The 72089-nt window shown below is 42.3% G+C and overlaps 1 protein-coding gene across 1 annotated transcript; it reads left to right on the top strand.

Annotated features, from left to right (window-relative positions):
- The first annotated feature begins 14637 nt into the window (after positions 1–14637).
- MINDY4B (MINDY family member 4B) lies at positions 14638–51761 on the top strand. Its single transcript, XM_039480324.2, has 12 exons — positions 14638–14750; positions 14988–15015; positions 16646–16813; positions 26103–26222; positions 27041–27132; positions 29587–29752; positions 30302–30367; positions 35227–35297; positions 36917–36989; positions 38253–38414; positions 49242–49422; positions 51619–51761. Exons 1-12 carry the CDS (start codon positions 14638–14640, stop codon positions 51759–51761), a joined length of 1383 nt encoding a protein of 460 aa, XP_039336258.2.
- The last annotated feature ends 20328 nt before the right edge of the window (positions 51762–72089 follow it).

The following is a 72089-nucleotide window of genomic DNA, read 5'->3' as shown; positions in this document are numbered from 1 at the left end:
ATATTTTTAAAATGGCTTGAGAAATTGGAAGTTTCTCTGTAGGGCACCTTGAGGGCTTTCCAAATCTGCTCCCTGCTCAGAAGTTCAAAGCTGTACCTGCAGTAGCTCATGAGTCGCAAATACTCCAGATTCTAAGTCAAATTAATCACTGCTTTCAGCTGAAGTATCATCCTGATACCTAGGGAGGACTGTGTTGATTTAGCAAGCTGATAGAGCCAAGGAAGGCACAGGCAAGGCTGATTTAAATCCATCCAACCGTGGAGAGGTGCTTGGTGTTGTGATGAAGGCTAACTCTGGCAGCAACACAGAGGATGCAAACGCAGATCCCAGAAAGGGGGGCCTTCTGCATGTGGGAGTTTATCCAGCAGATCACTGAAGGGAAATGACATAGTCTGATCTGTGTTACAGAACAGCATGCTGGGGCCTGTCAAGGAGGAACAGGAACAGAACCTGGTCAACCAGTGAGAACGATTTACAGAAACTCACCCAAAAGAGTATGAGAGTTGGACTCAGACAGTAGACGGGTGCAGAAATGTGCATCATGCAAATGTGTCGTCGAGATTTGATAATGGATCAGATGTGAGGAGTGAGGAACAGACTCTTTACTGTGTTCAAAGTCAAGCTCTGTTCTGAATCGAGTCTATCCTGCAGTAGCTCAATATTAAGTTGGTGCAAAAGTAACTGCGGTTTTTGCCATTACATTTAATGCCAAAACCCGCAATTACTTTTGCAGCAACCTAATAAAATCTGTCTTGCTGTTTTTAATCAGTGTCCAATGGGAAAAAAATTCTATTATGCACAGACCACCCAAATGTTACAAGTGGATGAGAGGTGAGAATACTGAAGGCAGAACTAATGCCTCAGAAGTGGGGCCCAAAGTTCAGTGAGGCAATTGGAGATTTCATGCAAGAGTTCAAAACGCTTGGATGATGCCTCAGTGGGCTAGGAGCAATAGCCAGGTGAATGCGTAAGGAGCCAGGTCTTCTGCCTTCAAACCCAGTGCAGCTATGCTCGCTTGTGCGGCACACAGTGTGACGTGGCTATCTACATTCGTGAGGATGTCCCTCTGTGGACAAGCACACGAGCAAACCAGGTAGTCCCCTGCATCACACCATGGTAAGCAGAGGTGCGGGGGGTTGAAAAGTCTTCACTTTCTTCAGAAAACCAACTTCCTCCTCTTTCCCAATGTATATAATTTCGTTTTCAGGGAAAAATGTATTTTAATATGTAATAGAATTAAGGCTACACAGTCACTCTAGGAGAAGTAGAAATCTACAAATTCACAACTTTTTACAGTGTCAATGATTACTATTGGAGTCTTTTTGAATGACTAATTTTGATTCGAGAAACAGAATGGAAATGAGGAAGAAACCACAATTTACCTTTCACCTTGAGGGAGTGAAAAAGGCACAGATTTCTAAGACTAACGCACCAAATATTAAATTTGGTCAATTTTGCCAATTATAAAATTGCTTAAGGCTCTTGTAAGCAAGAGAAATTACTCTAACAAATTTAAGCAAAGAAGTGGGATGTATTGAAGGAATAAGCTATTTCTCAGAGTATGAGGACTTCTGACCTCTAGGAGTCGGGAAGGAAGACTCTAGTACCTCAGGTATGTGGATGGTCTCTCTACAGACCTCAGCCACTAGTAGGACCCTGACATCATTATATGACCCTTGAGTCAAAAGGCCATTATTACCAAAAGAAATAATCAACTTGTTAAGGATAAGATTCTATGCCTGAACCAATGAGCTATGGCCAAGGTGGGGTCCTGTGCAGATCCCTGGGGCTCCCTCTGTGAGAAAGACACTGGTCAGATTAGGGAAGATGTCCCCAAACTATGGCCCACAGGCCGCATGCGGCCCCTTGAGGCCATTTATCCAGCCCCCCACCGCACTTCAGGAAGGGGCACCTCTTTCATTGGTGGTCAGTGAGAGGAACACAGTATGTGGTGGCCCTCCAACGGTCTGAGGGACAGTGAACTGGCCCCCTGTGTAAAAAGTTTGGGGACGCCTGGATTAGGGGAAGGTACAGAGCACACTGGAGCACCCCCCCACACCCTATTTCCCAGCCACGTGGCTCTTCACCCCTTACAAACCCCAAGTCTCCAAGACTCTTTGAATCCTCACAATGATCACATAAGGTAGGCTAAGCAAGGACTCTGCTGTGATGCAATGATGCCTTCTTCAGGGGGAGGAAGATGAGGGTTACAAGGGTTAGTCAACTTACCCAAGGTTGCAGGTAGACTAAGTAAAAAAGGCAGGCATCTTGTGGGCTGTAAAACCAAGTATGTGAATGTGGGTTTGGGGACACAAGTGACTGAACGAGCAGAAATACATGAGCAATATATGAGTGGGCGTCTACGTCAGAACCACCGGGACTGAATGAATGTGGTTACTTGGGCTACTACACCAAGCCACTGACAAGAAGGCAGGGAGAAGAGCACAGGCAGCAGCATACAGATGGAAGAAAAGGAAAGGCAAGAAATAGGCTCAGATCAAGAGGAAGTTTCCTGGAGTCCGCAGGTCAACACAACCCTAAGGCATCCAAGGCAGAGGCTATCCGTGGCTCCCACCAGTTATCTTCCCTTTCCTGTGCAGTAAGAATGTTCTTAGAATGGATGGCTGTCCAACCGAAGGCTACATTTCCCACCTCCCTTGCAACTAGCGGCCACATGATTCTGGCCTAAGGAATGTGAGCAAAAGTGACATGTACGACTTTTGTGTCGTGACCTTATAGAGCACGTCCTTTCTCTCTTTCTCCCTTCCATACTCTGAAATGCAGAGTTAATGGCAGGAAACAAAGCAGGCGTATTGGACCGTGAGATGCAAGACAAGTATGAAGATGGCAGAGGCACAGAATGTAAGGAGCCTGGAAGCCTCGTAATTTAGAAACCATCACACCAATCCTGTCCACCCAGACTTACTTTCGAGTCTAAGAAATAATTTCACAGCAGTCATAGTAAAGAAATAATAAAATGCCATATATCATGCATGGTGTCATAGTTAACTTCCCATAATTGCTAAATGCTTTCACGATTAATATACCAGCTAGAAATACAAAATAAAAAGTAGGTATAATTGGCCAGGTGTGGTGGCTCATGCCTGTAGTCCCAGCACTTTGGGAGGTCAAGGCAGGTGGATCATGAGATCAAGAGATTGAGACCATCCTGGCCAACATGGTGAAACCCATCTCTACTAAAAATACAAAAATTAGCCAGGCATGGTGGCACACACCTGTAGTCCCAGTTACTCAGGAGGCTGAGGCAGGAACATTGCTTGAACCTGGGAGGTGGAGGCTGCAGTGAGCCAAGACTGCGCCATTGCACTCCAGCCTGGGCAACAAAGCGAGACTCCGTCTCAAAAAAAAAAAAAAAAAAAAAAAAAAGAGTAAGTATAATTGACTAGGAAATAGTATTTTATCTGCTCTTTATTTATATATGTAAAAATTAAAAATTACTATATATCAATAAAATTATTAATAATGTATACTCCATCAATTAAAATTTTTAAATGCTTAAAACTTTGGACACAACTCTTCCTTTTTAGGAAATTTTTTCTCACAGGGAAACTTGTTCCCAGGTATTTTATAAACCCAGCTATGATGACTGTAATGATATATTTTTGGCACTTATATAAGCTTTTTCATGAAGAAAATTTCTTTAAAGTATAAATTTTTAGGGGCCGGGCGCGGTGGATCAAGCCTGTAATCCCAGCACTTTGGGAGGCCGAGGCGGGTGGATCACAAGGTCAAGAGATCGAGACCATCCTGGTCAACATGGTGAAACCCCGTCTCTACTAAAAATACAAAAAAGTAGCTGGGCATGGTGGCATATGCCTGTAATCCAAGCTACTCAGGAGGCTGAGGCAGGAGAATTGCCTGAACCCAGGAGGTGGAGGTTGCGGTGAGCCGAGATCGCGCCATTGCACTCCAGCCTGGGTAACAAGAGTGAAACTCCGTCTCAAAAAAAAAAAAAAAAAAAAAAAAAGGATAAATTTTTAATCACTGGTTATGAACATTAACTATTTTAAACTTTTTGTTATGCAAAATTTCAAATATATCCATGATTACTGAAAGAAGTATAATGAACTTCAGGTACCCATTATGCGTTTTCAACTGCCAACTCCTGGACAATTTTGTTTCACCCACGTGGCCTCATCGACTTCCAACCCACCCCATCTGGAGTGTCATGAGGCAAATCTCAGACATCACATCATTTCATCCGTATTTTAGTATGTCTCTCAGGACTCTCTTTTGAAAACATGATCACAATACCATTATCACATGTAAACACAAATAATTCCTTACTATCAAAATGCAGTGTTTAAGTTTCCCCAATTATCTCATAATTTTTTTTTGCAGGATCCAAATAAATTCCATACATTGCAATAAACTGATACGTCTCTTTCAGTGTATAAGTTACCAGGACTTTTGCGGGAAAGATGAACATGCTTCTAGCTTGTTTAAGTCACTGTTCCTTGGGATCTCTGTGTCACAACAGCAACATCCTAAGCCCACAACCACTGCAGCCCCCAGCTCTCAGGGCAAGCTCATGGCTCATCACCCTGGTTCCCAGGCCTGGGTTGACCCAGAGCAAGAACAGGAGGGCTGAAGTTCAGGATCGTCTCCTATCTGTGGCCAACACACTTCACAGTCCTTTCCAAGATTTGGCAGCGGTACCAGATTCCCTCTAGAAGCAGCCCAGGCCAGGTTTGCCTGCAGCCTGGAATTTCTCAGGTTGAGAAGAAGCTATGTTGAGAATTAGTCAATTTTTAAAATAAAACTATAGGGACATAGGAGATGGTCTAACTCAGGGGTCGGCAAACTTTCTGTACAGGGCCAGATAGTAAACATTTCAGGCCTGGCGGCCATACAGTCTCTCTCCCAGCTCTTCAACTCTGCCATTGAGTATGGAAGCAATCACAGACCACATGTAAACAAATGAGCGTGGCTGTGTCTTCACAAATCTTTGTTTATGGACACAAATTTGAATTTTATATAAGTTTTGTGAAATATATTACATAATTATATATTGTTATGCTATGAAATAGAATATTTTATGTTATGAATCTTTCCTTTGATTTTTTTTCCAACTATTTAAAAATGTAAAATCTACTCTTAACTCGCAGGCTATACATAGATAGTAGAACAGATTTGGCCTATGGGCCACAATTTGCCTTGATCTAACCCAACCTCCTCATCTGTGGCTGAGAATTAAACTGAGGACCAGAGAGGTGAATTAATTCACTCAAAGTCACACAGCAAATTGATGAGAAAGGCCAGTGTTAGAACCCAAGTCTTCATTCCTTAACATTTACAAAGGAATACCTTAATGCAAGAACAGGATACTCATGAACCATTTGAAAGGCCACAGAGAGCCTGAGCTTACACCCCAAGCCATGCGGATTTAGAATGACAATAGAGAGCCTGACTGTAGTGCTCGTCTCCTAGTAACCACAGCCTCCCTGATGAAAGACTGCTCTGACTTGTTATTTATAACTGATTTCCCAATAGGGAGAGTGAGTGATTTGATTATATTTAGTTACAAGAGCCAGGGAAATCCTAATCTACCATCTTAGCATATTCACAAATCTTAGAGCTGCAGCTGCCAGGAGATGGAAGAAAGCAAAGAAAGCTGCAATGTACAGTGTTGTCCCTGTTACTAACAACAAGGGTCACATATAGCAATTACCGACTGCCTGACACAAATAACAGATGGTGCGAGGGGCGATGGGAAGAAAGGTATGCATTCCTATTTATACTCTATGAGGCAGTGATGAGGAGAAACCTTTCTGTACCTTGTTCATTACTCTACTCGGAGCATCTGTTAATTTTGCCCCACTTTTTGACTTTGTCAGTACGAGTATGCTTCTGACTTGTAGAGTTATGCTCCTGAGAATGAGCTCTGCTGCCTCATAAGGGCTTTCTTTCAAGGCAACAAGGACTAGAAGAAAGGCTTCAGAAATGCAGAAAATTGGATGATTTGAACTTCAGACAGGGAACACAAAGCATTAGAAAACCACAAACAGCCTATAAATAGAAGAGGTCTCATTGGCCTCTTCTAAGAGTCAAGAGATTCCTGGTGGTGTTAGGTAGAATTGACAAATTAAGCCAATATCAGAGAGGGTAAGCCAAGAAAGGATTATCCAGAGATTACCTAGCGTCGTCCAACTCCGTATTTTACCTCCTGGGGCCCAGAGAGGGTAAGTGAGTTACGAAAGATCACACAGCAGATTCGATGAACACAGATCTTGTTACTCACTGCCTCATAACATTTCTGATACCTGAGCAGCTTCTAAAACAGGGCAGAAAATATCTCAAAGCAGGGAAATGGACAGATGTGAAACGCCAACATGATGAATTAATGCAGAGCCTTCGCTTCCTTCTGTCTACAAATTTAAATAGACAATTATGTGTCACTGCACAATTATATAAAAATAGGAGAAGGGGTGGCATTTGTTTAAAGAATAAGGAACAAAAAGAGACCCGGGGGTCACAAGTTGGTGGAGGCATCCAATGGATGCCTGAGACACACTACTTGTAGAATGCAGCTCTTAGGGTTGGTGACTCGGCTGGGGCTCTGGAAGTGTACACGGGATGTCTGTTCTTTGGAAGAAGGAAATGAGACATCACTCAGGAATGTTAAATAGCATGTCTGAAGCAATGGTTGTCTTTTCCCTCATCCTGATTCATGATGTAATATGGTTTGGGGGCGTATTTTTAGTTATATGCATACATACAGATACATGTCTTAAGTGAACAGCTACATGACGATAAAATAATCTGTCATTATTTGGGGAGCAAATCAAACACTGCCCTTTCAATTTTCCACCAAGTACTTTTCCCCATAACGCCTCATGTACCTTTTAGGCATGCAAGATGGTAACGAGCCGAGGCAACAAGGACTAGAAGAAAGGCTTCAGAAATGCTGAGCAAGCAAATGAACCGACCTGAGATGCAGAACAGGATTGTTTTTTTGTTTTTTTGGTTTTTTTTTTAAACAGTCTTGCTCTGTCACCCAGGCTGGAGTACAGTGGTATGATCTCGGCTCACTACACCTCCGCCTCCCAGGTTCAAGCAATTCTTCTGCCACAACCTCCCTAGTAGCTGGGACTACAGGCACCTGCCACCATGCCCAGCTAATTTTTTCGGTATTTTTTTTTTTTTAAGTAGAGACAGGGTTTCACCATATTGGCCAGGCTGGTCTCTAACTCTTAACCTTGTGATCCACCTACCTCAGCCCCCCAAAGTGCTGGGATTACAGGCAGGAACCACCACGCCCAGCCGCAGGACAGCTTTTATACAGAAGAAAATAGTAGAGGAAAGTAAAGCAGCTGACAGTATTCCAGGGGTGCCTGGCTGACCGTCTGTTGGGTACATGGAAGGGGGAGGTTGACTAGATGGCTTCTGGGATACCTGCAGCAGTGACAGTCTGATTCAACAGGAGAAGACCACATGTATTTTCAGAAATAGCTCTTACATTATGTTTATGCTTCATTGGCGAAGAGGTCTAGTCTTGGTGTTCATACTTTGTAAGAGTACAGTGAGCCTTCTTTTAAAATATATTTACAAGTGAGCATCCATTTCCCAGTCTGGTGACAGCTTTTCCAGTTTCTACTGAAGATCTATTCTTCCTTGCCCTCAGTCGGGGGTCTAATGTCATCCTCCGGCTCTAAGAGTGAGCACATAAGCCACGCCTGGCCAATTAGTGCTTCACATTGCCCTGGTCACAGAGATTGGGCCAAAGACTCCATGAAAGTCAATCCTGGGATTTTGCTGAATTTTCCAATAGGAAATAGGGGTATGCTTGCTGGAGTGGTTTAACTCATACAAGTAAGCCTGGAGCTGCCACCTTTCCTATCATGGGAGAGCCTTCCTAAAAATGAAGCCCACACAGAAGCAAGCAAGCCCAGTGATGGAGAGAGACTAGATTCCAACAGTGTCATTTGAGCATGTTCAGTTATATCTAAACTGAGTTTTTCCTTTGAAATCGAATGAGACACTAAATTTTCTTTTTACTTAAACCAGTTTAAACTGAGTTTGGGCTTTACAGACAAGAGTCCTGGTTAAACAAGAAAGACAAAATAAAATGAAAGACCCTAAAATAATAACCCATCTTTTTTGCATAGTCCTTTTCAGTTAGCAGAGAACTTCCCTGGAAGTTTTATAGTGACCCCCAAGAAACCAGCCATGCACGAATTGTCCTGATTTTGAAGATAAACAGCTAAAAAGTAACTGAATTCTTGCTATGTGCCACTGTTCTAAATGCTTTTCAGGTATTAATGACTCTTCAAAGTGGCCTAGTGAAAGAGTTAATATTGTTATCTTCATTTTACAAGACTAGAAACTGAGGCAAAAGAGGCGAAATGGTTGGTCCAAAATCCCTGCCAGTAAATAGATGTGATGGACACACAGCTAGGGTGTCCCCACCCCAATACCACCCAGTGATGCTTCTGTGGAATCCTCTCCCCTGAGCATGGGCAGGACCTGTGCTTGTTTCTTGCCAGTGGAATACGGCAAAGGTGATGAGATGTCACTCCCATGGTTACACATGGCAAAGGTGAAGGGATTCTGCAGATGTAACTACTATCCTTAATCAGTTTGACTTTGAGTTAATCAAAAGGGAGATTATCCTGAGTGGATCTGACCTCATCAAGTGTGTTCTCTGCAAGAGCACAGAGGTGGCTGGGCACAGTGGCTCATGCCTGTAATCCTAGCACTTTGGGAGGCCGACATGGGTGGATCACCTGAGGTCAAGAGTTTGGGAACAGCCTATACAATAGGGTAAAACCCCATCTTTAATAAAAATAGCAAAATAACTGGGCATGGTGGCATGTGCCTGTAATCCCAGCTACTCTGGAGGCTGAGGCAGGAGAATCACTTGAACTCTAGGGGGTGGAGGTTGCAGTGAGCCAAGATCGCGCCACTTCACTCCAGCCTGGGTGAGAGAGTAAAACTCTCTCCCGAAGAGGGGGAAAAAAAAAAAAAAAAACAGCACAGGTTTCCCTTGGATCAGAGACTTCAAGCAGCAGAGAATCCCTCTTTCTTGCTGGTCTTAAAGAAACAAGTGCTACAATCACAAGAAAATGAGTTCTGCCAAGAACCATGTGAGCTTAGGAAAGGATCCCACGTCTAGACGTGACTGCAGACCTGGCCAGCACTTTCACTGCTGCCTTCTGAGCTGAGGAGCCAGCTAAGCCACACCCAGACTCCTGGCCCATGAAAGCTGTGAGATAACCAATGGGAGGTGTTAAGCCGCCAAGCCTGTGCTGGTTTAATACACATAATGGACAACTAACACAGAATTGGTGCAGAGATTCCCACCCAGTGTGACTCCAGGATCTCTGTGACAAGTGCTGGTGATCAGGTTCTTCTGGACACCAAAAGAGAGAGAGTAATTTTACCACACTGACCAGTTTCCCAATCCCCAAACATTAGGTGTCCTACAATTCTGCTCCATCTGACACTAACTACCCATTAGCATCACACTCCCCAGGTATGAGGGCCCAGTCCCACAGCCTGCCCTCACTTCAGCTGCCAGTTGCAAGGATCGTGTCACCTGTACCTGTGACAGACTGACTGCAAACCAGGGGTTCCCATGACTCCCTGATCATTTGCTAATTTGCCAGATTGGCTCACAGAACTCAGAAATTCACTTTATTTATGCTTACTAGTTTATTATAAAGGATGCAAATAAATAGCCAGATGAAAACGTACGCAAGGCAATGTCTGGGAGGGTCCTGAGTGCAAGAGCCTCTGGCCCTGGTGGAGTTGGGATGCAACACCCTCCCAGCATCGGATGGGTTTGCCAACTTGGTGATCCCCCAAACCCTGTTTAAGGGCTTCCATGGAGGCTTCATTACGTAGCCATTATTGATTAAGTCATCAGCCACTGGCGATCAACTCATCTCCACCCCTTCTTTCTTCCCCACAGGCTGAGGGGTGAGCTAAAAGCTCCAAAACGGCTAATCAAGGCTTGGTCTTTCTGGGGACCAGACCCTGTTCTGAAGCTGCTTAGGGGGCCACCAAGAGTCACCTCATTAGAATAAAAGATGTTTCTATCACCTTCATCACTCAGGAAATTCCAGGGTTTTAGGAACCAAGGAGAAAGATCAAATACAGATTTTTGCTTTACCACACTGGTCTTTAAGGCCTTTAAAGATGACTGGGGCCCATACTAGGGGACCAACCAAAGACCAGTGACAGAGGCACCAAGTTGGGACCAATGCCGGTGCTGTATCGCTTCACTTCGGCACTTGTGAGTTCCAACTCTATCCCTGACTCATGCTGCCACCCCTAAAATACATAAAGGCATACAAAATAAATTTTTCCTCCAGAAAAAAATAAAATGTTTGAGGGAGACAAGAAAATGTTGATTAAAGGTTAAGAGTTTTTACATAAGTCATATACGTCATGAATCTATGAGATAAGTCAAAGGAGTGTGGAAAGTAAAGCTCAGAGACTCTGAGTGACTTCTCCAAGGTTACACAGTCATGGAGGAGGAGCTGGAATTTGACCCTGGGTCTGACCTCCATCTTCTTTTTGCTCCCCATACCACCAAAGAACAAAGGGAGAATATATCAGCCATCTTCTAGTTTCCAGTAGATTGGCAGAATTCTTTTAGGAAAGGATATAATCAGGAAATTTCCATCTCCACAGAAAGTAGTACTAAAGAAAATGCATGGTAATTAAACCATAAAGGATTTAACTTAATCCTAAGGAAGAGCTTTCCAGGGATAAGGTTAATTAAACGCTAACGAGATTTTGTTTAAAAAAAATTAAACACCTCGAAAATTCTGCTTCCACATTTCTGTTTGTGAAACATCACATGAAAACAGCAACAAGAAAGGCTGGGGATGATCTTGCAAGCTAGTCAAAAAGCGTGCGAGCCCAAGGTTTTCAACTCTCACTATACAGCTGACTTAAGTAAATAATTGTAAAGATCAGTCAGTGCTTTCTAGGAGACTATAGCAAATGTTAATGGCATTAAATTTTACATATTCATTTCCAGGTTTGAAATTCATGCTATCTCTTCTCATATGAGTATTTTTTAAAAATTATCGACAAAGAAAGTAAATGGACTCGCTGCAGATTTCTGCACGCACACAGTACATTTCCTTTATAGATGGAAGATTTAGGACCTTCCACTATCCCCTACTTCACACTTCGGGGGCCAGAGAAACTCTCCTTCTCCACCACGGCCCCTGCTTTGTAATTGTGCTTTCTTGTTGCTGCAGCAGACCCCTGGCTGCCTGACATCTCGTATTCAGCCTCAATTCTTTGCTGCATTAGGAGCAGTCTTGGGAAAAGAGCTTTAGGTGACTTCATATGCTGTAAGGAAGGAGCAAGGGCATAAAAATAGAAGAGGGAAACCTGAGATTCCACATATTTCTGTACCCTCCTCCTTGCTACCCCCTCTCCAGACCTGGTTCAGGATCCTCCAACCCCGTCTCTGCTTCCCACCATCTTTCTTACACCCAGGTTTCCTCCTCTAAGTCTTTTAACAAAATGCGCAAGAGAATGGTGGTTTCCTCTGGATGTGGCTGAATTGCATTCTTTTTTTTTTTTTTTTTTTTTTTTTTTGAGACGGAGTTTCGCTCTTGTTACCCAGGCTGGAGTGCAATGGCGCGATCTCGGCTCACCGCAACCTCCGCCTCCTGGTCTCAGGCAATTCTCCTGCCTCAGCCTCCTGAGTAGCTGGGATTACAGGCACGCACCACCATGCCCAGCTAGTTTTATTGTATTTTTAGTAGAGACGGGGTTTCACCATGTTGACTAGGATGGTCTCGATCTTTCGACCTCGTGATCCACCCGCCTCGGCCTCCCAAAGTGCTGGGATTACAGGCTTGAGCCACCGCGCCCGGCCTTGAATTGCATTCTTAAGGCTTCGTGTATTCCAGAGACCAGCCCTTCCCATATGAAGGACCTAACTGGAAAGAGAAAGGCAGGGAAGGAAAGATAACACTTTATTTATTGAAAAGAGTGGAATCGTGAATTCCACCCTAGGATAAAATTAGTAAGATGGGCTGGGAAAGAGATGATCATGAACAATGTTGAAACCTGGTAATTGGTATCAACCTTCTTTAAAATGACTGTATTATTTGATGCAGTCATTTCCCCTCTAAGGATTAAATCTAAATCATGTAATTTCTTATTTTTTTTTCTATACTGTGGGTGCCCAATAAATATTAATACTGATGCCGCCATTAAAATTATAAAATCATAAAAAGAAAAACAGTAGTGAAGTGCCTTTTTTTAAAGAAGAAAGGAGTTTTTACGGTTAGCGAAGATATGGGAAGATAAGAGCTAAGCAAATAGATTGATATACGAGGCTCATAGAAGTTTCAATATGGTAAAGATATGAAATTATCCCCATTTCATAGATGAATAAACTGAGGCATAGAGAGATTAAATAAACTGCCTGAAGTGATACAGCAAGTAAGAGGTGAAAACCAAGAGGGGAAGCTAAGAAGTGAAACCAAGATTCAAAACTAAGCAGTTTGGGCCCAGAGGCCATGCTTAACAGCCTGCTCTCTTGCCCATCCCCCACGCTCCTGCGGCTCCACATCATCTTCCTCCCTGTGTGTCTACTTCTTGCATTAGGAGGAGCAGGAACCTCACCTGATTTACCCGGGGACCTCTAAGTCCCTGGTATGTAGGGAACAGTCAAAATATATTTATTGAACTCAACAGGCTGGTTTATTGGTAAGTTATCTAATCACTGGGATTCACACTTGTACCTTTGCAGAATTTTCTGTAAATTAGGGCGCAGATGTAGCCAAAAATACACAGATTTAATAATGAGTCTTAAAAAAAAAAAGTTCGCTTAGCTGCTCCCCTTTTCTGGTTTTGGGTTGTTAAATAATTTAAATGGCAGATCCAGGATTTATTTTTTAATATGACTTTTTAAATAGGAAATTCCAGAGCATTTCTCATCATTATATTATTTGAGAGCAAGAATCATGTAATTTCTTTTTTCTACACTGTAGGTGCCCAATAAATATTAATACCGATGCCACCATTAGAATCATCAAACTATAAACAGAAAACAGTAGTGAAGTGCCTTTTTTTAAAGAAAGGAGTTTTTATGGTTAGCAAGGGAAATAAAAAGTGATTTATTTAGGCCTCTTAGGTTTATAATAAAAATAGTAAATCTGGTGGACATTTATGAGAACTGAGGATATGAAATGGTTAAACCACCACCAAAAATTAGTTTAAGAAACTGGTGGTGAAGTACCCATAAGCAAGACTGTGGACACCTAAATTCCACCTCTGGTTTATTTAGTGCCTTCCTATGTTTCAAGGTCTCTGCAATATTATAAATAACCAGTACCCTCAACCCTGACCTCTCTAGTCATAATAAATCCAGAAAGCCTATTTGTCTTGACCTCTTAGCGTTCCCTGGATTTCATATAACTCATGATTAGAAATGTTTATAGAGAAAATGACCTCCTGGCTAAAGAAGTTCAAGTTTTATATTCAACCAAGTCAGAAGGAGCAAGAAAACTTTTACTGGTAAACAGTACTGTTTTTATAAACACCATTATATTAGGGTTCACCAGAGAAATGGAACCAATAGGCAAGATATATATGTGTGTGTGTACACACACACACACACACACACACACACACACTGGCTCATGCAATTGTGAGGGCTGGCAAGTCTGAAATTGCCAGGCAGACCTGCAGTCTGGAGTTCCGGGGAAGAGGCAATGTTTCAGTCTTGAGTCCAGAAGCTGTCTGGAGCATTCCTTCTTCATTTGGGGACCATTTTAAAGCCTTCAACTGATTAGATAAGGTCCACCCACATTACGAAAGGTAATCGGCTTATTCAAAGTCAACAGATATAAATGTTAATCACATCTTCTAAAAAAACACCTTCATAGCAACGTCTAGACTGGTGTTTAGATGGGTACCATGTAGGTATCTCAGCTTAGGCAAGTTGACACATAAAATTAATCATCACAACCATCAATAGTCTTTATTACACCTGGTACTGCAGTTCTAACTCACTAAGCCAACAAGAAGAGATATGATGATGTAACTTTTGGATTTCTTCCTGAAACAAATCAGACCAGTTCAACTGTGCAAGATTTCTGTGTACTAAACTCTACAGCAAACGTTAAGTTAGCCAGTGTCTTTTTTGGCCTTTATATTATCCAACAGTAGTTGATAAAGTTCTCTGATGTCAACAGGATGGTTTTTACCCACTTTGGCTATGTATTTCTGTTCCAAAAACACTTCCAAGAAGGCATCACAGCATAAAAAACGATCAAATTTCACCACCAGCATCGTATCTCTCACAAATTAAATTATCTCAATTGCTTTGAAACAGATAATTGCAATCCCTTTGTTTATGAATCTGTCAGATTAAACATTCATGGCCCCTACACAGTAAAAAAAAAAAAAATACACAAAGTATTCCACCTCTAATAAAACTTTAATCATGATCTGATAGCAGGGGCTTACAGTGAGCTCAGAGCAACAATTGTGTGGAGTGATCTCTTTGCTGGTCAATAGTAGGGGTAGCACACTTCATCTAGCCGTCTGTGCCAGCCATCTTGCTTGTTTCTCCACAGCCAGACCTCTCTCTCCCATTGTAAGAACTTCCTCTTTTCAATTCCTTGTATTATCCAAATGACTATGGAGGTCTTGGGCCAGGAACAAAGCTCCGAACAGCTGGATTTAGAGGCGATCTCAAGGAAAATTTCATTCCTTGACAAATGGAGGCAAATCTTTAGTTACCACAGGTAAGATGTTCTCATTTTCTCATTTCTTCAGAAACAAAAGGATTTTCGGTGTTTAAGTAATCAACTTATAGGCTTGCAACATGAGAAATTTCTATCATACATTTACCTTTAAAACACTTCGGGCATAACTATTTGTGGACAGTGACTTCTCTAGCAAGGTTGGGGTTTGGGAGGTTTGTGGATATGAGGTGTGAAGAGAGTGAGTAACTTACTTGATGTTTTCTTTTTCATTTAAAGGTTGGGAACCAATAATACAAGCCCTCAGGTAATTACTTTTCTCAAAGTCAATGTGTTCCCCGTTAGTTGCTTCTTCAAACAATCACATTAACAGCATAATCTGCATTTATTCTTTGAACATAATGTCATTCAGGCATTGGCATTTAACGCATGAAAACCTAAAACTAGAAAGCCTGTCTTTTTTTTTTTTTCCTTGTGCTTTTTTGTAGATGTATCTTTCTACTTCTAAGAGCTATGTTTTTATCATTAAGAGCATCATATGGTTATTATTTTAGAAAAAAAATTAAAATCTCAAGTTTTTATATTTGTGAAATAACAGTGGATTCTGACAACCAAGTGCTTCTGTGTCCCTGAAGAAAAGCAGTTTTGAAAATAGTTTTATTCATTTTGTAAAAAATTGTTTTCCTTTATCATTTTCAAATAAGAGAAAGATGACTGAATTCTGGTGCTAAAAAGGTATTTTAAAATCTGATATACAATGTAGGAAGAAAAATGTTTATGCCTCATGTAAATTGAAAAGGTTAGAAGGTAATGGACTTTGTATTTCAGGTATTACTTCAATCACTGAGCAAACAGCACAAAATATTAGGGTGGTTTTCCTGGCACTAGTATATATAATCAAACAATTGAATCATTAATATTTTAACTATAATGCTGAAGTATCTTGCTCCAAATAGCCTATGATCAAAAGTCATATTTACGCTAAAATGCTCTTAACCATAGTCTAAATTAGAATCAGAGTAATAATGCTTCTATCTTACTCTTGAAAGTATTAAATGGAGATATCTATCATTTGGGGGGATAGAACATTCAAAAGATAAAATAATCTTTAAAAGAAAAAAAAGTCAAATTATGCCCTACCTAAGGTGAGGAAAACCCACTGGCACAAATGTAAAGATTTTCCATTTGATTTACAAATTGCATCTTAGTTGATCAGTAGTCTGACTTGGATGCTGTGCTTCTGAGATAAGAGTCTTTGCCTCTAGGAATACAGAAAAACTAAAAAGGCAGTTTCCCCCATGTTTCAGCCACCAATAGGACAGATTTGTTTTATGACATTAGTATATAAACTAAATAAATTTGAAGAAGAGTTGATGTTAACTTACAGTGACATGTCATGAGAATCAGTCAAGAAAAGTGAAAATAATTTTTTTTTAAAGGCAGAGGGTAGATTTTTTTTTTTAAGGAAAAAGAACTATTATACTCACTTGTTGGGGAGTAGGAATCTGAAAGAATTAAAAAGAGATAACCTGACTTAGTTTATTGGCCAGTTAACAATGTAATGAGAAATACTTTGTGTAGATTGGAAAGATTCATTCTAAGTTTGTAAAAGGTTGTTTTCTCAAAACAAGAGACAGTGACATTTACATTCTTCTCAAAACATAATTTCAACTCAAGGTCCTGATGGCATTAATTATGTTTCCATAGTTACATTTAACCTCTCCGAGTCACACAGACCTTATGAGAAACCCCTTTGACACAGACACTGGGATTTTTCTGTCTCTTTTGTTGCTATTTATCACAATTTTTAGACATCTTTCAAAGTGAGACAACATTTTCTGAACACTGGTATTTCAGAGAGAGAGAAAGAGAAAATTTAAAACAAGGTCATCACCAGCTCTGTTTGCTTTGTCTTTTGGGTGGTGGTATTTGAACAGAATCATGAATGTAACCATACATCTGCTGATGAAAATGAAGATACAACAGGAATACCTCAGCCCAAAGGACAAGGACATTTGCCATCAAGTAGCCTTTGTTCTATTCCCAACCCCTCTATCATCTCTTCAAAATTGGGCGGCTTTCCTATCTCCCTAGCAATGACCACAGTAAGTATAGCTTGTCAATTAAACATGAAACGAAACGTAATCTTCCAAAAACAACAAGGCTGGGAAATCTTATCTGCTGTCATGTGAGAGTATTACTGAAGATAAGAATACAGACGGTTGTTATTGGTAAAAGGAGAATATAATTAAAATGACTTATTTATGGTATTCTTCAAGGACATTGGTGGTGGTATAGCCCTTTCCTCCCCAACTCTGAGGCTCTATTTATTCACTTCCTCAATTTGACAGTGAAATTTGAGAGAGTGAGTTACATTAAAATAACTCACTATAGAAGGTAGGACAGGACAGACTGTCTGAGACAATGTAGATGTGTAAGAAAAGTACCCAGCCTGGACGTGTGCAAGAGGGAGAGGGGTGGGGGAACCTGCCAGGCCCTGTCCTGGGCAAGAAGCTAATCGTATGAAATAGTTTTCTGGGGCTGCCAATGAATACACAGATTTGAAAAGAACATGACATTGCAGGATCCAAATCACCAGGATCTGTAAGCTACTGGTCCTAGGGACCATTTGCTCAATTTAAGATTTCCCCAGAGTAGGGGCAAAGGGCTGAGTCAGAGATCCAGCCAGGAGGCAAAACTAGAGGCATCACGCTGGGTCAAATAGGCCATAACTGGAGGCAATGCCTTGGCAAATGTCCAAAAGGACCAGCTGTCACGGTCAAAAAGATGCCATTGGAAACTGAGGAAGCAGAGGCCAGGACCAAGCCAAGGTAAAAGTACCGGAGAGGCTAAGAGGCCCCTCCCATTGGATTGCCCTCCAATGCAGCCCTCTGAATCAGAAACAAAACTCAGGGCTTTGCAAGACAATTTCCCCATCATCGCCCTATCTCCTACACCTCCACGTTACATTCTAGAAGCTCAGGCAGAGAGCTCTACCCAGGCCCTTAAGAAGGAGAGTTAGAAGAGGCACTTCCTTCCTGAGGACGTGCTGCCACACATGCGTGTTTGCAGAAACAACCCAGGACCAGCCTAGGCATCTGGGCAAAGGCTAGCAACACTGGCCCTGCAGTCAGGCCCGCCATGTACATCAAGCTGCACACTTTGTGCACTTCACACAAGATACCAGCTGAGAAGATGAGTGGGGACCAAAACCACTTTGGGGAAAACCACATGAAGCCTAACAGAGAGTCTCCATCAGCTTTTTGAGCATGAAGGCTGGTGGCCCCAACTGCAGTATTTCCAGCTCTCGATTCAACCTTTCCTTAAGCTCCCTGAGACAGGACACAATCAGATGCAGAGACCACAGCCCCTGGATTTTTTTTTTTTATCATGCAAATCCTCCCAGGCTTCACTGAACAACTTTCTCCACTGTCGCACTTGCAGTACAGATGCACTGGGAGGCCTCACTTGCTCTTTCTCGTTGTGGAAAATCTGTCTGCCTCGGCTGAGCACGGTGGCTCACACCGCCTGGAATCCCAGCATTTGGGAGGCCGAGGCGGTGGATCGCTTGAGGCCAGGAGTTCAAGACCAGACTGGCCAACATGATGAAACCCCACCTCTACTAAAAATACAAAAATTAGCCAGGCACGGTGGCACATGTCTATAGTCCCAGCTACTCAGGAGGCTGAGGTAGGAGAATTGCTTGAACCCAGGAGGTGGGAAGTTGCAGGGAGCCGAGATCCTGCAAGCACACTCCAGCCTGGGTGACACAGCAAGACTCTGTCTCAAAAAAAGAAAGAAAAAGAAAGTACAAAGGGAAGAGGGAAAGAGAAGAAAAGAGAAAAAGGAAAGGAAAGGAAGAAAAGAAAGAAAAAGACAGAAAGAGAGAAAGAGAATAAAGAGAAAGAAAGAAGAGAAAGAAAATAAATCTATCGGCCTCAATCCACCTTGCTTCTCTCCTTTTGCTCAAATGCCTGAAGTCACAGGAAGATGGGCAGGTCCACAGAGCCCCTGCAACACTGCACTTGACTCAGTGGCCTTGAAGCCTCTTGGTGGAACCTCAAGTTGTGTCTTCCACAGATAGTTCATCGCTGTCTTTTCAAGCAATGAAGACAGATACTATGTAATCCTGCCAGGGCCCCCAGGCCTCAGTGATTCTGCTGCCTACATTGTGAAATAGACCAGAAGTTACAGCAACTATCTGCATTTTACTTGACAAGGAAATGTTTTTAATGAAAAAGTTTAATAACAATATATTTTTGGCTTCTGCAATGAATTTCTTTGGAGAATGATATTTTAAAATTTACACATATCTGAAAAATAGCTACCTGTTATGTGAAAATGAGAGAATTATGATTCTATATTGATACTTGCCTGTAAAAGAAGTAAATTCCAGAAGGTTCCTAAAACACAACAGTGGGTACAAGAGAGACGTGGATGGGAGAGCGTCTTCACCACATACCTTTTTGGTTCTCTGGATTTTGAACCACGTGAATATACTATTTTTTAAACACATGCACAAATTTTAAAAATAGAAAAAGCATTCACAGATGTTTGCTAGATCTCCTAGTCTTTCTCGGTATTAGGGAGGTTAAAAACTCTGAGTCTGAATATTCCCGTTTTCTACAATCACAAACATGATACAACCAGGGCCTGCCCGTGACTATGCCAAGGGTAGTGATCTCCTTTAGAAAAGGCTGGAAGACAAAAGATTTAGAAACGAAGTTGATGGAGTGTTAAAGTCCCAGAAATAGAGATAATTGATTTTTCTTTAAAAAAAAAAAAGGATTTGGATTTATTCCCATTATATGGGCCAGATGATCGTGTGTCCTTTAAATAGCAGTAGCATTAATTAAACACATCCTGGGAATTCAGGATGATGAGCTTGGGCTTCTAAATATGCTTGTTCTAAGGAAGCAGGTTGGAAGATTGACCAATTCTAATCGATGTTTCAGCAGTGTGGCCACCTGGCAAATTGTCAGAGCTATTGAATCCTAATGCTCACTCCAGAAGGCCTTTTGTTGTCATTCTGCTGTTCTTTTCTCTGTTTGGATTAGGAATGCATGGCATTTCCTGACACTGGCACACACCGTCTCTTTGCTGGGAATCTTCTCTGAAAGTGGGGGTTGGGTAAAGCACCCTATGCACCTTCACCTTCCTTAGCTCTCCTGTTTCTTACCTTTTGCCGCCCTCTTTCCAATACTACAGGCTTCTTCCTTCACCCAACCTGACATCTTTGAATGTGTGTGGAGTAGCAAACTCTGGCCAAGGTGAAATCGTGGGAAAGGTGAGCTTCACCTCTAGGCTCTTCCACCAGCCTCATCTAATGGTCTTCCTTTTCTCCAGTGGCAATTTCTCCCCGTCTCCCACTCCCAAGCCCTTTTCTGGACTCAGCCTTGAACACATCTCTGTAGCTGCAATATCATCCAGAAGTATCACAGCAACAATGTAATACCAAGAGACCAAAATATTCTGGAGACACTCGAATGAATGAATCTCTAAAAGGGGACAACAGGCAGGGTGTGCTTTTTGGGAGAAGGAAGCACAGCCTGGCATCCCCCCATAAGGTCTAGCTCATAGATGGGCCTTGATAGGTACAAATTAATTCAGTGCCTCTGGATAATCTACTAGTGCACCTCAGGCTAGAGTAGGGGTGTCCTTCGTGTACCCCTCGAGACTCACGGTCCACCCTTTCCAGCCTACTCTCTGCCCGGTAGCGAGGCGGACCTGTGGAGAGACTGACCTCCATCAACAGGGCATCCTCCTCCTCTGGCTTCCTGTTGAATGTGAGCAATGGGGAGCCTGAAAGGAAACTAAAGAGAGGGAAGGGAAGGGAAGGAAGTCAGGTTGCTCGTGGCTGGACGATTCCCTCTCCTCATAGTAGTCCTCTCCCCAGCTCTCTCTTCCTTCTGGTTCAAGTCACCATTCCTTTGCGTGCTCCTTCAGGGCTAGGGGTCGTAATGACTTTCCACTGTTGCCGGGACACTACATGACCCATAGTGGTGTCCCCACGCCCAGCCCACATCTTTATAAATAGTCTCTGTCTTAAATGTTCCTCAAATTAATTATCTGACTTGAGAATGCCATCTGTTTCCTGCTAGGACACTGGCTGGTACAAGTTGAAAGGCTTGCATTTGAGTCTGGGCACTGCCATTAACTACATGTGTGACCTCGCAGGTGCCACTTAGCTGTTCTGGGCCTCTAGTCCTTTCACTGTAAAATGAAAGAGTCAAATTAGAATTTTTAAAATTCACCAAATACTTATTTTGAGCCTACTGCATACCAGGCACCACACCAGATGCTAAGAAATTGATGGCAAACAAGATAGAACCAAGAGTTGCCTATTCTATTCGTCAGTCTAGGATAAAAATGTCTTCTTAGAACTCACGAATTCTAAAAGCTCTGATTCCATGATGGTCTAGTAATTCATAAGGCAAGAAGAGATTTAGGGAAGGAGGTTCAAAGAGGATTGGTCTACCTCAAATTAGGGGTGGGCAGGCAGTCACAGGAAAGCTCTAAACCCACGGACAAAATACAAGGCAGTCGGGGTAAAAAGATTAAACCTGTTGGAAAGAATGAATCGGGGCCTCTATCTTTGAATGTGTGTGGGTGATCACCATCACTGTCATCATAGCAATCAAATGGAACGAAGTGCTAGGAAAGAAAGGAATTCGTCACAAATATAGAATACTAGCAAAGCACAAAGAGAAAACTATAAACCATGCTTGATTGTATTAATAATCATGGCAGCCACTTATTAGGACCATTTGCCATCTGTTTCTAGTTACGAGACAGCCCAACAGCACATGTAGTTATGTGTCGGGTTAATCTCAGTATAAATAGTATTTGATATCTGAAAGTAAATGTTACACAAGTAAGTTGGGTCATGTTGGTTTGGCACACTGGCCAATGGGGCCTGGCCGGAGAGACCCGCAGCCCCTCTGTTCTCCAGCCTCCTCAGAGGGACAGCTGGAGAGAGCAGCTTTCCAGTTGGAGGTGGGAACTGGCAACAGAAACAAGAGTGTGGTTTGGCTTGCAGAACTTTTTAAATTGAAGTTAAATTCTAAGCCTTCTTAGTCTCAACGATCTTGATCTTCCGCATTTCTACACGGCTTTTCCTCTCTTACTGATGCCTGTCTCTGGTCTTTTTCCATCTGTGTTAGGACTTCCTTCCATACAGCACGAGATGTTCCTGGGTAGACAGGCTGTGTTTTCACAAAGGTAATGACACCCCTACATTCACTTAGAACGTACGGCTCCCACAGTCCTTTCCCACGCTTCTCTTTCAGTTAGAGCCAGGATGTGGACCAAGCAAGGGTCACCCCACTTCTGGGTAAGTAAATTAAGTCTTAGAGAGTCTCAGTAATTTGTCCAGGTCACATGGTCAGTAAGGTGCTGAACTGCGGCTTCTCTGCCCTTGGGTTGGGAGCAGTCTTTCTGAACTGTGCAATCTTCGATGTCAGGGAGACATTTTCCATTAGTTTTCAATGCCTGTCCTGGGGATGTTCTGGGTCGAGGGCCCTCTTTGGCCACAGCACATACCAAGTCTGTGTCTTCCAGAGCAGCCTCTGTGCCTCTTCACTGCCTCTCCTTGATGTGCTGTTGCTTGGAGACAGAGAACACGTAGTTTTTCTTCAAGTGGGTCCTTGCTCACACTGAAACGCACCTGCACCTTTTCTTGGTAGAGACGATCTTTTCTTTTGATGGTGAAAGTAGAGATGGCCAGGAAATAAATTCGAACCTTAAACCAGCCCCTGGGCCAATCATAGGAAGAATGTTACAGATGCATGCTTCTCCCACATCTCTCCTTTTATGAAACCTGTAGGGCCTGCTCTCGGGGCCTGCTCCATGCACAGCTGGGAAGAGGCACCTTGGTTCTGGGCCCATTGAGCTCCATGCTCCATTTGTCCATACTCTGAATGGCTGCAAGTGCCTGAATATGATATTCAAAGTCAGCCAGGATCAGGTCCAGGGTACTTTCCAATCTGAGCTTCTACTCATCTTCCCACCCCTTGGCCTACACACACACACACACACACACACACACACACACACACACAGTTCCAGTCACATTGAACTCTTACTCCTCATCCCAGGACACCCCAGGTACTAATGTGTGTGTGTGTTTGCAGATCTTTCCAGCCTCCCCCCTGTTACAGGTAATAGGCTGGTGTGTGGCATGTCCCAGTGTGAATGTGTCTCTCTGCTAGATCAAGGGATGCTTCTAGGGACACGGCATTAAGTAACAGATCATGTTTCATTGAGTTACCTAGTGAGAAAGGGATCCCTTTCTCTACTCTGACAGATCAGAGAGACGGACAGTACAGTAAAGGGCAGTACACATTCATACCTCTTTAATACTTCTTACCTTCCTTTTAAATTATTAAGAGTACAAGGCCCAATCAGAGCTTTCACAGGCAGCAGTTTCTAGCTATAATTTGTAATTGTTTTATTTTCATATTTTTACCATGTGTGGCAAATGACTTTGATTCCTATTCAAGGAAGTTTATATAAAGTGTCTTTCTTAAATATTTTCTAAGTTACAAAGTGCATCCCAAGCTAGTCAAGAGTACTAACTAGATAGATTTCACCTCTCTGCCACCTCCACCAGAACGGGTGCTGGTATCCATGGCTGAGAAACCCGTAATGTTTCACATCATAGGACCTTTGTGCAGGCAACCCCCAATACCAGCCAGGAGCCTGGTAGACTTGCTGCTGGCTAGATCCAGAAGAGAGACAACAATCACTACAGCTCAGCTTTCGGGAAGCCACATCCATAGAAAAAGGGAGAGAGTACTACAACTACATCAAGGGAACACCCCGTGGGACAAAAGAATCTGAATGATGCCGGGCGTGGTGGCTCAAGCCTGTAATCCCAGCACTTTGGGAGGCCGAGGCGGGTGGATCACGAGGTCAAGAGATCGAGACCATCCTGGTCAACACGGTGAAACCCCGTCTCTACTAAAAATACTAAAAATTAGCTGGGCATGGTGGCGCCTGCCTGTAATCCCAGCTACTCAGGAGGCTGAGGCAGGAGAATTGCCTGAACCCAGGAGGCGGAGGTTGCGGTGAGCCGAGATCGCGCCATTGCACTCCAGCCTGGGCAACAAGAGTGAAACTCCGTCTCAAAAAAAAAAAAAAGAATCTGAATGACAGCCTTCAATCCTACATCTTCCTTCTGACAGAGTCTACCCAAATGAGAAGAAACCAGAAAAACAACTATGGTAATAAGATAAAACAAGGTTTTTTGACACCCTCCCCATTCACCCCAACCCCCCAAAATCACACTAGCTCACCACCAACGAGCCCAAACAGAATAAATCCCTGATTTACCTGAAAAAGGATTCAGAAGGTTAGTTATTAAGCTAATCAGGGAGACACCAGAGAAAGGTGAAGCCCAATGTAGGAAATAAAAAAAAAAAAATTACACAAGAAGTGAAGGGAGAAATATTCAAGGAATAGATAATATAAATAAAAAACAATCAAAACTTCAGGAAACAATGGATCCACTTACAGAAATGCAAAATGCTCTGGCAAGTCTCGGCAACAGAATTGAACAAGTAGAAGAAAGAAATTCAGAGCTTGAAGACAAGGTCTTCAAAGTAACCCAATCCAACAAAGACAAAGAAAAAAGCATCCGAAAATACGAACAAAGCCTCCAAGAAGTCTGGGATTATGTTAAATGACCAAACCTAAGAATAAGCAGCATCTCTGAGGAAGAAGAGAAATCTAAAAGTTTGGAAAACATACTTGGGGAATAACTGAGGATAATGTCCCCAGCCTTACTAGAGGGGAAGGCTCTCATTTCTTTCCCCTCTTTTCAAACATAGACATCCAAACAAGAACCACAAAGAACAACTGGGAAATTCATCGTAAAAAGATCATCACCTAGGCACATTGTCATCAGGTTGTCTAAAGTTAGGATGAAGGAAAGAATCTTAAGAGCTGCGAGACAAGGCCAGGTGGTTTCACACCTATAATCCCAGCACTGCAGGAGGCTGAGGTGAGCAGATCACCTGAGGCCAGGAGTTCAAAAGCAGTCTGGCCAATATGGCAAAACCTGGTCTCTACTAAAAACACAAAAATGAACTGGGTGTGGTGGCACGCACCTGCAATCCCAGCTACTCAGAAGGCCGAGGCAGGAGAATCACTGGCACCCACATGTGGAGGTTGCAGTGAGTCAAGATCATGCCACTGTACTCCAGCCTGGGCAGCAGAGTGAGACTCCACCTCAAAACAAAAACAAACAAAAAGAGCTTTGAGACCAAAACACCAGGTAACCTATAAAGGAAAACCTACCAGATTAATAGCAGGTTTCTCAGCAGAAATCCTACAAGCTAGTAGAGATTGGGGCCCTATCTTCAGCCTCTTCAAGTATTCATAAGATATTAATTGGTACACAAAAATGATAGAAAACAAAGATGGCACATACATGATTAAAGTAAGGCAGGTGTTAAGAGAATGGGTAACCCAGCTATGTCTACCAGCTGGGTGAACAAAGGCAAGTACTGTCACCTCTTTGTGCTTCAGTTCCCTCATCTGGACAAAAGCTGGATATCGGCACCTACTTCATAAAATTAAATGAAGGGAATAAATGGGAAGCATTTATCCCAGTGCCTGGTACACAGAAAATGCTCAGTAAATGCGAGATGCCATTGACCAGCCTCGTTCAATGCTGGTTCTTCCAGGAAGCCTTCCTGAGTGCTTCAATCAGAACTTCTCTCTCCCCCCGACCCCCGTTTTCTCATTGTACTTTTTACTTAAGGAGAGTCACGTTCTGTCCTGTACGTAGCTGTGGGGTGGTAGACTTTTTACATAACTATATCCCACACAGGACCTAGTACATGCTAAATGATCAATCAGTCTTTGATTATGAATAGATTCCCTTTTTTCCATATATTTGATTTATAAAAAAACCTTGTTCCCATTTTTCTGGGAAGCTCTAAAAGATCCTCTTGAATCTCAGTGTGCTGCAGAGTATTTAGGAAAACCTCAAAGACCCTGAGACAGAGAGAATGCTTGTTTCATATCATTACAATTGCGACTGTTCTAGGCTAGGTACATGAGGTCCTACCTGTTCCTTTTTTGTGGAGTGAGAGACAAAAACCCAAAGATGGGAGAGGCAGGGGTGACAGCCACAGTTACGGGGCAAGAGCTGTAGACACAGAGCAGCCGCAGTGAACTAGAAGGTAGATGGCTGGCAAAGGAAGGTGAGAGGCGAGGGACAAACGTCTAGGCATCTTCTGCCCAGGACTTCACACAGTTAAAACTGGGGATCAGAGTAATATGTAAGCCTGAATGCAGAAGGGAAGGAGGCCCACCTCGTGGTTTCACCATGAGGAATATGTCTAGGAAGAATTATCTTTGGTTGAATCAATTCTATCCCCTTTTCAGAAACTGCGGCAGATTCTGTTTGGAAACACAGTCCGTGTCTTCAGCTATAACTGGAAAAAGGCCTATTTCAGATTCCACGATCCTTTTTCTGAACTAGCTTTCACTCTGGAAGTGGGAAAGGTAATAGCCAGTTTATAATTTTAAAAAATCTTAATCCCATGTTACTTATCGATGTATTCTTTCTGTCCACATCCATGTAAACGCATGTTATTGTAATCATATGTAGAAATATATTTATAATATGAAGTTTAACCTTAAATGATAACAGACTATTTTAAATTACCTTGTAACAAATCTAAAAATCTGATGTGGGCTGGGCACGGTGGCTCACGCCTGTAATCCCAGCACTTTGGGAGGCTGAGGTGGGTAGATCACCTGAAGTCAGGAGTTCGAGACCAGCCTGGCCAACATGGTAAAACCCCGTCTCTACTAAAAATACAAAAATTAGCTGGGTATAGTGGCACACGCCTGTAATCCCAAGTACTCAGGAGCTTGAGGTAGGAGAATCACCTGAACCTGGAAGGCAGAGGTTGCAGTGAGACAAGGTCAGGCCACTGCACTCCAGCCTGGGAGACAGAGTGAGACTCCATCTCAAAAAAAAAAAAAAAAAAAAAAAAAAGAAACTGACATGGGGACATGGTGAAGGCAGGATGGAGGACATACATCCCCAGTCACCAGCCCACAGGTCTCCACAAAGATACTAGACATTGCAGAATCCAGCCCAGCCATAGCACCAGCCATGGCCACAGAAAGGAGTGTAACAAATGCAGCGTGGTGTCCCTTTGCAAAGCTCCAGGGAATACCAGAAGGGAAAAGCCTGCAGAGAAGAATTGATAACGTTAATTTCCAAGCGTTCTCTTTTGTCATGTTGGCCCACGTGGTTCCCCTACACTTGTAAAGTCGCTCTGTCTCACACCTCGTCATTCATCCTCATTCAGGGAGGGGCCCGAAGCATTCAGATGGCCGTGCAAGGATCCATCATCAAACACTTGTTATTTGCCAGGAAAGGAGAAGATTGTAACCTTGGCAGGTAAGAGGACTGGGAAAAGGACTTGAATTACTCATTTCACTAGAATCTTTATAGGCTAAATAATCATAACTGAAAAATTCAGGTTGTCTCAGGAAGGAAATCTGCCTCCTAAGACAGAAGTGGCTCTGTCTGTCCCAGAGAGGCTGGATTTCGCCACTGGGAAGGGCTTTGCTGGAGTCATTCTGAATGTTCAGTTGCAGGGATCATGTTGACAGGTTTTATGCTCTACTGCAGACCACCCTGTCTGGTAGAATTAAGCACCAGGTCGCAGGTGGGCCTACTTGTTCATATTTGATGGGAAGTGCTAACCTAACAATTAGGGAGGAACAAAGGGGTGATATAAACAACCTGATAAATGATCAAACCTCCTATTTAACCGGGCTGATAAGGTATGATGTTTGGTTTTTGCCTATTTTTAAAGATCAGCTCAAGTTTATTCAAATTACTTTACTCTTAGAAGCTAACAAACCCCTATCATGTGCAAAGCCCTGTGCTAGATATTAGAGGAAATATAAATACTCTAACATCAGGCAGTTGAAGTTATTACCCCCAAAGAGGCACAAAATGCATAATATATTCTCAGATTGTGAACTGTCAAGTTCCCTAAAAGCAGAGCCCATGATGGGGATTTTTGACGCAAGTGATTTATTAAGGGAATAGAACACTGTAAGGGAGTGAGGGAACCAGGTCAGGGAAGGAGAAGCTGAGGAAGATCGTGGTTTCCGGCAACATCAGTCTGATGTCACTGGGAGCTCGGCACATGGATTGCACTGCAGAGCCTTCAGATGAGGGAGCAGGCCTTCTGTACCTCTTGCTCCAATCAGGCACTGGCTGTGGGCCATCCTTAGGGAGGGGGCATAACTCCTGGCCTCTTCTGGGCAAGGTGGCTTCAATCCTTCAGAGAAAGTAGAAAAGTGGGAGCCACTGGCCACAGTACCCAAAGCAGCTGGGGGTGAGTCCATCTCCCGAGTAAAATGGATTACAGGGAATTCCAATGGAACACACACATTTGTCACATAAATGTAAGGCACATAGCACAGCACTGTACCTGGCCTATGGCAAGTATTAAATAAATAACTGAATAAGTAACTACATCTGCAGGCATGCTGCATGAAGCCTTCCTGAGCCCCCAGACATAGGTTTCTACTTCCTGTTTTTTCTCATAGACTCTGTTATTCTCATTCTATTTTGCAATAGGGTTTTTAGAGTATTAGGCTCCCTGTTACTTTTTTTTTTGTCTGAGACGGAGTCTTGTTCTGTTATCCAGGCTGAAGTGCAATAGTGCAACGTCAGCTCACTGCAACCTCTGCCTCCTGGGTTCAAACCATTTTCCTGCCTCAGCCTCCTGAGTAGCTGGGACTACAGGTGTTCACCACCATGCCCCGCTAATTTTTGTATTTTCAGGAGGGATACGGTTTCACCATGTTTGCCAGGCTGGTCTTGAACTCCTGACCTCAAGTTATCCACCTGCCTCAGCCTCCCAAAGTACTGGGATTACAGGCATGAACCACCATGGCTGGCCTTTTGTTATTTCTGTATCACCACAGAGCTAGATAGATTGTATAAATCATTGCTGAGTTAATTAATTAATCCTTCTCCATGTTTCTTTAGAGAGACTACAGTTCTTAATGTTAAATATTTAGGAAATACACAGAGTAAAGGTCTCCCACTGTGTCAAAACTGGCTCCTACTTCTTGGGAAGACTTGATAGATCTTGAGTGTGTTCAGTGAAGTATAACATTCAAGGGCAGGAACTCGGGAGCCAGGTGAGCTGGGTGTAAATCACTGCTCTCTGACTTTGAAGATGAATGACCAGGAACAAATTACTTCACATATCTGTGTCTCACTTTCCTGACCTCCAAAATGGGAGTAATACCAGCATCTACATTACAGGGCTGTTGTGGGATAGGTGTGAAGTACATACACAGTGCTGAGGCTCAGTGAGTGCCGGGTGAGTGTAACTACAGACCAACAGGGGAGATCCGAGGTGGCCATCGGATGACACATGATACGTAGGATGTGATTAGGCAGAAATGACAGACGTGGACGCTAAAAGCAGACGTGCATGAGAAAAGACATGGAGGTGGAGTGCCTGTTCAGAGGACTGGTCCATCTGGGGAAGAGGTTTTGCAAAATGGAAACCTGCAGAAAACGCTACAAGGATTGTTGTGACTGAACTTGAAACAGGCCTTCTTTATCAGCTGACGAGTCTGGATTGATTCTTCCTTGAGTTCAGGAGAAAAGATAGTATTGGGATTCCTGGAGGTCATATTGCACAGGGTGAGACTGGCCGAGGTCACAGCAGAAAGGAAAAGGCCCTCAGTGACATTCTCGCACTGTAGGTCAACACCCACTGCTGCCCATATTCAGAAGAGAACATAAAATTGCAGGCCTTGGCACATGGCGAGGTGATGTTCTTTACAATGGTTTCCTACCCCTGCTTCTGCATTGTAGCTTATGTCAAATAAGCAAGAAGGAACAAAACCAAGCCCTGGCTGCGGCACTTGCTGGCATCCTGTGGGCTGCAGGAGCAGCTCAGAAGGCCACCATCTGTCTTGTTTCTGAGGAGACTTATGTTGCCTCGACTCCAGACTACTCCGTGGACAATTTCACTGAGCGAGTAAGTGAAACATGGTAGTAACAGTCCTCCCTGTCCTGCCAGATGAAAGGCCAATGAAGCCTGAGCATGTAATAGATTTACCATGGATATGCAGGTGGGGCCCCATCCATGCTCCTGATGTGAGTGAAGGAAAATACCAAGGGCTATAAGTGATCCAAGCAGACAAAGCAGGGAGTCCAGTTGTAAATCCTTCCTTCTGGAATTCACCATGAACAAGAGTATTTCCCATCGGAAATCATCACAAACTATATTTCCATATCCACAGTCTGAAAGACAGCTAAATTTCACCTATTAGACAAAAATCTCTTTCTAGTTTTACTGGTCAAGATATCACATGATTTCAACCTGAGGAATGCTGGTGATGCTGGTAGCTACCCAGTCTCACCATATATGTTTCGCATGGCTCTGTGTAAGATAATATGTCAGTTTTTTGTAATGTGATTATGCGATGAAACAAAAATCCCGCTTGTGGCAAAACAGTGAGTTGACATCTCTTAGATGTAACTTTCATCTTCCTTTTCATTTTTATCTTCTGTTCCTGATTTATAGCTCCAGCTGTTTGAATTTTTACAGAAAGAAGCCGCTGAGAAATTCATCTATGATCACCTACAATGTGTAAGTGTTTAAGTGTTAATTCCTTTATGTTGCCTGATCTTACAGGGATCTTCTTCCTTTGATAAAGTCTATTTCTAATGATGCCTGTTAAGAAAACCAGGTCATTTTGAGGGCCAAGAAGGGCAGAATGAGAGAACAAAAAAGATCTGCCTCTTTCTCCTCACAACCTAGAAAGAGGCCAGATCACACACAGACCCACCCACAATGCCTCTTTTCCTTTGCTTAATCAAGACCAGAGAATAATACATTAGAGAGTATGTAACCAGTGTTTCTTTTGCAGCAAGAGAGAATGTTAAAGCAGTCCTATGTCATCTAATGAATGAAAAACAAAAATGGTGAAAAAATAAAATAAACTAAGGTTCTTACCTAAGCTGTTAAAGTGACCATTCACATTGACTCCACGTAATTGGCTTCTGGCCTTGAAAAGGTGGTCCTGTTTCACCTCGTCTATCAGCACCTTCCGTACAATGTCGTCCACTGCAACGATTCTTCCTCACCCCCGAGTGGACAGGGGACAAAGAAGGGTGCAGTGATGGTAGAAAATGAAAGGTACATTTTTAAGAATCCTCTATGGAGAAAGGAATAAAAGCTGATTTTCTGAAAAATCAGAAATACACAATGTGAAAGCAGAGGGCAATTAGCAAGATAACCATGAAGTGATACAACTGTTCATTGTATGGAGCAGGGAAAGGTGATCTCACAGGTCTGCTGTTAACTTGTGTGGTAGGCAGAGGACTAGTCCCCCTAAAGAGGTCCAAACTCTATACCCGGGACTTGTGAATATGTTACATTACATGGCAAAGGGGAATTAAGATTGCTACTCAGCTGACTTTAAAATAGGGGAAAAGTCCTGGATGACTCAGGTGGGCCAGGTGGAATCACAAGGGTCACTAATACAGAAGAGAAAGCACAAGAGGAAGTCAGAGAGAAGCGATAGGAGAAGAGCGCCCCCTGTTGTTGCTGGCTTGGATCCGCTTCGATGACGGAAGAGCAGAGCCATGAACTAAGGAATACCGGGGCAGGGCATTTCGAAACTGATGAGGACTAGGAAACAGATATTTCTCTAGCATTGCTACAAGAAAAGCTATCCTGCTGACATCTTGATTTTAGCTCATTAAGACTCATTTCAGACTTCTGACTTCTAGAACTATAAGATCATAAATCTGTATTGTTTAAGCTATTACATTTACGGTAATTTGTTACAGCAGCAATATGAACCTAGTAAAACCAGTATGATAGATTTTAAGTACCTGACATGAAATGTTCAGCTAGAAGCCTACTTAGGGATTCTTTGTTGTGGGTAGGAGACACTGAATGGGGTTACACAGATATAGAGTATCCATTTAAGAAACGACCCTTATAGCAAAAAGAGGCAAATCCCTCCCTCCCCGTCTTCCATCTCCTCAACTCGACTCTGGGAGAATCTGATTCGATAAATAGGAAGAACCTCCCCTCCCCCAGGCCCCCTCCATATCTGCAAGAAATTCTTAAATTTAGCCATGGTTGAGATCAGAGGATCAGAGCTGAAGCTATATACAAGCTTCCTCAGTCAAGACTAAGGGTTGAGCTGGAATCATGAAGGCCCTGTACAGAAATGGGCTCTGAAACACAAGTGGGCTTGACACGAGAGCTAAACATTACCTTAGCCACACTGGGGAAATGAAGGTGCCATTTCCTGAGTGAGGGGGACTTGATGGTATATATATTCCTTTCAAGGACTTCCCCCAGACGGGGTTGCACATTGTGATTAGCACCCCATCCAGAACTTTACCAAACCCGCCTCACTATGAAAATGTATCAATCCTGTGTCTCGTTCCATTTGGCAGAGATCTCAAGCTAGAAGTCTGAGGGCTACATGTGAGCTGCAGATCTTTTGTTACAGGTTGAACTGTGTCCCCCAAAAATGATATGTTGGAGTTCTAACCCCCCTTTCCTGATAGCTGTGAACGTGGATCTTATTGAAAATGAGGTCTTTTAGATGTAATCAAGTTAAGATGAGGTCATACTCAATTCTGTTGGGCCCTAATCCAGTGGCTGGTATCTTTATAAGAAAAGGAAAAAAATGAACACAGACACACAGGAAGAACACCATGTGTTAACGGAAGCAGAGACCAGAGTGATGCTTCTGCAAGCTAAGGAAGGCCAGCAACCACCAGAAACCAGGAAGATGCACGGAAGGATCCTCCCTGAGGGCCCTCAGAGGAAGCATGGCCCTACCTTGATTTCAGACTTCTAGCTTCCCAAACTGTGAGAGCATACATTCCTATTGTTTTAAACCATTTGGTTTTCTGCGGTCTTTCATGGCAGCCCCAGGAAACAAATACACCTGTCATATAGGATCTGCACATTAGCCTACAGTGTTGCTTTTTACAAATTTGAATCAGTGAATGTCAGAAGCAATCAGGAAATTAATCCCACATAAAAACCACATTTTTGGTTTTCATCAAAAAATCAGAAAATCTGGCCACACAAGACCTATATTCTTGGGTGTCCTCAATTAGCAGACATAAGAGGCAGCTACCTTCATTAGACAAGTTTTCATAGACTGAATTATGTCCACATCCTAATCCCAGAAACATAGTAATACAGTAGTCCCTCTTTATTCTTGCTTTTGCTATTGGCTGGTTCCATTACCCTGGTCAACCAGGGTCCAAAAATATTAGAGAGAAAATTCCAGAAATAAGCAATTTTTAAGTTTTAAATTGCATGCTATTCTGAGCACTGTGATGAAATATCTTGCCAGCTCAATCCATCCCACCCAGGATGTGAATAATTCCATTGTCCAGTGGATCCACACTGTAGAGGCTCCACACCTGTTAGTCACACAGTGACAGCCATGTCGTGGTATTACAATGTTTAAGTAACCCTTATTTTATTTAATAATGGCACCCAAACAAAAGAATAATGCTGCAAGCATATTGCTATAAATGTTCTACACTATTATTATTAATTAACTGGGCCTAATGTAAAACTTTTTCAAAAATATGTATATATAGGAAAAAACATCGTATATACAGGATTTGGTACTATCCATGGTTTCAGGCAACCACTGGATAATGGAACTCATCCCTCATGGATAAAGGAGACCACTATATGTCACCTAACTGATTGAAAGGATTTGCAGATGATCAAGTTAAACATCTTGAGAGGGGGTAGGGGACATTATCCTGGATTATCCAGATGGGCCCAATTAATCTAAAGAGTCTTTATAAGGGAAAGGGGGAGGCAGGAGAGTCAGAGAGATGTGACCAGGGAAGCAGAGGGAGAAAGTTATGTGATGTGGGCCCACCAGCCAAGGAATGAAGAGGGCTTCTAGAAGCTGGAAAAAGAAAAGAAACAGAATCACCCCAAAAGCTTCCAGAACGAATACAGGTTTGTGAGCACTTTGATTTTAGCACAGTGAGACCCATGTTGGACTCTTAACCTCCAGGATTGTTCGATAATAAATTCGTGTTGTTTTAAGCCACCAAAGCTGTGGCACTTTGTTATAGCTGCAATAAGGAATCTATATATAAAAGAATCCCTGTCTGCATTAGGCCGCACCCCTTCCCATTTCTCCTACTCATTTCAGTTCCTGTCTGGCTCCTATGGCACTAGAATTTATTCTCCTACCTGAGGGCCCTGCCCGCCGTCAGGTCACATACAGCAAAATGGATAAATTAATCCACACAGGGAAAAGCATATGCCTTTTAGCATGAGTCTTCCTAAAGAAGACTTTAAAGATATTTTAACTCTGCACCCAGAAAGCCAGCCAGAGAAGCTATTCTACTTGTCAGCAAGTAGAATGTTGACATCAAGCTAAAATAAAGCCAACTAATGAGAGGCTCTGACTGTTTATCAGAGTTTAGATTTGATCCTAGAGATTGCAAGGCACCTTAAAATTCTAAGCAGAAAAGAAACCTGTCCAAGAAAAGAGATGGGGGAGAAGTGCATTCGAGAGGGCCACATACTAATTTTGCCGTGGATCTTGCATGTTCCAAGAACCAACGAAGGTTTGATGAATTAATTATTTCATTCAACTTTTGCAATGACCCTGGAGAAAAGGTTCTCTTTATCTGTGATTGTGGATTCGACTGAAACTCAAAGAAGTTAGTAAGTAGGAGTTAGAAAGCAGTAGAACCAAGGTGTACAACTCCAAAGGGGTTTCTACAAAGCCCCTCTGCTCCCCGTCAGTTTAACGGGGCAATGAGGAAGGACATGAGGAGAGAAGAGGCTGGATAAGGAGAGGGCAGGGAAGGGCAACAAGAGCAGCAGTGAGGTGGGCTGGAAAGGATACACTACACCTTTGCCAAGGTTTGAAGAGACCACACACTAGAAGGGCAGGACAGAGAGACAAGGTGAAGGCCAAGAGAATGACAGCCCCACTGACAGACAGAAAGCAGGGAAACAATCAATTTGAGAGTAGGAAGCTCAATCCTTTCAGCAGCCAGGGGGAAAAAAATTCTCCCAGCCCCTGGGTGCAGTGGCTCATGCCTGTAATCCCAGCACTTTGGGAGGCCGAGGTGGGTAGATCATGAGGTCAAGAAATCAAGACCATCCTGGCCAACATGGTGAAACCCCGTCTCTACCAGAAATACAAAAATTAACTGGGCGTGGTAGCACACACCTGTAGTTCCAGGTATGCAGGAGGCTGAGGCAGGAGAATCACCTGAACCCAGGAGGCAGAGGTTGCAGTGAGCTGAGATCATGCAACTCACTGCACTCCAGCCTGGCGACAGAGCAAGATTCCATAAAAAAAAAAAAAAAAAACCCAACCAAACAAAAAAAAAAAACCTCAGCCTGTAAATACTTAAATTCATACCCACAGACAGAAGTGTCTGTATTGCTTTTAGACAAACATGCTTTTGTTTTCCCAACAGTTCATAGGGGAAGGAAGCCATGGTGTCATCCTGTTTCTGTACAGCCTGATCTTCTCCAGAACATTTGAAAGGTAAATTCTACAGATGTTTGCACAGGTATTTTCTATATGTAGAAAATATATAGGATTGGGATCACATAAACAATGTACTTCTGTATTGAAAATCTCCATATTGGAAACATGAATGCAGTGGTTTTGTTTTTTTTGTTTTGTTTTTTTCTAGTGGATTCTCTTTCATTGACATGTCCTTTCCTATAGTTGGCTTGACCATCTTAATGGGCAAGTGGATGTCATCAGTTAAGTTTGAATCTGTTCTTAGAGTACCCTAGCAGCTTCCTCCTTCTTGTGCCTGTAAATATTGGCGCGTAACACCAAAGCTTGTTTGTACAAGTTTCATAAATATATTTAGATCCATAATAAGGTATATCCTCAAATATGTATTTCGTCTCTGTGATATGCAAAGCTCTGTTCTTGGCTCTATGGGAGGTACAAAGAAGTACATCCCTGTCCTCCTGCAGAGTCCAGGCTGGGAAAGACAAAGTGTGTACACAGAGATGCTGGGCAAATCCCAGGAGGTGCCTGATTTGCCAAGTGAGATGTGCAGAGAATGAATCTCAGTGGGCTCCAGAGGAGGAAGAGGCCTCCGCAGACAGGGTGGGCAGGGAAAGCATCAGGAAAGACATGGACTTTCTTCTGAACCTTGAAAGAAAGGTAATCTTTGGAGAGTCACAAATAGAGGGCTCTCAGTGGGGAAGAATGACAAGCCCTGCAGCAGTGGGCCTGAAACTTGTTTTCTATATGCCACCATCACATTTTTATGGTGTGTGGTATTATTCACTTAACTTTAAAAAGAATACACATTTAAATATCAACCTCTTCCTAAACCTTAATATTCTTTAAATCATGTACCATGCTAAAGATAAAATATATTGAGATAAATACATCATTATTAAAATTCTGAAATGTTCATGTCTATACCACCTAAAACCATACCACCCTTTGAGAAGCATTATCCTGAGTTGTATCTGATGCCACCACGGTACTCACCACGCTCAACTCAGTCTTTAAGTCTCATTCACAGAAAGACAGAAGCTCCAGTCCCGTGAATAGATTTGTTCAAGAACACATACATTTCACCTACTAGTACACAGCACTTCTCCCTGAGTGACAGCAGAAGCCACGTTACCCTGACCTTATATTGTCAAAGGTGAGACCATGGCCCCTGACAACCACAGAAGCTGCCTTTCTGCAGCCAAGAAATGGGCTCAGCCAAGAAATGGCCACATTTTTGTGGCCAGTTTTCCATCTGGACAATCTGTTGAGCTCTGCCTTCAACCAGCACTCTCTGGTGTGGTCATGTGTCACCACCCTGAGCCAAGTGCATTCCTTGTCACATAGAACAAAGAACTTCTTCACTGAACCCAGCATCCACCCAGAGCACACACACAGGGATTCTAACATTTGAGACATCTGCACCTTCTTCCTTACCACTGATTTCTCACTTCCCCCAGCTGCATCTACCTCTGCAACCCCAGTCCTAGAGGCTTTCCCTGTGAGAGATGGAAAAGTTCAAGTGAGCAGCAGTGACTAGGAGAGCCCGTGTTACTGCTGTTTTGGGGGAAAAGAAGCTACAGGCTCCCGGTGCAATCATTGCCTCTGACTGGATGTCGATGGCTTCTCCCATTCTGCAGGCTTCAAATGGACCTAGATGTCACCACCACTCAGCTGCTACAACCAAATGCTGGAGGCTTCCTGTGCAGGCAGGTGAGCTGGAAGATTCTGCTTTCTATTGTACAATCTGAATTAGTCAAACGCCACATGCAGAGTTTGAAAAAGGAAAAAAGAAAATCAATCTGAATTAGGCTGGTTTTCTAATTAAATATATTCTCTTCTTAAATAAAGAGCAATCCAGTTATCTTTGAAAGAGTATGAAGACACTACCCTGGGTTGCATCAAAATCTACCATCCAATTTTCATAACAGTCCTCCCTAGTTTACCTCAGAGAGCCCTGCATCCCTGAGATCCTAGCAACAGTAGAAAGTATCTTGACAAGACCCACCAGGAATCCCTAATCACGGAAAGAAAAGTGCTATAAAAAATCTTAGCTTCATGCTTCTTAAATCACAACCATGGAAATCAACATTTAAAAGTACTATAAAGGGAGGAAGGGCAGGAAGATCAGAGTCGGGTAAGAGGGAGTTTTCTTAAGTTTTTTTTTTGTTTTTGTTTTTGTTTTTTTTTTTTTTTTTTTGAGCCGGAGTTTTGCTCTTGTTACCCAGGCTGGAGTGCAATGGCGCGATCTCGGCTCACCGCAACCTCTGCCTCCTGGGTTCAGGCAATTCTCCTGTCTCAGCCTCCTGAGTAGCTGGGATTACAGGCACGCACAACCATGCCCAGCTAATTTTTTTGTATTTTTAGTAGAGACGGGGTTTCACTATGTTGACCAGGATGGTCTCGATCTATCGACCTTGTGATCCACCCGCCTCGGCCTCCCAAAGTGCTGGGATTACAGGCTTGAGCCACCGCGCCCGGCTTGTTTTTGTTTTTTTGAGACGGAGTTTTGCTCTTGTTGCCCAGGCTGGAGTGCAATGGCGCGATCTCGGCTCACCGCAACCTCCGCCTCCTGGGTTCAGGCAATTCTCCTGCCTCAGCCTCCTGAGTAGCTGGGATTACAGGCACACGCCACCATGCCCAGCTAATTTTTAGTATTTTTAGTAGAGACGGGGTTTCACCATGTTGACCAGGATGGACTCGATCTCTTGACCTCGTGATCCACCCGTCTCGGCCTCCCAAAGTGCTGGGATTACAGGCTTGAGCCACCGCGCCCAGCCTGAGTTTTCTTCAGTTTTAAGAAAAAAGATCAAATGATTGTTTTAACTCTACCAAATATTTAGAACATATTTTTCCTGAATTATGTATCCTGTTATTTAATTCTTTTCAGTAAAAATAATGATTTTTAATAGAAAAAATTAAGCTATTATTTCACTGCTATGTAAAATGTAAATATCTGTAAAATATGCTATGTAGGCAGTTCTGAACATGATTTTAACGGGAAGAGCAAGTCCCCATGTCTTCAATGGCTGTGAGAAAGGAAAGTCCCAGGAAACATTACATGGAGTCCTGACCCGCAGTGACATCGGCTATTTGCAGTGGGGTAAGGACGCCTTGGAAGGTGACAGACTCTCACAGGTGAGTGTGTTCTAGTCCTCAACCACACAAACACAATGCCAATATTTTCACGGGTTAAAAGTCTGTCTATTAAGGCAATTCAAATCTGAACCTATTTTCTCCCTCATTGTCTGCCTGTGTACCTTCCTCCCACCACACACAGGCATTCAGGGAAACTGCTACAGATGGAAATATCCCAGGCCACTTGCTTCGTATTTTATTTTACATATTTTTACGTACATAAAATATAGGTCATAAAAGTAATAAATTTTAAAGCAATATTTGAAATATACAGACATCTCTGTTTAACAAGGCTGACAAACATATTTATATACACACACAGGTAAAGGAAAAGTCCCCTGTCATCCTCATGCAGCTACACACCCCCTTTGCAGAAATAAATACTGTTACCAGTTGATGGGTGTCCTACCAATCCTTCATTTATGCAAATGAATGCACACAGCCTACATATTGCTCAAAGCTTTAAAAAAAAATCCCCATTGGAAAACCAGGGGTGGCCCTACTTTCGAAACTCCTGTCAAAAAGCTTTCCAGCTTAGGGGATTTATAACTTCTGACGACCAGAAAGTAAAATGTCCTGTTGAAAAGCACAACCAGGGAATTAATTAAGATGTGATACCGCAAAAACAGAAGAAGAGTAAGAAAGCAAACATACCTACCCCAAACCACAAATCGAAGGTGCTTCTGTGGTATGTCACAAAAATTTCACCCTACCACCCAGGGAAGATGAGGCAGATTCTATAACAAGGAACACTTCTCTGGAATGGCCTTGAAACCAGTTCAGATGTCATTCAACTTGATGGAGGATGTAAACCCCCGCAAGCCTCCCAACCACCTCTTCCAAACACCAGCAGCAAGCAAAGCTTCACTGCTCAGCCACTGTCCTGTCCTCCAGCTCTCCTGGTTCCCACTCAAAATGCCTTTCATGTATATAGGGCTTCATCTGTCCCTCTTTCTACTATTGTCTCCAGCTACTATGTTATTCATGGAATCAGCATCTTGCAACACATACATATGTCTGATGCCATCAAAAAATGGTGTCTGACTATAACAGAATTGATATATTTTGTGTACAAGTGTGCTTTAAAAGTTTGCTTATTGTTCCTTGAGTTTGTATTCTTTGTTCATCACAGAAAAATGTGAAGTGATAGACAAGGTAAAAGTAAAAGAAGTAAAATGAATTTCATTACCCAGGGGACAATCTTTTCAAGAATGTTTTTCAGAAATCCTTTTTTTCTTTCTCATATCTGTGTGTGTGTGTGTGTGTGTGTGTGTGTGTGTGTGTGTGTGTGTTTGTGTTTTAATAGAGACAGGAGTCTGTGTTGCCAGGCTGGTCCCAAACTTCTGGGTTCAAGCAATTCTCCTACCTCAGCCTCTCAAAGTGCTAACATTACACGTGTGAGGCACTGTGCCCAGCTGTATCATCAATGTCTTATTCTACTCTTCTGAAACCTGCTTTTCTGATTTAACACAAATATTTCATTTAATATCAAATATGAGGATATGATCCTCCATTTATTTTGAGACAGAATTCACTCTGTTGTCCAGGCTGGAGTGCAGTGGCACCATCTCAGCTCACTGCAACCTCAGTCTCCCAGGTTAAAGTGATTCTCCTACCTCAGCCTCATGAGTAGCTGGCATTACAAATCCATAGCACCATGTCCAACTAATTTTTGTATTTTCAGTACAGACAGGATTTTCACCATTTTGGCCAGGCTGGTCTCAAACTCCTGACCTCAAGTGATCCATCCACCTTGGCCTCCCAAAGTGCTGGGATTACAGGCGTGAGCCACTGCCTGGACTCACATTATATTTAGAGGATGCAGAGTTCTATTGTATGGATGTGAAAGACTGCACTTTGAATACACCCTGGACAGGGAACTGATTATTGTTATGAAGTTCCTAATCACTTTTTCCAGATAATTTGGGAATTCATCTTAAAATCTGACTCATATAGCCGGGCGCGGTGGCTCAAGCCTGTAATCCCAGCACTTTGGGAGGCCGAGGCGGGTGGATCACGAGGTCGAGAGTTCGAGACCATCCTGGTCGACATGGTGAAACCCTGTCTCTACTAAAAATACAAAAAATCAGCTGGGCATGGTGACGTATGCCTGTAATCCCAGCTACTCAGGAGGCTGAGGCAGGAGAATTGCCTGAACCCAGGAGGCGGAGGTTGCGGTGAGCCGAGATCGCGCCATTGCACTCCAGCCTGGGTAACAAGAGCGAAACTCCGTCTCAAAAAAAAAAAAAAAAAAAAAAATCTGACTCATATAATGAAGAGTAAAACTAAACCAGAAATAGAGCATTTATAGATTTCATTTTACATATTTTTCTTTTCTTTCAACCATGTATGGTCACTTGGTGTCCATGGTCTAGCATTTTATAGCATAAGAACCCAGTAATACGCCAAGACTTGGTTTGAATACAGAGTGATATACTGGAAGCAAGTTTCAGATGGTGGCGACACAGAAATACAATAATGATTTTAGTATTTTGTCTATTATTACAAAAGCTCTTTTATAAGATTATTTCACTAGATCCTCACTATAAACTAGAATAATTTAAAACAGGGTGTTTCCTAGTCATTTGAGTAGGTAATTCAGAAGCTTTTCATGCCTCTCTGCTACCCCTGCTATTATTTGCTTAATGTTTTCCTTTCAATCAACTCACTTAAAATGTGGTTCTAACCTTTTCTGCTGCAGTAATAGAAGCCATGGGCTTGATGTGCCAACTGCTTTTTTTCCCCTAATATATATTTCATTAAACATTTGTTTTTTAAAATTCACTCCTTGTGCCATCCACTTTCATGTCACATGCTGCCAATGGACACACACATACACAGACACACGGGAACCTGGCGTAAAGGTGCGGAGACTCCATGCCATTCACAGGGGTATAACCTGTGCCAGTTTTACCCACTCTGCTCCTGTTGCCTCACCGACAACACAGGTGCATTCAGTCCACACGCACCTGCCTTGCAACCTGATCAGATTAAGGATTGATGTGAAGATCAGAAGAAATCATGGATGCTGAAGCTCACTGGAAGGCCAGAACATTCTGCAGACGTATAAGGCCTTACAATGGATGACAACACAGCATAATGCTGCGGCACTCTGTTCCACTATCTTCGCTCAGCACAGCTACATGCTAACTGAATACTAACTGTAAGGCTCTTTGTCCAGATACAAAGATGAGCCATACTTGAACATACATACACTGATTGCTATAAAAGCTAGATAGCAGGGATGTCAACCCTGGCTGCACATTGAAGTCACCTGGAAATCTTTTACGACTCTCAATGCCAGGTCATCCCCAGAATGGCGTTGGGCTTATAAGCACGGGACCTGTGTAGTCTAACAAGACCCTGCACTTGGAAGGCCCCACACTTCGTTTAGTGCTCTAGCTCAGGTGTCCCCAAACTACGGTCCACGGGCCGCATGCGGCCCCCTGGGGCCATTTATCCGGCCCCCCACCGCACTTCAGGAAGGGGCACCTCTTTCATTGGTGGTCAGTGAGAGGAGCACAGTATGTGGCGGCCCTCCAACGGTCTGAGGGACAGTGAACTGGCCCCCCGTGTAAAAAGTTTGGGGACGCCTGCTCTAGTGTCTGGTGTCACTGTCCTGAAATTGTTAATTTTTGAACAAGGGCCCCCACATTTTTATTTTGCACTGGGACTCAAATTACGTGGCCAACACTGCCCAAAGACTCTGCTTCATTTGGTCTGGGAAGCATCTGGGCGACTGAAGTGTTTTTTGTTTGTTTGTTTTTCCTCCAAGATGGAGTCTTGCACTGTCACCCAGGCTGAAGTGCAATGGCACAATCTTGGCTCACTGCAACCTCCGCCTCCCGGGTTCAAGTGATTCTCCTGCTTCAGACTCCCGGGTAGCTGGGATTACGGGTGCCTACCACCATGCCCAGCTAATTTTTTTGTATTTTTAGTAGAGATGGGGTTTCACTATGTCAGCCAGGCTGGTCTTGAATGCCTGACCTCATGATCCACCCACCTCGGCCTCCCAAAGTGTTGAGATTACAGGCGTGAGCCACCATCCCTGGCCTGCAACTCAAGTTTTTAAAGCCATAGGTGATTCTAAAGTGCAACCAGGATTAGAAACCTCTGTTCCAAAGCAGGGCTTCTCAACCTCTGCACTACTGAAACTGTGAACTAGTTAATTCTTTGCTGTGGAGAGCTGTCCTGTCCACTGTAGGCTACTGAGCAGCATTCCTGGCTTCTACTCACTAGATACCAGCAGCACTGGCCCATTGTGACAATAAAAGTGTCTCCAGGCATTTCAAAATTCCCCCCTGAGGAGCAGAAGTGACCATAGTTGAGAACCACCCCTTTAGAGGAAGGAGGAAAAAATCTCTTCAGGCTTAGCTAATTAAATCCATGGTGTGCAGGATTGGGCAAGCAGCTATTTCAGCTGAACTTACAAGAAAGAGTCTATCTTCTTTCAATCAGTATTAGAAAGGTCAACAGCTTTCGGTTCCTTTTTAACATTTGCAAGGCTTTGGAAACAAGTTGCAGGCTTTATCTTAAATCAAAATGAAACAGGTGTTTGTGAAATAGCTACGAAGTCGTTGTGAGAAAAGGGACTGGATGAGAGAATATGCCACCGCAGAGAGAGTCAAGAATTCACGGGGATCCAGCGCTGCTGTTTTTTCTGGATCACATTTCTTTCTACACAAGTCTGCTCAGACCAACAGAACTGTTAAATCATGCTCTGAAGAAAATTACCTGCAAAGCCTAAAATATCTACCAATGACAAAGTGGATGTTTGCTGGGACCTTAAAGTCAGTCAAGAGGCCACAGCACAAGGTAAAAAAAATAAGAGCTTTCCTGCTGGGAAGAGGGCAAAACATACCAGACCACAGGACCACCATCCAACGCCTGCTCACAGACTGGAAGGAGGGCAAAGGATGGAAACTGCCCAGGCTAGCTTTAAAATCTGCATAGACGTTAGACTTTAATGCTTCCGTCTTTTTGAAAAGTGACTAATGTGGCTTTTCATCCTTCTTTCTTGGACTCAGTGTTCTCTCCCCAGAGAGATGCCTATGAATCCTGCCCTCAGTGAAAATTGCCTGAAATTGTGCACTAATGGCTTGAAACCCTGAGGATGTTTATTATGTTGTCTCTGTCATGCACTTGAAGTTTGTTTTTTTTTTTTTTAAAAAAAAAAGAGCAAATACAGACTGACAGTTTTCTGACTTGAACTCCTGGCATGTATGAATATGTTAGACATATGCATTTCAAGTTGATTTTATCTGAAGGTGCTTTTTTATATCAGCTTATTATACAGGAAACATATGAAGTCTACTTATAGTCAAGTTTATTCTTATATACTTAAGTATATTTATATTCAAGTATATAGTAAGCTTATTTATTCATTGTGCATGTAGCATCTATCGTGTGCCTGGCCCTTTATGGGTCATTTATTTATTTAATCCCCACTTCCACTCCAAGTTGTAATCACTATTACTTTAAGTCCAAGGTCTATTGCTTGGTCATTCATTTCAGAGATGAGAAAGGCCAGGTTGAGGTATGGGGACTTGCCCAAAGCTAGCACCTAGGCAAGTGTCAGAGCCAGAGATATGAACTGAGTTCTATCTGCATTCAATGATCACATTCTGTCCACTGGGCCATGCTGCCTGCCATTATCACCTTCGCTTATTTTCTGATAAAGTGCTAACTATATAAATGCCAGTTCCTGAAATTATACTCTACCATCAGTACTTTTATCATCTATTATATCTATTTATAGATATAGTCTATAATATCTATTATAGGTATACTCATGTTGGTAACATTTAAATGGTAGCAAATCACAGCATGATGGTTTTGTTCAACGAGCTGGAACTTTATCCACTGACTTCTAGGATAGAGTAGTTGTGGGTTTGTGTTGATGGTCAACTGCCCCCACTTTACCTCCTGGTTTGGGAGATCACGTTTGTCAGGTGTATGGAAATCCTTAACCCTAGGAGACCAAGCTCAGTGGTGCTGCTCAGAGACATGCTAACCAGAAGACCATTTGACTGCATTATCCCCAGAAGTCTAATATTTCACAACATCCTAGCATAGAACTGAAATACTGTGCAGAACAGTGGGACACTGTTCCTGGGACAGTGCTCTAAGTTATCACTGGATTGAAGACCGCTGCAGCCACTACCTTTCCTTTCTGCTCCAAACCATGGTGATTCTGTATGAGACCCGTGAAAATGCCAACTAGATATCTAAGTGCCTTGTGGATATTTAGTAGCTCCTGCCCATGTTAGGTGCAACAAATCTGAAAATTATTTTTATGTTCTGATAATAAAAACCTAATATAAGAAAGAGTTCTTAGTTCAGAAGAAAACCAACGTGCAGCCTGACAGCTAGATTCTGCTGTCAAGGTGAAACGCATCCTGTAATGCTGCTCCGTCTTCCCTAAGTAAATCTCTTATTACTCTGTGATAAAATTGCAGAGATTGCAAAAACATGTGTCTTTCAGTCCCAATGTCAGAGCCCAGTGGGTGAGACTTAAAAAAAAAAAGGTGGTGTTCTCATTAGATGGCATGACAGGCCCCCCAGAGCCCACCAGATTGATGGTTCCTGCAGAACGCAGCCAGCTACCCACAAGATGAGGCACTATTTTGAAGCCTCCCTGTCACTTTTCTATTTGAAGGTACAGATTTGAGTGTGAGGTTCCAATACCTAAGTGAGAACATAAAGCAGTTTGAGTCTAACACCATCTGGAAAGCCTTGGGAGGTTCACATTATCTTCACACCTGCCACTGAGAAGAAAAATCCACTCTGATTTTTCAGGGACTGAAGCCATTTAGGTCTTGCCAGAATTACTCCTACGGCAGCCCCAGCAGCACACACCACTGTCTCAGTCATACCTTCTTCCCAATTTATGTTTTCCCTTTAGAGAGTCTGATAGGAAGAAATCCAACCATAGAAGTACCAAATGAAGCTATACCCACTGCACTCTGCCACTAAGTCACTGAGGTAGCACCCTGCAAACATGAACTAATTTGTCTTTACAACATACCTGCAAACTCAGTGAGAGAAGTTACATCAAGTCCGTATTCCAGGTGGCAGAGATGAGAGCCAGACCATTAACAGTTATGCACAGGAATTGTCACCAGGAATCAGGGAAGAAAGCATAATGTTTCGAATACCTTTCTCCTATTCAGATTACCAGCCTGGGGCCTTGGGACTTGGAATATCAAGCTCATTATGCAAAGGCATGTTCTAAGCGTCATTGTTCTAGACAGCATAAAAAAAGAATTATATGGTCTCAATTATTGCACTCGGATGTGTAGAATTTGTCCAGCCCCCTTTCTGTCCTTATAATTTTACATTGGCTTAAATGATATATGTTATGAAAAGCTTGATTGCTTCATGTAATGCTGAAAATACTGGGCTTATTACACAATGAGTGAACTTAAGGAGAAAGGTATTTTATTTATAGCGCTACTGTATCACAATTTAATTTCCTTTTTACCATGGCAACATGAAGCAACATGCACAAATTCAGCATTGATGGAATCTTACCAATAAAACATATTTAGAATACTGCTTTTGGGGAGTAGCTGGTAAACTGTTTCTATCCAAAAGCAATACAAATGCTTAAAACAAAAAATGCCAGTCAAACTACTTATACGGTGTGCCAAGAAGAAAGGGGGATGTAATCTCTGGCTGGATTCAGTTGGAAGGTGCTTTGTTTTGTTTTTGCAGGACTCACTTTAAACCAGATGTGTTCTCAACTGTAATCTTAAGGCTCGCCTCTTAAAGTTAATACTGCAAGTGCAGTGACAGTCATGCATGACATTTCCTGTTTCATCAGAATCTGTCAGGGCAAGCGAGGTTCTGCCTGCTCAGTGGGAGAGCTCTGTACGGTCACTTTGCAGGGTTGAAGGTGGTTGCATTTTGACTACATTTTCTTCCTACTAGAACAAAATCTTGAGTAGCTTTGAGCTCAGGAAAGAAAACTATTGTATTGTTGCATAAAGTAACAATAGTGTGTCAGCCAGTACTATTGGCAGAGTGTGTTTATTTGTGAATAAACACAGGTGAATTTCACCTACACTGCAGATATTCTGGGAAACAATATCATATATGTGTATATTCTATCACACCTACCCAGACTAATTTACAGGGAATTTCATTAGATTAAAACGGACCAGAATGTCCACTTGAAGTTCCAATGGAATTACATTTTATGACAAACAGCTCTCAATCTCCTAGTTTATTCAAGATTTTCAACCTTGATAATTCCATGGCTTCCTGCCTAACATATTTTGGTTACATATAATCTTAATACAGAAGGGTGCCATAGGAAGAAGGCCTAAGAAAGAAAGTGCTTATTTTATAACTAATGAAAAGTCACCAGGTTATTTGGAAATTGGTGGCGGATATCTGGAACCAAACATATGCCACTGCTTCCATGGCACGTCTTCACTGTTTTATTTCTGACGTAGCCAGTGGGCAGACTTGCCCCATGTTTGATATGTGAAATGCTCACATTATACTCAGCCCGGAGGCGCTAACTCCAATAAATCCTGTACTCACTATGCACATGAGTAAATCCTGCATCTGTTATGAACGTGTCCTGATTGGGGTGCTAGGTTTCCACCCTTTGTTGAACTACCAGCTGAGGTCATTTCTTTTCAGAATAGCAGAACTTTCCTGTGGTAGCTAAAAGTGAAACACTTAAACACAAAAGCATCTCTGATTTCACCCCACTCACCCACAGCCGAAGAATTTAAACTGAAGGAAACAAAGAGATTTGAATAGAATTATTGAGAAATCAAAATGTCAAGTTATTAGCCTTTACTACTTGGGTTGACAAAGCACATGATAATTTTTCAAAGTTAGATTTCCACAAAACAGAATTTGTTCCTCAACAAACAGTACACCTCTGAGGACTGAGAAGAAAAGAAACAGAATGCAACATTGGCTGCTTCAGTCACAGAAAGAAAGGCGAAGCTAAGGGGCCCAGGTATTCTCTCTGGCATCACACGGAAATCACGGGTTTGTCCATGTCACTCATGTTTATCTCTTTAAGTTGAAATAATTTTTAACAGATTTTTAAAACGGTTCCAATAATTTTTGATGAAAATCTTTTAGAAATATGTGCTTCCCTGCCTGTGTAGACAAACTGAGGCTATCACCAATAGAAATGCACTGGAAGTGAAGGACTGCTGTGCTTTCACCACGTCCCCTTCCCTGCTCCTACGCTCCAAGTGCCGGTTTTGCAAATCAAAGTCACTAGCTGTAAGAATTAAAGGCCAGGACAGGTACAGTAATTCCAGTGTTTTGGAGGCCAAGGCAGGTAGATTGCTTGTGTCCAGGAGTTTGAGACCAGCCTGGGCAACATGGCAAGATACTGTCTCTACAAAAAATACAAAAATTAGCTGGGCATGATGGTGTACACCTGTAGTCCCAGCTAATCCAGAGGCTGAGCTGGGAGGATCACTTGAGCCTAGGAGGTCAAGGCTGCAGTGAGCTGAGGTCACACCACTGCATTATAGCCTGGGTGACAGAACAAGATTCTGTCTTTTTTTTTTTTTTTTTTGAGATGGAGTTTTGCTCTTGTCACCCAGGCTGGAGTGCAATGGCGCGATCTCGGCTCACCGCAACCTCCGCCTCCTGGGTTCAGGCAATTCTCCTGCCTCAGCCTCCTGAGTAGCTGGGATTACAGGCACGCGCCACCATGCCCAGCTAATTTTTTGTATTTTTAGTAGAGACGGGGTTTCACCATGTTGACCAGGTTGGTCTCGATCTCTCGACCTTGTGATCCACCCGCCTCGGCCTCCCAAAGTGCTGGGATTACAGGCTTGAGCCACCGCGCCCGGCCGAGATTCTGTCTTTTAAAAAAACAAACAAACAAACAAAAAACAATGCTAAATTGATTGACAGGGACTTAGAAAAACCAGATAATAAGCTGCTGTCTAGGAACATCTTCACAATTGATCTGCATGGTAACCTGTAGATATATGTGCATATATGTGATGTGTGTGTTTTGCTCATTTTCCACAAGCTATATTATATATCCTAAATATCCTTTTTTCTATATTATAAATAGTTGATGTTGCCAGAAGTCTTACCACCACCTGCTGAATGAATTATTGCCCTGTCTTGGGAATGAGAGCAGATATGCTAGTCAATGACAAAGACAGAATTAGAGTTCTCTTATTCCACCACTACATTCCTATTTTAGTTTATCTATGTATTCTTTTTTTTTTTTTTTCTGAGACGGAGTCTCACTCCATAGCCTAGACTGGAGTGCAGTGGTACAATTTCAGCTCACTGCAACCCCCACCTCCCGCGTCCTGGTTCAAGCAAATCTCCTGCCTCAGCCTCCCGAGTAGCTGGGATTACAGGAACTCGACATCATACCCAGCTAATTTTTGCAATTTTAGTAGAGACGGGGTTTCACCATGTTGGCCAGGTTGGTTTTGAACTCTTGACCTCATGATCCGCCCACCTCGGCCTCCCAAATGGGATGGGATTACAGACATAAACCACTGCGCCCAGCCTATCTATTTATTCTTTACCTCACCTCAAAACAAAACTGAAGTTGTTTCACCTCCTCCATGAGGCCACCAAAAAAATTTTAATCCATTAAGATAAAAATGGCAGCATCACTGTACCAGATCATTCATAAACGCAAATTCATTCATGAGGCAGCCTTCAATTCAAATCTTACTCTATGCACAGTGCCCTGCACAGCCACAAGTGCAACAAGAAACCTCAGAGCTGCTTTTTGATCACAATCATGTATCGGCATGTGTGACAATGTGACAAAATCTCCCTATTTCTCTGCATTTCCCTTCCCCCTTCCAGGTGGGCAGCATGCTGAAGACTCCCAAATTACCTATTTGGCTGTGCAACATCAATGGAAATTACAGCATCCTTTTTTGCACAAACCGGCAGCTCTTAACAGACTGGAAAATGGAACATCGCTTTGATCTGTACTTTTACAGTGGCCAGCCCTCACAAAAAAAGCCTGTGCATCTTACAATAGGTGAGCATTTCAGACTCCAAGCATTATGGACTTTAATGTGCTCAAAGAGATGTGGCTGCCGATGTGGAACAACTGTGTGGATATCCATGCTAGCTCTGCAGGAAAATGCTTAGGCTCCGTTTCTGAAATGAAGCCCACATATCAATCCCATGGACCTAAACCCAAGCATTGCAACGTGGGAGCTCTAAACCTGCTTTACTTAGGTGCAGGGGCTCGGGGGCGGGGGTGGCGGTTAGAGATAGCACAGAGGAACCAACTTTTAGGTAAGAGAAAAAACAAAAGGTGTGGAGCCAAATTTCCAAAAAGCATTCTCCAGAACCTTTTATCTTTGAGCATGAGGTATATAATACCTGAGGACATAACTGGGAAAACCCACGTGAGCATTGGCTGATGCTATCTCACAACCAGACATCAAATGATCATTCAATGACATAAGTAACCAAACTGATAGTACATTTCTGTTCAAATGAATGCAAAACACATTTTTGAGGACCTACTGCATGCCAGGCACGGGGCTAGACACTGGGAAAACAATGATGAATATGGCACCAGTCTGTGTGGTGGCTCCTCCGTAGTCATCTAGACTGGCTTCTTTTATTCAAAAAAATTTCCATAAACTTTTAGGGAGGTTCCAGTCCAACAGGAGAAGCAGATAACTAAACAGATCATTTCATTTATGACTGAAAGGACTTATTTTTAAAATCCTGATGGAAAAAGACTAATCTTAAAATGTCTTTAAACACTGACCCCCTGGACAAGGTATTAACACTGGACAGAGTGGGAGTTTGTATCTGTAGCCTTAGCAGCATTTATGGAGCAATGCTATGTCTAGCTTTGCACCACAAGCCCAGCGTTAAGTAATCTTCCATTATCATCATTCTATGTGGAAAAGCATCTAGTGACTATTTTATCTGTGCAGCTTCTAATTATTTCTCTTTAATTATGAGAAATACATATTAGCCTGTTTAACTTAGTATAACATTAACAATATGTTCCTTACAATACATTGTTTCCAGTTCAACTTTCTTCTTTGAGTAAAGCAACATTTTTCATTCGCTCACAAGATTATCATCCAAGTTCTGTTCTAGGCATTGTGTTGAAAGCCTCTGAGACAGGAATTCTCAAAAAAAGAAAAAAAAAAAAGAAAGACCCGTAACATTCCCAATAGTCACACAAAATAAGTACTAGATTTCTGTTTTTATGAAGTGGAGACTCTGGTGCCCAGTAAGTAGTTACTAATTGAATAAATGAAGTTTACCAATAGATGCTAAGTAGTTTTTTGTTTGTTTGTTTGTTTGTTTTTTGAGACAGAGTCTTGCTCTGTTGCCCAGGCTGGAGTGCAATGGGATGATCTTAGCTCACTACAATCTCCACCTCCTGGGTTCAAGCAATTCTCCTGCCTCAGCCTCCCAAAGTGCTGGGATTACAGGCATGAGCCACCATGCCCAGTTGCTAAGTACCTTCTTAAGTGTCACCTGGCTAATATGAGATAAACTCAAGCCCTGAACCCAGTTCTTGCCTTTTATCTTAGATAAAATGCCTTGCCCTCCATCCAAAAATGCAAATGTATTCTGAGAAGCATTGAGAAGTGGGTTTTTTTTTTTGGAGGCAGTGTCTCACTCTGCTCACTCTGTCACTTAGACTAGAGTCTTCACTGCAACTTCCACCTCCCAAGTTCAAGTACTTCTCATGCCTCAGCCTCCCGCATATCTGATATTACAGGCGCCTGCCACTATATCCAGCTAATTTTTTGTATTTTTAGTAGAGACAGGGTTTCACCATGCTGGCCACGCTGGTTTCGATCTCCTGACCTCAGATGATCCACCTACCTCGGCCTCCCAAAGTGCTGGGATCACAGGCATGAGCCAATACGCCTGGCCTCTTTTTCCTGTTTTTTTTCTCCTGATAATACCTATACCTGGTTCCAGGTGTCACATCATGGTATCAGAAGGTATGTTACACAACGTATCAACAGTTTCGTCCCAATATGCACAATAACCCAGGTTACCACTGACTCATTCTGTATGGGGCATTTCAGCACACCACCTGCTTGAATATCACTCTGCTTAACCAGTTGTAGGAGCACAGCCTCCCGAGCCTGACTCCTGCCCACCCACCCTTCTGTCCTTCCTTACTGGTTTCCTCCAGAATGGTGCTCATAGGCTTGGGTCTAAATGCTGGCCGTTCCTTCTTCAGATACTCACTCCCATTACTGGGAAAGAGACCAACAGGAGGATAAACACGGACCAAGACGATGGTTTTCTCCAGTGGAGATGGCAATCAGAACCAAGTGGAGCGAGGCCACCATCAACTGGAATGGGACCCTTCCTTTTTTCTAAAGGGAAAACTAGGCCGCGCAATGAAGTCTGAAGTGTCAGAACTGCTGGGATGCAAAAGCCTCACGTGGGGGAGACCATTTGTTTGTGTATTTCTCATTTATGAGCCCCAGCCAAAAAAATATCATTAGCAGTTTTTTCATTTTTTAAGCCTCTGGTAAATCGCTTGCTGTCACTGTTGTAGGAGAAACGCCGGCCCTACACTAGGGTCAGAATGGTGGCTCCTCCATAGTCACACAGATTGTTTCTTTCTTTTATTCAAAAGAGAAAATGTAGCCTCTTTCTTGTATGTTTTTCCAAAGTTGTCTTTGGTGTAACTCTCCACACGGATTGTGGAAGCAGGCTGCTAGCTTTCATTTGGGGATGAAGTCATTAGTAATACATTATCAGATTTTAGTGATGGCAAGAACTCAAGCCTTCTCAAAGACTTCCTGGTATGCACTGCATTCCTTTCCAAGGACACAGTTCATATGCCCGCATTAGCAAGTTCTTGTCATTAAAATAGTAAATGGGCTTCTTGGGGCTTGAGCAGGGGCTATTTCTGGTGAGCTGGAAGCTATAGCAGTTGACATGTGGGTTCCAGTAGGCACAAGGAGACATTCTTTTTATTAGTGCTATATTTGTTTCTTTTCTTCAACACTGGACATAAATACACAAACAGATACACTGAGAAAAATTCTGATTTCTACATAAAATTATATATAAAAATAAAATCTCTTATCTCATTATACAAAAGGGAAAACAATTCTTTTTAGAATATAATCTTTCCCTGTCCTGTTAAATGCTTATGGTCTTTCTGAAGAGATGCTGAGTAGACATATATTTCTTCTAAAAGAACTACATGAGAGGCCAGGCACAGTGGCTCATGCCTGTAATCCCAGCACTTTGGGAGGCTGAGGTGGGTGGATCACAAGGTCAAGAGTTCAGGACAAGCCTGACCAACACGGTGAAACCCCGTCTCTACTAAAAAGAAAAAAAAAATGCAAAAATTAGCCGGGTGGTATGCGCCTGTAATCCCAGCTACTCAAGAGGCTGAGGCAGGAGAATCACTTGAACCCAGGAGGTGGAGGTTGCAGTGAGCTGAGATCACACCATTACACTCCAGCCTGGGTGACAGAGCAAGACTTTGTCTCAAAAATAATAATAATAATAATAATAGTACATGAGAATAATGTAGATACTCCCACCCATCCCACTAAACTGCCACCTCACAGACTTAGGGCTCTGTATTCACAATCCAAAGGTTAACTTCCAAAGAACCATCTTTCTGCACTCATTCAAATTATTAAATGCATTTGCATTTGGCTCAAAGAATAATGTTTTAACTTAAGGACCATGCAGAAAATGAAACTTCAAGGTGAATAATAAATTACGTGAGAAGAGAAAAGCAATTTGGCTTGGACTGTGGATTATAATATCTTTATCACTGGTGTTTTCATTTGGGGATTTTAAACACACTGGACAAATGAGTGTATCCCTACAGATTCTGGTCTTATGTAGTCTTAAACTCACTTATATTGTGCTTTTCCTGAGGTCCAGGCCTGTTTTTTGTTTTATGGACACTGCATTGTTTCTTACTAAACGTTTCTTCTGGAGTTGAATGGTAGAGTATTAAAAACCACACCAAGTGCATTAGTAAGGAACTGCTCAGCTGCAAGTAAGAGATCTCACTACAAGTCTCAAACAGTAAAGATATTCCGTTTAACAAGAACTATCTAGCTAGGGGATGCGTGACTCAGATCATTCATGATTCATCCTCTGAGAATGAGCACAGGGCACCTGAAATTAGAACAAAATCAGCGTTCTTTAGAAGGCAGCAAAGCAGGATGACTGTCAGGTAGCATATTGGCCCTTACAAAAGCCACTTTTTCAACTGACCTCATTCTTGTATCCATTCTATGTTCCTTCCCTTATTTCTCCTTTGAATTTTTAATTTGTTTATAATTTATGTTAGTTTGCCATATTTTATATGGTGTTGGAATTTGGATTAAATTATTTCTGGAACAAGTTTATAAATAACTAAAATTATGGAGGAAAGCTTAAGTACCTATGTTTTAGATGTAAACGTTTAATTATTTTAATAACGATATTACTTTGTAAATCAATGTTCAGTGAAAGCAAGTTCTTATCTTAAAAACAGGGCACCCAGTAATATTTTATGTTTTTCTTTAGAGTTGGGACATGTTATTTAAAAGTAACTAGAAATTTCTCAGAGCCATTAGTTCACTCTTAAACTTTCTGTTTTGAGAAAAATGACTGCTTTTTTCAGCTTCTCAATATAAAGCAGGAGAAAGCTGTTTGCTTGAAGATGGAGATATTAATTTTTCTGAATAATCATCTAAACTGACCGTATCTTTAATGGGAAAGAACCCTTGAGGAGATGGCAACTATTTTCCTCTTTCAAATATCAACTTAGACTGGAACATTCCCCTGAATTATTGTTTGCTTTTAGAGAAGATGTGTGAGTCATTTTTCCAAGAACATTCTCACCAATGTCACAAGACCAGGTAGGAGCAGGCCAGGGTTGGGGAGGCCTGAGATTCCCTTCACTTCACACTGTGGAAATAACCATGATGTACAGTGGTACAATTTCGACTCACTGCAACCACCACCTCCCGGGTTCTAGCAATTCTTGTGCCACAGCCTCCTGAGTAGCTGGGACTACAGGTGCGTGCCACCACATCTGCTAATTTTTTTGTAGTTTTTGGTAGAAACTGGGTTTCACCATGTTGGCCAGGCTGGTCTTGAACTCATGAGCTCACCTGCTCGGCCTTCCAAAGTGAGGGGATTACAGGCGTGACCCACCATGCTCAGCCATTCAGTGTTTTTTTTAACATGCCCTATGTGTCAGGCACTATGCTGAATGCTGGGGAAAATCAGCACAGTCAGCAAAATCAGATGCGGCACCCCCCTCTTTTCTTATGAAACTTAGGCTCTCTGAGAAGATGGCAATTAATCAAAAAAACACTTTAAAAAAGATAAACTTGAGAACTGAGGGAAGAGATTTGGGGTGTGTCGATCTCATATTAAAGAAGTGAAAGAAGAGGAAAGAGCATCTGAGGAGGAGATGGTTAGCTGACATAAGAAGGCTGCGTAGAGATAACGGGGTGAGGGGAAGAGGGGCGAGCAGATGTGGAGCCCTGTGGTGAATGCACCTGAGGGACAGAAAAGCTTGTGGGGCTGGAGAGCGGTTGAGAAGCAGCCGGGGCAAAGGTGGGGCCACTCCAAGGCAGTGTGGATCATGAGGTTTGAGAAACCTTGGAAAGGTTTTCAGTGGCCTGGTAAGATTTGCAATTTGAACACATGCCTTAGTGTGGAACACGGATTGGGGAGAGCTCCACGCGGAGATGAGGTAGGCAGCTGTGACAGTGGTGTGGACAAGAGATGCTCAGAACAGAGCAGGGGCAATTCAAGCAGATCGAAGCAGGCCTCTCGGGAGACTCACCCCTTGGTGGGTAACGGAGAAGGCTGGAACAGGCTGCATGGGGCGGGCGATGGGGAAGAAAGAGAGAGGGGTCAGGAACGACTTCCAGGTCTCTGATTTGATAACTGGATGGAAGGTTGTGCCTTCACGGAACTTGGAAACATTCAAAGCACACCAGATTTTGAAGGCAAGAAATCACATGTCCAGTCTTAGACATGAAATGTTCAAGTGGAAAGGCAGACTAATGGATCAGAAATAAGGATCTGGAAATCAGTGAAGAGGTTTGAACCAAAGAAATAAATACATCTGGAAGTCACTAAGGGTATGTAACGTCTGGGATAAGACTGTCCAAGGAGAGTATGAAGCAAGAAGAGAGCTGGGCCTAATGCTGAGCCCTGAGGAACTCCCAGTGTCAGCAGTCAGGCAGCGTGCGACCAGCCTGGAAAGGAGGCTCAGTAGAAACAGCCAGAGACAGAGGAGGAAAACAAGAATTGAATTGTGTCTAGAAACCACGCCCTGTACGTGAGGGCAGGCATTTCTTCTGTCAATCATTGTGGGAGCTGGGAGGAGTAGGCCTAAGAGGAGAGAAGAAAGGCTCTCCCCACCCTAATGCCACTGCCAGAGTTGGGGGCCTTGCCCAGCGCCTGGACCAACACCTAGGGAACACAGCCAAGTGGCAGAGAACTGCAAGTTATCAGAAGTCCAAGGGGCTTCTCAAAGGAGAGACACAATCAGGAGAAGTAAAATTTTAGGTTTCCCTGCATTGTGATTCCTTTGTGTTTGAATTAAGATGTTAAACATTCTAACCCTGTGCTTTGGGATATTAAGAGAGGGATCTGATTCTCATGTAGAGACACTTTCTAACACCTGGAGAAGCCAGTCTTGTGAAGGAAAGAGGTCTCCTGAGAAGCCCCAGAGCAATAGAACAGGACAGAATGATGAACTAAAGGACATACTGTGAAGGAAATGATACAAGCCAAAAAGAAAGCGCAACAGAGAAAACCAAATCAGACTCAAGATGGCAGCAAGAAAAGCCCAGTCTCAGAGGATGCAATTCTAGGTGAGTTCAGAACCTAAGTAAGGAATTAAGATAAATCCGTTTCCATCAGGCTTGATATTTATACAAAAATGCTTCCCCTAATCTCATGAAGATAAGTGGTAAATGCACGAAAAAAAACTCATTTTGACATAAAAACAAAAAGTATTATTGTGGGTTGTCAGGAGGTATCTGAATAAAAGATACTTTTAGTCAATGACTCTTTATGTTAACATCAACCAGAGAGGAACTAGTTTGAATGAATTTAACCCGTTATTTTCAGGATAGCCAGTTAACTCTTCTGAATGTATTTCTAGCCCCTCTCCTTCCAAGAAGGACTTAGGGTGGCTGAAAACTGGTAAACTTTCTGGAGAACTTTTATTGTGTTGTATATTAGTGATCGAATCCAACAACACACACACACACACACACACACACACACACACTTTTTGTTATTGTCCACAAGGTGGTGCTATGAGAGTGACTTTCAATTTCATAACAACATGTAATTATCAAAGTAAATGTGGGTAATTTAATCACATGCATATACATGGGCATAAACCTTAAATATTTATACAAATCGATACAATGGATATTTATTTTTTGTGATACCTAGGATTGGTGCTGCTAAGCATAGTGTGTAGAAATGCTGTGACCTAGGAGTTATCCCCTCTTCCACTTCAATGCAGTAGCAAAACCTGTAAATGGTATTATAATAGCTCCGAAATAGCTCCATTTGCACTGCTGTCTCCATGATACAGGTACCACTATCTTCCACCTAACTATTACAATAGCCGTCCAACTGCTCTCCTCACCGTCTCTCGTCTCCTTCCAATCCCTTTTTCCACACAGCACCACACAGCAATTAATTATCTTTCCAAAAAATTCAAGCCTGATTATTTTATCTTTAAATAATTCAAGCCTGATGAACTATAGTAAAGTAATTCATGTTATGATCATTTCTACGCACTTAGGGCAAAAATGCCAAAATCTTCACATGACTTACAAGAGCCTGCAAGGTTTAGCCCCTGCTTCATCTCCTGCCAGACTCCTCTCAGGCCACTCTCCTCTCACCACCATGCTCCACCCCAGCCAAGCTTGTCCCCACTTCAGGGGCTTTTTCCTGCTGTTCCTGCCGCCCACAACAATCTTCACCCCCATCTCTTCCTTCAGATCAGCTTAAAAACCACTTCCTCAGTGGTGCCACCTCTCACACCATCCCCCTTCTAAATGAGGTCTCCTGGTTCATCTCTCTTAGCACCTTGTTCTTTTCCTTTATATCACTGAGTGATATGGCTGTGTCCCTACCCAAATCTCATCTTGAACTGTAGCTCCCATAAATCCCCAAGTGTTATGGGAGGGACCCACTGGGAGGTAATTGAATCACAGGGGTGGGTTTTCCTGTGCTGTTCTCATGACAGTGAGTAAATCTCACGAAATCTGATGGTTTTACAAAGGGCAGTTCCTCTGCACACACTCTCTTGCCTGCTACTCCATAAGACATGTCTTTGCTCTTCCTTTACCTTCTGCCATGATTGTGAAGCCCCCCCCAGCCATGTGGAACTGTAAGTTCATTATACCTCTTTTTCTTTATAAATCACTCAGATGCAGGTATTTCTTCATAGTAGTATGAAAATGGACTAATATACCCAGGTTTACAATTATATCCTTATTTGGAAGTTATGTGTTAAATATCTAACTACCCACTAGTCAGTGGTTCTCAAACTTTTTTAAATCTCAAGATCCCCTTAAGCACCTAAAAATTAAGAACCCCAAAGAACTTTTATTTATCTGGGTTACACCTGTTAGTATTTATCCTATCAGAAATTAAAACTAAAAAAATTTTTAAATATTTATCTATTCATTTAAAATAACAATAAAACCTTTTATATTTTTACCTAAAATAGTATTTTATGGAAAGCAACTATACTTTGCAAGGAAAGAAGAGTAAAAAGAGTGGCATTATTTTACATTTCCGTACATTTGTTTAGTGGCCAGCTTAATATGAGACAGTGATATTCTCATATCTGCCTCTGCATTCAATCTGTTGTGATATGTTGTTTAGGTTGAAATATATGAAGAAAAGTTAACTTCACATAGATACTTAGTTGAAAAAGGGAGGAGGAATCTTAATAGCTTTATGGCTGTTCTTTGATACTACACCAAAACTCTACAACGGGTAACAGCTTAAGGGTTAGTCACAAAGTGGAACCTGAAACTGTATCAGTGAACCTTTCAAATCTGTTTCATTAAACTCCACTGGTGTATCTTACCCTTTGAATGGATCTTTCCCAAGCATTGGTCATTTCAAACACATTGATTCAATGAATTATGAAGATTATTAAAATCATTTTATAATATTATATCAAAAAACTCACAGTAGTGACTATCACCACCAATCACATCAGAAAAGCCTTTAAGTATTGGAAAGCTGTCATTAAAATGTGTTACAGGACAGGTAAATAAGAAAAACAGGCTTCATTCTGGGAAAAATCACATTCTGGTGTTGCTTCTTCTTCTTGTTCCTCAGTTATCTCACCCACTGTGTTTGCAAATTTTTTAGGAGCAAAATCTAGTTTTCACATGAAATTTCATGCAGAATCCTAACATGCAAAACAGATACACACAAAGCTGATGTGTATAAAGCAGAGTGTGGGTCCCTGGTTCTGCTCACTTTGTCTCCTTTCTCATTCATGGTGCTGCCTCAGATGCCTTCCTTGAATCCACACCTTCCTGCAGAAACTATTCTTTTTTTTTTTTTTTTTTTTTTTTTTTTAGATGGAGTTTTGCTCTTGCTACCCAGGCTGGAGTGCAATGGTGCGATCTCGGCTCACTGCAACCTCCGCCTCCTGGGTTCAGGCAATTCTCCTGCCTCAGCCTCCTGAGTAGCTGGGATTACAGGCACGCGCCACCATGCCCAGCTAATTTTTTAATATTTTTAGTAGAGACAGGGTTTCACCATGTTGACCAGGATGGTCTCGATCTCTTGACCTCGTGATCCACCTGCCTCGGCCTCACAAAGTGCTGGGATTACAGGCTTGAGCCACCGCGCCCGGCCTGCAGAAACTATTTTTGAAAACCGCTGATAGTCCTGCCTGTGGAATTAGTTCCATTTATTTTGGTAGCAGAAACCCAATTCGAACTGGCTTAAACAAAAAGAGCATTAGCAGACTTATACAACTAACAAGTCTAGTGGTCCTGGCTTTCCACAGAAGGACTGAGGAGTGCCAACATTGTGATTGGGGCCTGGTCTCTCTTCAGTCTCTGTGTTCTGCAATTTGTCTTCTTTCTGAGGCAAGTATCCCTTCCTACCAGCAAGAAGGCCACACCTACTAACCAAACCCTACACTTTCATTCTCTCTTCTCAGCCTCCCCTACAGAAAAAGCAGTTATTTCCCGACTATGCTACCAAGGCTCGGAGTCACATGGACATGCCTGCATCCATTTCTGTGACCCAGGAAACATAATGCTCTGTTTGGCCAGTCTCCAGTCACCTCAGCATCCTGAAACTGGGGATGGATTTAGCTTTATCCAAATCATATTAACAGAGAGCAGAAACACTTCCTCAAGGACAATCGGTGAGTTGTTACAAGTGACTGGATATTGGGCTGACAAGAAATGTTCACTGTACCTGCCTTGACTTTTGTGCCCTGATTAAGCTCTCCTCCTGCCCTCTTATCCCACCAACTATTTGACCACACCTCAATGTGGGCACTCCTGGTCCTGCTTTGATTTCTCATGCCCAGTACTTTGGAGTCCTGTATAGATGATGATGCCTGCAAGGCAGAGCTAAGGCTCAGACAGAGCCTGGAGCAGGCAACAGGCAAGTGAGAGTCTAGTTGCAAGAACCGAGACCCAAATTCCAAACCAGAAGCAAGCTGTAAGAGGCACAGGAGCACATGCAAACAGAGGGCTAGGAAGTCAGCCAGGTGGAAACCATGGAGATGTCTGAAACCCCACATAGAAGTTTCTGAGTTTGTGGTACCACCCCAGCCAGACCCACTTGCTTTAAGATTGCTTGCCCCTACTATGGAAAATACCACAGCCTCGGGATTAAAATCAGACACTGATTTTCTTAAAGTGTATCGCAGAGTAGAAAAAAAAGGGAATGCTCACAAGGCAGTGGCTAGGTGACCACACCACCCCAGTTCCTCAACCCATTAACATGTTTTGCAGGGTGGGGGAAGGGTTGCACAATCTAGTGAAAGTGAAGAGAATGCAAATAGTGTGGTCATAGTTCAGAACATTGTTGAAAGGCTATTTGTACCTATTTGAACTACCTGACAGTGTGTGAGAGTTTTCCATTGTTCCACATTATTGCCTGCATCTTCACTATTATGGTAGATATATTGTATCACATTGTGATACAACACATTGTGGCTTCAATTTGCATTTCTCTGGTGACTAATAAATTTGAGCACCTTTTCATGTTTTTGGCCATTTCGCTCTCTTTGTGAACATTTCACTATGTTGCTCAGGCTGGATTTAAACTTCAAAACTGAAGCAATTCTGTTGTCTCAGTCTCTCTCTCATTTTTTTTGTTTGTTTTTACTTGTAAGAGTTATTTGCTCATTCTGATATAAATACATGTATTGCAAATATCTTCCTCCACTCTGTGGACTTTTCACTCTGCTAATGGCATCTTTTGACAAACAGACATCCTTATTTCCATGTAAATTTGTGCAACCTCTTTGAAAAACTGTGGTGAATATATACACTCTGTGACCCAGCAATTACACTTCTAGGCTGAATCTACCTAGCTAAAATGCATATTTATGCTTACTAAATTAAGACAGGTTTAGTATGGCAACACTACTCTCCAAAGCTAAAAACTGGAAATATCCCAGATGTCCATCATTAGTATAACAGATAAAAAGTAGAGTTCCACATAATAGAACACTATACAGCAATGAGAATGCATGTTGCTACATGCAACAACAAGGATGGATCTTACAAACAAAATATAAAGGGTAAGAAGCTAGACAAGAAATTGCACATGCTATATGGTGCCATTTATATATAATTTAAAAAATTCAAAACTAATTTCCGGTGATAAAGGTCAGGAGAGTGATTACCTTTGGGCATAGTGACTAGGAAAGGTACAAGGGGCTTTGTGAGGTGCCAGTAATGTTATATTTCTAAGTCTGGGTGCTGGCTACATAGTTGTGTTCACTTTGTAAAAATTCATCAAAAGTATACATTTAAAGGAGGCTGAGGCAGGAGAATTGCCTGAACCCAGGAGGCAGAGGTTGCGGTGAGCCGAGATCGCGCCATTGCACTCCAGCCTGGGTAACAAGAGCGAAACTCCGTCTCAAAAAAAAAAAAAAAGTATACATTTAAAATTTATTTCTATATATATTCTAGTAAGAAGATTTTTCTGAAATAGGACATTTGAGGATCAATGAGATGGCATTTTGGATCCAAAAATAAGCACTAAATTTTATTTCTCAGTTTATTTCTGAGAAAGAAGGCAAGACAATTCAATGGGGAAAGAATAATCTTTTCTTCAAATGGTGGTGGAACAACTAGGTATTCACATGCAAAAGAATGAAGTTGGACTCCTACCTCACAGCATACACAAAATCTAATTCAAAGTATATTGTAGACTTAAATGTAAAAGCTAAAACTATAAAATCCTTAGAAGAAATACAGGAGTAAATCTTCATGATTTGAGATTAGGCAATGATTCTTAGATACAATACCAAAAGCATAAGCAATAAAAAAGATTGATAAGTTGGATTTAATCAAAGTAAAAAAACTTAACATGCTTCAAAGGATGCTATCAAGAAAAGACAATCAACAGACCTCAGAGAAAATATTTGCAAATCATTTATCTGATAAGACTTGTATCTAGAAGAACTGATAACTCAATAATAAAAGGACAACCCTCCAGACGCGCGGTGGCTCAAACCTGTAATCCCAGCACTTTGGGAGGCCGAGGCGGGTGGATCACGAGGTCAAGAGATCAAGACCATCCTGGTCAACATGGTGAAACCCCGTCTCTACTAAAAATACTAAAAATTAGCTGGGCATGGTGGCGTGTGCCTGTAATCCCAGCTACTCAGGAGGCTGAGGCAGGAGAATTGCCTGAATTCAGGAGGCGCAGGTTGCGGTGAGCCGAGATCGCGCCATTGCACTCCAGCCTGGGCAACAAGAGCGAAACTCCGTCTCAAAAAAAAAAAAAGGACAACCCAATTTAAAAATGTGAAATGATTTGAATATACCTTTCTCCAAAGAAGATAAATGAATTTATAAATAAGCACATGAAAAGATCATCAACATCATTAGCTGTGAAACAAGTTTACTAATGATCAATCCCAAGGGATGACTGCCATGGTATGGAGGACACCAAAGATCATTCCTAAGCCAAAGGTTTATAATCTTATAACTTTTCCTAATATTTCCCTAATATTTTGCCAGCCACCCCAAGTGAATCCCAATATCAAGAAGCCTGGATTCATTGAGAACCAGTCTCCCAAGGCTCAGGAAAGCTGCCTGGGGTGCATGAAGACTTGACTGTTTCCCCAGTTTGCACTGCAGTTGAGCTACCTCGAAAAGCAGCCCACCTTGGGCTATACACTTCAGAGGAATATGAATCATGAGGCTAAAACACTGAAGGACATCTTGTTTCTAGGGGAGGGAAACAAAGCCCAAGCTGTCCCAGACAGTTACTCCTTATCTCAAAATGTTAAATTTCCTAGTAGGGATAGGAACAAAGCCCATGGTATTTTAGGCAGTACCTCCCTATCTCAGGGTGTTGCATTCCCAGAACATTCACCAGTTATTCGGAGAACTACAAACAAGAGGCGTGGGAGAGGCTGGGTTGGCCAAGAGACCATCAAGCATCAGCCATTAAAAAAAACTATAAATCAAAACCATGAGATACCAATCAAGCATCAGCCATTAAAGAACTACAAATCAAGGCCAGACAGAGACCATCAAGCATCGGCCATTTAAAAACTGCAAATCAAAACTACATGAGATACCAATTCATACCCTCTAAGAGGACTATAATCAAAAGGACATGTTAAATTGAATTAAGTTTGTCCTAAAGCTGCCTCCATAGGTATTTTAAGTTTGGACTAAAAGTTTCTCCATGCACAGTGAACCATAAACTAACTTGATGTATAAACAGACTGTAACCTACTCTTGTAACAAGTAGCTGAGTCTCAACCAATCACAGTAGCCAAGTTTCAGCCAATCGTGAGTGGCCAAGTGTTTAAGCTATTTTTAAATAAGGCACATGCTGAGCTCCATAAATGTTATCTGACCATGCAGCTGGAGTTGTTCCAAACCTATTCTCGTTATAGGGACTGCCTGGTTTGTGAATCATTTCTTGCTCAGTTAAACTCTGTTAAATGTAATTTGCCTAAAGTTTTTCCTTTTAACAGATTGGTGTCAGAAGTAGGATCTGAGGTAGAGCTTTCAGTGACTCCCAGGAACAGCAAGTGACCAAGTGAGGCACCCACCAGGCTTAACTGAGGATTACAGTTAAGTTCTCAGATTCCAAAGCTCCACAGGCTTGTGTTTTGAGCTGAGGTTTGTCTGAGCAAATTTTTGATCCTGACTGTATGTTGATTCTGGAATCATGAATAAAAGTCAGTTAGTTCTTTAAGTTAAATTTGTTGGAATTTTGTCTTTTAACACTTTGGGTGATGAGACCTAACTTCTGAGACCCCTTGTGGAAGGCAGGAGAAGCACTGCTGACCTCTTTTCAGGTCACATGTCTTCTTCATGTAGCCTTAAATGTTGTGAGTTCCTCTAAGGTTGAGCTCTGTTCTTTTCTCATTAAGCACTCCATTCAATGTTTGGCTTTTGAATCCATGGTTTTGTACTGTGAGAAGGCATATAACCTTTTGGAGTTTGCAGTGACTGGAAAGTCACTGGAAAAACTGTGCTAGGTCCAGAGTTGGATTAGATTTGATAGTTAACTGAATTGAACTCAAGAGACCTCAGGTAACTGACTGGATTAGACAGAAACTAAACTGAGTTGAGCATCAAATTGACTGTCACAATTCAAGGTGTCTGAGATGACACCATTTGGGAATCCAGCTAATTTTATGTATCAAAATTTATGAGCCCAGGTTGTGTGCATTTTGAAAGAATGGGTTAACTTCACTAGAAACAACTCAAAATTAAAGTGGCCATGTATTAGTCCATTTCATGCTGCTATAAAGAACTGCCCAAGACTGGGTAATTTATAAATAAAAGAGGTTTAACTGACTCACAGTTCTGTAGGATTGGGGGAGCCTCAAAAAGCTTACAATCATAGCAGAAGGGGAAGCAAACATATCCTTTACATAGCAGTAGCAAGGACAGGTGCAAAGTGAATGGGGAAAAGCCCCTTAAAAAACCATCAAATCTCATGAGAACAAACTCACTATCATGAGAAAAGCACGGGGGAACTGCCCCCATGATCTAATCACCTCCTAGAAGATCCCTCTCCCAACACATGGGGACTACAATTCTAATTACAATTCAAGAAGAGATTTGGGTGGGGACACTATCAGGCCACAATGGGAAAGTTTCCATTTGAATCCAATTGTTTATTTGCAAGGGACATTAGAAAAGAAGGAATCGAAAACTGAGCAAAAACAAGGTGATGCATTATTTAACTGGTATCTAAAGCCATCTAAAAGATTAAATAAATCAACATTTGCTTTCCTAAAAAAATTGCAAAAGGCAGATAAAAAGCTTAAACAACAACCAAGAATGTAATGAAAAAGGACTGTACTCTGGTTTAACGCTAGAGTTGCTTTTTCTCTCCATCTATCTTTACTTCAATATTTTGAGTCCATTAAACTTCTTGTTCAATTACCTTTTCATTCTGGGGATAACAGAAAAAGGGGAAGTTAGTAGGAAACAGGTTTTTTTTTTTGCAAGTTCCATAGGCTGTGGAAAGCCCATTAAATTTTAGTCAAACTTAACATCTGTCAGTAAGTAAACTAACATCTTATGAAATTCTTTTGTCTTCTTCCAAACCCCATCTAAAACACTATAGTCTGGGTGTGATGGTTCACACCTCTAATCCCAATGCATTGGGAGGCTAAGACAGGAGGATTACTTGAGGCCAGGAGTTTGAGACCAGCCTGAGCAACATAGCAAGATGCTGTCTCTACAAAAAAAAACTTGTTTTTTTAATTAGCAGGCATGATGGCACATTCCTGTAGTCCAAGCTATTTTGAAGGCTAAGGTGGGAAAATCATTTGAGCCAAGGAGTTCAAGACTGCTGTGAGTATGATCATGCACTGCACTCCAACCTGGGTGAGAAAGTGAGACCCTCTCTCAAAAATAAAATAAATAAAACACTGCAACTTACTTAACAGTGATACTCCACTACTTCTACTGGATGACAGTGAAGACAGTAACTATGTACATGTAATATTAGAATCAGTGGCCCATCATGTTGATTTATAAGATACCCCACCGGATAATCCTGAATAAATACTTTCTGTGAATGGGCCTTATGCCAAATACTCAGAAGGAAAATATCAGGCAAGAAATGCTGTTACAACTCAAACTGTATAGCAAGCCTTACCTGTTTAAGGTATTTTTTTCTTGGCCATTATGTCTTAACTGGGCCTTTATCTATATCCTCCTTTCTTGGTCTGGGCAAATAATGGTATTTAGACCTGATGTCTCAGCTCTGCGCTTTTGAGTTGGAAATTTTCTATCTTGTTTACTAAGCATTTTGAAAATGCAAATTTGAGTTAAAACTTTTTAACAGTTGCCCCTGCACAGTGGCTGATGTCTGGAATCCCAGCACTTTGGGAGGCCAGGGCAGGTAGAGTGTTTAAGCCCAGGAGTTCAAGACCAGCCTGGGTAACACAGCAAAACCCTTTCTCTATTTTTTAAATATTTTTTAAAATTTTAATTGTTATGAAAAATGGGATAAGTAGAACAGATAGTGATAGGGTTAAAACAAAGGCTAACCCTACCAAAGATTGGACAGAACAGAGGGACCCCTGCTGGTTTGCCAACATTACAAGATCCCAAATCAATTCGTTCTATTCACCCCAGTTTGGAGAAAATTTTAAAGCCAGAAGGCAGAAATTACAATCGACAACTTCAGACAAAGACTACCTTTGAACCTCACCGAAAGGAATCATACCACATTCTTAGAGTCCACACTGCAGCAAAATCTCTGGACCTCAAAACTTGGGTCCATAATCTCAAAACTCAGAAGGGCTTCTCCAATTTCTTAGAACTATAACACCCATTGGAGACCTTAAGGCAAAGCTAACGAGGAAATCTGCCCCTTAGAAGTAGATGACATCCTAGATGTGGACAGCCTTTCCCAGATCCCAGATCAAGACTTCTCTACCATCGTGAAACTCTTACTTCTCTAACATTTCCTTGCTTATGCCTATCTCTTTCACTTGGCAGGATCATGCTGAAATTAAAATTTCATGATTAGTGTCTTCCAGGGGCTACTTGATGAAGTGTTAGATCTGTCATGCCAAATGCAGATCTTTACATGACCTAAGAGATACTTTAGTTCTCCTCGTGGGTAACTCTAGCAACATTCCTGACAAGACTGCTGTTGAAATTGTACTAATGGTAAGATTTCTAGGCCCACTTTTTCTCACTCCCTATTTTAATTTAACCCAGTAATGTCATGCAAAAACAAAACCAATGAGCATATCACAAGACAGGTTTGTATCAAAAGCCCAAATGGAGTTTCTTGCAGAATGACATACGCGCCAAGGTACTATAGCATTCTTCAACCTGTAGTCACACTGTTTCAGACCCCTGGATAGAAACTGGTAATTCCACCATTCCAAATAATGTGTCCATGAACCAGAGAACTGGAAAAGGAACCTTGTGTCACCCACGGGGTATACTTTTATTTGTGGAGAATTTCATGGCCAACCTTATGTGTAGGCAATCTAATGCTTTGATGGATGGAAGATGAGGGCCAACATCAGCTAGGAATTTTAACGATACCCTTGTTGCTCCATCATCAGTCAAAAACAGAACATTGGTCCACTATTCAACCTACATCATAGATTAAAGAGAACATGGCCAAGAAACATGAACCATTCTGAAGAGACATGATTTGCTAGGTTCTTTCCCTCATCCTTGGCTCTATAGCAGATTCTACTGAAAAGCTACAGCTGTACAGCAAACTTCTTTAAATCATCTTGCTAAAATTGTACTAGATAATAGAATTGCTTTAGACTGCCTACTGGCTGAACAGGCAGAAATCTGTGCAGTTGCTGATACTTCTTGTTGCGTATGTATTAATACATTAGGTATTAAAGAGACTCAGTTGCATAGGAACAACAAACAGACTGCTTGGTCAAAATGGGTAGACCCCTCATCTGGCTCATTCTTCGATCTACTCAATTTTAGTTAGTGTAGTTCAACTGGCCCCTTCCTCTCCCAGAGGACACTCAAGTTCACTATACTCTTTATCCTTCCTCTCCTTAGTGGTTGACCGTAATGGACATGAGATGTGCTACAGGTAGCATGCAGTTTCAAGAACTAATCAGACTTGGCCAGGCAGAAAGACAGGGTTTGACAGGGAAACCCTGATGGACAAAATGAAAGTGGCAGGTAAGCAACCATTTGACTGCTACTCAAAAGCAAGATGGATTCATTAACTAAGCAATTTAAAATCACAGAGAGACAAGAGGTTTACAAACGGGCTAGCTAAGCAAACTCAATTGTCACTGTAGAAAATAAAACAGGCCTTCCCATTTGGTTGTTTGAAGGACAGTCTCAGAAGACAAGCAGCACTGGATCTCAGATGAGGTGTGTGCAAGTCTGCATGCTATGAAACATTTCTGAGTTGTGAATCCAGTTCAGATTAACATCAGATATGTTATACTCCAGGGCATAAACTTTCAGGGTAACAAAAAGACAAAAAATGGTTATGTACACATCGCTCTAATCTTTGCTTGAAGTTATTTGTAGAAGCCCCAGCTATTGCCATGTAAAATTAAAAGCCAATTTGTAATTTCTTCCACAGAGCAAAAATTTTCCGTTTTAAAAAAGAAATGGTACACCATGGAAAACACTGTGTTCCATGAAGTGACCCGGGTCACCTTGTCCTGAATACTCAAGTGGAGGCTGCTAGTACAAGGGAAAAGATGAAAGAGCCAAGAATTTAATAGATCCAAGGACTAAGGACGGAAGGTCTGATGAATCTCCTTGTTCTGCCCTCAATGTGGTACTCCTTTCCCAGAACAATCAAAGAAATTTTTGTGAACAGTGATTCTAATCTACTGGCCACACCCAGGCTGTGTTTATTTTTTGTTGCCCACTACCCACCCCACCCTGCCCCCCAGCTCTTCTCTCCAGAATTCCTGAGAGCTTCTTAATAGTTTTGTTTACATGGAGTTTGTCACTATGTAAATAACTGAAACCTATCCTGTCTCTTCCTTTTTCTGTGCTCCTCCTTTTCATAAACTGCCTTGGGAGCCATCCTTTGTTCTAAGAAGCAAATTTAATCAGTCCTCTGGTGTTGATAGAAAGGTATCTTTTGGTGAGCTAATTGAACAGTTCCTTTTTTGATGTAAAAAATAGAGAATAAAGCAGGAGTGTGTGTGGTGTGTGTGTGCACGCGCGCGTGCAAATCTCCAAAGTCACAAAACAGACTAGTAAGGGGCGAGCTGCCCAGAGAGCTGAACTGATAAGACTGCAGCCTAGGAAATATACACGTTTTATAGAAAGCCATAACAGATACCTGTTTATTCAGAAAAACTGACTTCTTGTAATAAGTCTGGCTTATCATTTTGTGTGAGACGAAAATAATATTTCCTCTCTGCCTTCAGCTTTCTCATTTTTAAATAACTGCAGCCTCCAATCTATTTGCAAAAAGTGTTAGAACTATAGCAATACTTTTAAAGTACTTTAGTCTCCTTCAGATAATAATGAAATAATCATCAAAAAAAGAAAAAATGATCAAATTTTAGTGGAAGTCTAATGGTTAAAAGTTTGGCATGTATTTTTTTTTTTTTTAATTTCAATCAATATAGAAGTTTATTTTGCCAAGGTTAAGGACGTGCCTGGGAGACAGGTCTGTGCCTTTCTACAAAGATGATTTTTAGGGCTTCTATATTTAAAAGGGAAAAGCCTGGTATGGTCATGTTACTGAATCCGCATGTTGCAAGAGAAATGGAGCAGGTAGGAGAATAGTTGTTTATGTATTCATAACATGTTAAGTAAATCAGCACTTTACATAAGATAAGCTGAACATAGAGTGGTTACCTGTGGAGATAGTTACAGGTAAAAGGTTAAATATCTGCTTAGGAATAAAAGGAAAGGCAGTTTCTTGCATTACTCAGCTTTCAGCTTCATTTTTCCTTTTGGCATAGTGAATTGGGGTCCCGAGGTTTTTTGTTTTTTTGGTTTTTTTGGTTTTTTTTTTTCACATTTTCCCCCACGTTTATTTTTAAAAATCTTTCAGAGTAAGCAATTTTGGACGGAAATGAGTCTCTGGCCTTGGATTTTGTCTGATCTCTCATGGCTAAGAGAGTTTACTCATAGAAGACTAGGTCCCACCATTGTTAGGAAAGCTCATTTTTAGCAGGTTGTGAAGTCTCACATCCTATGAAGAAAAAATAGGAGGAGGCACAGAAAAAAATAACAAAAATGGGCAACAATCCTGGAAAACTGATACAGGCTATGATACTCTGAAGTCCATACATCAGTAGGCAGGTATGAAAGTGGCTTACGTATAGGTTGTTGTTACTTTCCTCCAAAGTTTAAGATGTCTAGCTTCAGTTTGCAGGGTTTTAAGAAAAGCACAACTTAATTTTTAGTAATTTCAAATCAGAAAAAAAATGGAGAAAAAAGAAGAAGGGGAAAAAAATGAAAACATTCTTTTGGAGACTTGTAACCAGGAAAAATTTTAGAATTCTGTCCAAATTGTAGAAAATAATAAAAAATTGGAGGGGTGGGAGGGTAAGATGCTTGCTCGTCACAGCCAGGTGGAAACAGCTCCCACCACGGGACTGAGAGAACTGGCAGGCTCCTAACACATCTTCAAAGGGAAGGCAACAAGAGTGGACAGAAGGAAGACACAGAAGCTGGGCTGAAGCAGGAAAAAGTTGAGAACCCTACATGGGGCTACAGTTCTCCTGGACTCAATTCTGGCCCCCAGTGGCTCCAGGGAAACGGATGAGTTGAACCGGCAAGAAGCAACCTGCTCTCACCAAGGGCCTCTGGAACCCTGGCAAGAGGAGAATCCTTGACCGCCATGGATACTCAAGTTGGCAGGCAGAGCTACTTAGAGAAATGGTAGAGGTAGCAAGACAGCTGATGTGGTGCCCAGAGGGTTTGGTGATGGAGCATCTGTAGCGGAGCATGCCCAGGACGGCCATTCCCCTAGGCTTGACTTGCTCCCAGAGGAGACTCTAGCCCTAGGCGAACTGTGAGACCTGAACTCTGCAGAGTGGTCTTGCACAGCACAGGGCTCATTCAACCGGAACACCCCTTGGTCCGCCCACCTTTTATACTCAAATTACACAAAATCATCTATCGAATGTGCCTTTACCATTAGCCTCATCTCCATAACTGCATTTATATGCACAGGCCAAGAAGCCACCACATCCAACTGAAACTGAATAAGGATCAAAACCCTAAAACTCTCACTCAGCTTCAAACTAGACCCATTGTTACTAGTGGAGGGTCTTGACTACAAGTCATCCATGTTCTCGGCATTTTGAACAAATAATTGGACAAAATGCACAAACAAAGCCAAGAAGGAATGAAGCAATGAAAGCAGAGATTTACTGAAATGAAAGTACTCTCCACAGAGTGGGAGCAAGCTTGAGCAAGTGGCTCAAAAGCTCGGGTTACAGAATTTTTCGTGTTTTAACACCCTCTAGAGGTTTCCCATTGGTTACTTGGTTTATGCCCTATGTAAATGAAGTAGTGGCCTGCAACCAGTCTGATTGGTTACAGAAGGCAACCACTCAGAGGTTAAAGTGATGTTACAAAGTTATACCCTATGAAAACATCTGATAGGTTGCAGGAGGGGACCAATTAGAGGCTAAAGTAAATTTACAAAGTTATACTCCTACCCAAATAAAGACTAAACCTATGACCAATCTGATTCGTTGTGAGAAAGGATCAATCAGAGTTACTTTCATCTTTTCATCTGCCACACAGAAAGTAGGGGGCATGGGTAGCAAAGGGAGTAGGCTCTAGTCCTTTTGTTACTTGGGTATGGAAAGTTGGGGTTTTCCTTTTGACTTGGTTCTAGGAAGTCAGTGTGAATTGGTTTTAGGTTCCCTGCCTCCAGACCCTATTTTCCTGTCTCACCAGGGCCGCAGCCTGGCATGCCTGTTTGCAGGGCACTCTTGGGTGCCATGGGTGCCTACACCATAGATTCTGCTCTGGCGGGATCATGGCTGACCGGCAGAGAGCTCCAGTGGGGCAGCCTCGTGGCCTCGCACCAGCCCACATGCTCCCTCCCAACACTGCAGCTTCCCCCAGGTCCATGGCAACTTCCACATCACTTTACTGGCAGGTGTCTGTGCCAGTGGGTTTTGCTTGTCTTGCCCTGCCAGGTGAGGGAATATAGTCCACTCGCCCTCCCTCCTGTTGACTGCCATTGCAGATGGAGCTTTGGCAGGCACAGAGCCAGCCAGCCCCACCCTTGTGCTAACACTGTGCAAAGAACAGTGGATCCTCCTCCACCCTGAGGACACTCCTGCTCACAGGGCACAGAGAAATCATCCAGACTTGCGCCCTCCAGTGCTCCATCCCCAAGCCAACACCACCTCCAACCTGATCACGTACTCTGTCACCAGCAGGGGTCCCCCACCTCCCTCCCAGCTGCATCGCCTCCACCACTGTGGTGAACGCCAGCAGGGAGGCAGGCACCCTGGAACTCACTAGCACCCTACCACAGCCGCCA

This window comes from Saimiri boliviensis, chromosome 9 (genome assembly GCF_048565385.1).
Source record: "Saimiri boliviensis isolate mSaiBol1 chromosome 9, mSaiBol1.pri, whole genome shotgun sequence".
Lineage (NCBI taxonomy): Eukaryota > Metazoa > Chordata > Mammalia > Primates > Cebidae > Saimiri > Saimiri boliviensis.
This window is presented reverse-complemented; position numbering and strand designations above follow the sequence as displayed.

Bases quoted from the DNA above. Each gene is read 5' to 3' on its own strand.
- MINDY4B (XM_039480324.2), top strand. From the start codon at position 14,638: ATGACTATGGAGGTCTTGGGCCAGGAACAAAGCTCCGAACAGCTGGAT. The intron at 16,814-26,102 runs GTAAGTATAGCT...TCCCCTTTTCAG, and splicing joins TCTCCCTAGCAATGACCACA to AAACTGCGGCAGATTCTGTT. The intron at 26,223-27,040 runs GTAATAGCCAGT...ATCCTCATTCAG, and splicing joins TCACTCTGGAAGTGGGAAAG to GGAGGGGCCCGAAGCATTCA.